The following is a 72,089-nucleotide window of genomic DNA, read 5'->3' as shown; positions in this document are numbered from 1 at the left end:
TCCTGCATGTGCCAAACATTATATAATAGTTAAGTTAAACTCTGATACTATTTACCACGAACTAAAATAATATCTACCTGATGTATGCCTACTTACGTTTTAAAACTTTTATAGGGCTTCCATCATATGATATCATAATTGCTTTTACTAAGTAATATAAGGACTTCGGTTCTAAGATTGCGTAGGAAGCCGCGGGTAACAGCTAGTGTTTAATATTTATTTAGAGGTTAATGTTCACATTGATGATGGTTTAATACCGAAACATATGTCTGGAAATAAAATAATTTAAAAAAGGGTTCTAGTTGATCATTTATTATACTAATTAAACGAATAATAAAAGTAGGTTTTGAAGAAGGAACATAATTGGATGCTTAACACTATCCTAATTAGTGGTAAGATTTCACCTTAGGAATAATTCACTTTTAGCTTGGTAACGTTAACTAATTGGCTAAACTATTCAATTACGTAGTTAAGACAAAACCATTGTTTTATTAATGATGTTTAATGAACACTTTCAAAGCCGCAATAGTTTTCTACTCGGCTATTTCCTAGAATGTTATTTTGAAACTTATCCAAAATAATTTTACTAATTAACTAACATATACTTAAAATTTATTGCAAGGTTGAAATTTCTTATATTAATTTAGTTATACTAAACATATATGTCTTTCATTATAGTAGGCAACCCTACACTAAGGTTACATCTTGATTAGAGATTTCCTTCACCTAGCCTACATTATATTTTGTATTATAGTGTCTCTGATGTCACCGACTTCACCTATTTATTTTGGGCCTCTTTAGAACATCAATGTAGATTCTAGGAGTCATATTGTAAATGCTGCACTAAGGGGATCTGGAGCTACATTCTACATTCACAAGAGCACATGTTTGCATAAATTATATTGTCTCAAAGGAAGCAGTCAAGCTCACTTAAGCTCATCAAACTAAAACAGCTGAGACGGACGGAGGACAAGGAGCAAGATCTGATTATAGTTTAAGTCGTTAATGTACTTTTAGTCCAGAGAACAATGACAAGGACACGGAAAGCTACTACTGTCTTGTAATATAAAAAATATATAAATTTGTTATATTTCTGTGGAATATAAATAAAGCTTTTAAATAATATAATTGTGGCTTTATTAAAGTAATACACCAAAATCAGCTTCCACATAATTGCTAAAAAAGAAACATAAACTAGTTTGCTTTTATTGACTAAGGAACGTAAAATAAAAAAAATATGTAAGAATTTGGGTCCTAAAACAATCTAGTTAGTAGTACGCCCAATCACGTGTCCTGTAACAGGGGTTTCCTAGGTGTTTATAGTCTAAATGGAAAATTTCAAGTAACACAACATTTTAATCGGTGAAATAATAAACATCTACTGGTGAAATAATCTTTTGATATATCTTTCCTAATAATATATTTAAATTTATGTTCATTAAATTAGGTTTAATATTAGCATTTATATATGAAAAATTCTGCCAAAATTTTGCATAATTGTACTAGAAATTCGAAGATAGCATAATGTAAAAATGTATAAAATAAAGGATTAAGGTTAAGACTTTCTGTTAATTTAAGCTTTAGTTTAATACCATTTTCCGTCATAGAGCGCGGACATTACAATAAATAACTGAGAACAAAGTTTGGAATATATTTTATTTTAGTTTAAACAATGAAAATATACACGTTTAATTAACGTTTAATGTTACAATGCATAGCAATGTTAACCAAATTTGTAAGTCTCGACATCTTGTAATACTCGTAGACACGTTTATCTCCTTTTAGTTGAGCTTTAAGTGAAGATAAAAGTAACTAAAAGGATTACTGAATTTCATTACGATATATAATGCAATCGGTTTTTAGTTTCAGTTAAATTTTTCAAAAATAAATGTTCAGAAACCAAATTGGTTAACTCATGAGTTACGGTCTTGAAATTTCCATGAGGAAATGTGCAATTTTATTTAAAATCCATCAAACTAATACGTGTCTGTACTATTTGTGTTATAAATATTGGCACTGCAGCTCGACCCCGTTTTGTTCGATTGACCCAACAAAGAACAACCTAGCCTCTTAATTGCAAAGTTTTCATATCTAGTTTTAAAATACCACGTATGAAATGCAGCCGATATATGTATGATACATTAATAGCTTACATATACACATTGCATTAAGTATATTTATATTCTACCTAATAGCTACTGGAAAATCGGACAGTGCTATTCTATAGTCTAAATATCTCTGTTGCTAAAGCAATTAAAAAGTTTTTCTTAAGTGTCTGTATTGCTGACTTGTTTTGTGTATATCTACACTGACGTAAAATCTGTGATAATATCAGATAGACATTACACTAAGCGGAAGGTTAAATATAAATAAATGTAATATTTACGTTAAACACATCTTTTCCAAAACGTAACTGTATTATGTTTAGAAATGCAAGGTGATGTTTGAGAGCTGGGCTTTAATATGGCATTTTGATCCAGTCCTAAATCCAGTTATCAATAGTAGACCAGTAGAATAAAATGATCATGTTATTTATTATTGTAACAGAAGAGGCACGGTAAATGTAACCTGTTGCGTAGCAAGAGCTGTTGGTGAATCATACGCAATTTAATACTAGATAATTAATTGTCATTACCTAGAGGAGGTACACGCTTGTAATTTCCATGAGGAAAATGAAGCCTATAATTCTGGGTGAAGTAGTCGATGTTTTTTAAATCAGTTACTATCGCTGAAGGCAAGCAAGTTAATTGTATACAGCATGTACATTATTTACAGTTTCACGACGTGTTTTGAATTATTTATATATAAAGGAATTATTGTTCTCAACTTGGCAGGTTTTTTTTGTGAAGACTTTCCTGAAAATCTATTGCAGTGTGTGATGGACTGCAGCTGATTTAGTTCCTGTGCTCTTTATTCTAGTACACAATGTATATATAGAAATTAATCTTATCAATTCTAAAATTTTTACATAGCACTAGTTGGTGATATATTGAATGTCTTAATTAATTATCAATATGATTTGTAATGATCTAGTATCTCAATTACGTATAATGAGAATATAATAAAGTTATAAAAATGAAGCGCTAGTAAATTAAAGTAAGTTTAGTTAGTGTTCAGGATACTTCGACGTGTCCGCGTTGCGGTGTGTTTGTAACTTTGTCACGAAGTTGTTTGTAACTTTGACGAGAGTGGTTTGAAAACACAATAGTTTATAACTATCTGGTGTGGTTAACAGGATACCGTTCGAGCGATGCAGGTTTATTGGTTAACGTGGCTTCAGTTAACAAAGTCATACGAGTGAGTTGCCTGATGTCCTAATAAATACGTTAACTTGCTATTACCTATTGTGAGATTGTTTTCAGTAGTCCGAAAAAGCACTATAAAAGCTTTTATTAATTGCAACACTGATGTATCCTCCGCCCTATTAAGGTTTACACATGACCAAAAAATATCAAACTAGGTTCTTTATAAGGGAACAAAACTTGTGGTGTTTTGTATATGTGAGAACTTTAGCCCCCTACTAGAAATGGGGGTTAGGTGTTAAAGGCATCTGAGAGCCATAAAGACATCGGATTTTTAATTCTATAAAAGAATGGCAATTTAAAAGTTGTGTATTTTTCTCAACCAAATACATAAAACCAGCATGCAAATTTGTTACTAAAAATACTAAAACAATATTAGTTCAAATAAGGTTAAGTTAAGGAATCAAATTTGACATGTTTATTAAGTTCATTTATATTTTCTTTACGTAAAATTACAAAAATATAGTTGTAATGTTTAGAGCTCATTTTGGTTTTTAAACACAATTTAGTCCTAGTGACCAAAAATAATAATACTTATCATGGACTTTCAGTACATGAGAAGTTCAGTCTCAAAAAATAGGGAGTTTAGGGGATTAATTTGAATGTTTAAATGTAAGCCTACATTGTATGACATAAAGGCATTTAAATTAAAAAGTTTTAGTAAAAGGTAAACTATACTATTAACCAGAGGCCTCTATCTAAATCCAATGCAAAATAGCTGGCTTTAATATTTGTTTGTGAGAAAGTTTTGAAATAAACTCTCTTATACCTGACCAAAAAAGGTAATAATTATTCACTTTGAAAAGTCTATGAATGATTTTGTCTTTTCCTTTTTTAAACTTTAAAACACAGCGTCGTAATGAATAAAACTCAATTAGTGTTTTAAAAAATATCTAAATACTAAAGTCGTTTTAATAGGTTTAAACTAACTAACTAAAATTAGCAAAACGGAACATATGCGTAAAGAATAATAGTACTTAGATAATGAGATGTCCAATGTTCTCTGGTATGTGGTTCCCTTTACCGTTTGGTATAAGTTAAATATTTTGTAAAAGCTTTAAGTCAATTACGTTATTTTCAAAAAGCTTATTTTAACCTCTCAATAATTTAAATTTATTGAATCAATAAAACTTTGTTTAATGTTAAATGCAATGCTCTGTTTTACAAAAATATACGTAATAATTAGACAACACTTGTCCAAACGCATAATAGAAAGTTATATTTACAAACTAATATTTTTTTTATCAAACGTTAGTTTTTATATGCAGAAATGTGTTGTTATATGAAGAATAAAAGTAAAAAAAAATTATTGATAAATGCGATAAAAAATTATTTCATTATTGGAATGGTTAGCACAAATTAATCATTGACTGTTAGTCCTGAAAGTTCCATTCTTCCAACATGATTTCTTGTAATATTGAGGAGAGAGAAAAAAATTTTAAGAACATTTAATTTTTTAAACATTTGATTAAAAAAAAAATTAAAATTAATACCTTATTCTAAAATTTTTCCTAGAGAATACCAAAAAAACCTAAAAAAACCCCGGAAGATTTAGTTTATGATCCCTTATCTAAAACATGTATATTTAAAGAATCGTTGAATCACAAATAACTCAGATTTTGATTTTACTGGTTTTAAATAGCCACCTAAGGGAAGAAGTAATTTTTAATTACAAGTTTATAATGTCTTTGTATGAATTCAGCTTAGAGATCTCAAAATTCCGATAGTTGTATTTGAAAGACACGTATGGAATAGTGAAAAATATTTTGTTGACCTTACAAACTTTAGTTTGTATTATCCGTATGAAATTTAAATGAATGGGAAATTTTTCGCTAAACAGGTAACTACAGGTAATGACGATACTTATAGTTATGAATATGTATTTATTAGTATTTTAAAATTTAACTTTCACTTATGCTAGAGTATGATTTTATAATCTTGATTAAGACAGCTCTTAAATAAACAGATAAATTATTTAAGATGCTCTGAAGGGATGAACACATTAAAGACTTATCAACTGTTTAATCGGATCATCCGTCTATGCTGTGCATGGCTGAGTTGCTTAAGACTCCCCTCCATCATTTATCGCTTAGCGTCCCTACTTTTTATGATTTAAAAGGAAACACGAATTCATCGTTATTGTAACATTTTAGTAACTCAAATTCTCTATCACTATACAATATGTTGAATTAGTGATTTTACTCATGTGTTTTTAACGAAGAAATTATGATATTGCAATATAGTTTTTATTAAATGTTACTATTTCTCTGATTATACCATTTTTATTCGTAGTGGATCATACGTAAAAAGCATTCAATTTCATAAAAGTAAAAATCTATAAATTCTAAAGGATTGTATAGTAACAGGTACTTCTATAATTAGTATTAAGACTCTCTATTTAGTACTTCCTCTTGTTATTGAAACTGTTTTTACAGCTTTAAACCACTAAATAATAACAAAAACGCCTGAAACAATGGGTGCTTTGTCATAAATGCTTTGTCACGGCTGCTCGTATTACACAAATGTGTGTATTTGTTAGCTCAGACGTAAGTCACATAGTAGCAGTAGTTCTTAAGGGAACGAAATAATACTATTTAAGGCAATTCAATGTTAGAAAACGCATTCCAGCCGAGCAGTACCTTTTTGTGGCGTACATATACAAAAATTATTTAATAAGGCGTTCTCTAATTAAATGAAAAAATGAGCTGTTTCAAGTTACCTACTTGCCATCTACTGTGTCACGTATTTCATTAATATTGATTGTTTAGTTTATATTCATTTCAACAACCAAAGCAGAAAAATGTTTATGTTTTATTACACAATATACCATTCGGATATATATATATATATATATATATATATATATATATATATATATATATATTTATTTATATATATATGTATATACAGGGTGATTCAAAACTAAACGGCAATCTCTCGGGAGCTTATTCTATAGCTAAAAACAAGTAAAAAAGTTCATATAACCATATGCCCGGAAACGCTTCGTTAGCGAGTTACGCCTAGCGAAAGATTTCGCCCGGATTTCAGAACCCTTGGTGAAGTCAGGCCGTATAAAAATGGTAAAGGTAGTTACAAAGATACAAATACGATTGTTTTTTATGTTTTTATATCTGAAAAATTTATTAAAATTAGTCCCAGAGCTGTAAATGCAATACTTTCAGAGATATCTTACGTAAAACACAAGAATTGGTGCAAAGAAATAACACATTTTTGTGTTTAACGTAAGATTACTTCCATAAATGTTAAATAAAGGTCATTTTTTTCTTAAACAGATTTGTAGAACATTTAATTCTGAAAAGATTCATGTGAATTACTTAGGAAAAACATTAATAATAGGTATTGAAATTTAGCTTTATTTAAAAATAAAACAGACGCACAAAAATGCATATTCTTATCTGCATAAAATATTAACTAATGTTTAGGTTGTGAGTAACAGCTGATCATTTATTCTAGACTGAACATTAACATAAAATGTATTTACCTTTATAAAACTGTAATAATTACCTATAATAGTTGCTCACAGTGTCCTCCGTTGTTAGCAATGCACGTTTTCGCACGACGAATCCACTCTTTTCTAGCGCGTTTCATAACGTTTGGAGCATTCTTGATAGTTTCTGCCGCCTCTGTAATGCGATTACGTAACTCCTCTATGGTGTTAATCCGTTTTGAATAAACAATTGACTTCATCCAACCCCATAAGAAAAAGTCTGCTGGCGTGAGGTCAGGAGAACGTGGTGGCTATTTTACTGGTCCATTTCGACCAATCCATTGTCTACCGTATGTATCATTTAAATAGTTTTTCACATCATTAGAAAAATGTGGAGGTGCTCCGTCGTGCATAAACCATGCATTTATTCTGTTTTGAACAGGAATATCTTCCAAGAGGGTAGGCAGGTTTGTTCTTAAAAAATTTAAGTACGCTACTCCATTAAGTCGATTAGGGAGGAAAAATGGACCAATCAAATTATCACCCAGAACACCAAGCCATACATTGACTGAAAATGTATGTTGAAAATGCCTCGTCGCAGTTTCATGTGGGTTGTCGTACGCCCAAGTATGAGTATTACGACAATTTACAATTCCATTTCTAGTAAAACAGGATTCATCAGTAACGAGAATACGCCGAAGAAAATACTGATGTCGTAAACAATTTCTTCTTAACCAGCGGCAGAACATCTTCCGTTTATTAAGATCTTGCGGTAATAAGTCTTGAAGACGTGTTATATGGAATGGGTACAACTGTGCTTCATGAAGTGTCCGCCATACGCTTGACTGGCAAATATTTAACTGACGTGATAATCGTCTGGTGCTTGTGGTTGGTGATAATTCTACAGCATTTATTATTGCTTGTTCATTATTATAGTTCCTTGCGCTACGTTGACGACCAGTATCTATTCGCTTCGGTTTAAAGCTACCAGTTTCTCTAAGTCGTCTCTCCACAGCTTCAAATGTTTTGCGATCAGGTGTTCTTCGATGTGGAAAAGTATCACGATATTCCTGAACTGCAGCTAAACCATTCTTGTTAACTTTGCCGTAAATCAGTATCATGTCCGTATACTCTTCAAACGAATACATACCATTTACATTATCTGCCATTATTTACTAAGATAATTACATACACTTTTATAAAAATATTTAATAAAATATTTTATACACTTGTATAAAATATTTCCAAATAATCACAGGATCTCACAAAATACAATCTTCACACGCCACAATAAAAAAACCTCCATAAAGGTTATTCAAATATTACTTCATGAACTTAATTGTTGATCAGCTGATATTGCCAACCTTTGCAAAGAAAATATGACGATAAAAAGTGTTGAATAAATGATCAGCTGTTACTCACAACCTAAACATTAGTTAATATTTTATGCATATGCATTTTTGTGCGTCTGTTTTATTTTTAAATAAAGCTAAATTTCAATACCTATTATTAATTTTTTTCCTAAGTAATTTAAATGAATCTTTTCAGAATTAAATGTTCTACAAATCTGTTTAAGAAAAAAATGACCTTTATTTAACATTTATGGAAGTAATCTTACGTTAAACACAAAAATGTGTTATTTCTTTGCACCAATTCTTGTGTTTTACGTAAGATATCTCTGAAAGTATGGTATTTACGGCTCTGGGACGAATTTTAATAAATTTGTCAGATATAAAAACATAAAAAACAATCGTATTTGTATCTTTGTAACTACCTTTACCATTTTTATACGGCCTGACTTCACCAAGGGTTCTGAAATCCGGGCGAAATCTTTCGCTAGGCGTAACTCGCTAACGAAACGTTTCCGGGCATATGGTTATATGAACTTTTTTACTTGTTTTTAGCTATAGAATAAGCTCCCGAGAGATTGCCGTTTAGTTTTGAATCACCCTGTATATAGGTATAAAAGAAAACATAACACGTTTCTTCTACTTTAAATGTTTAATATTTCGTTTCTTGTCAGTAACATTATCAAAGGAAGGAAACAATAAAATATTAACAAATATAAGAATGAAGGTTATAAAAACATTGGAAACAACAAAAACATATGGTATCAAAACAAGAAAATTAAAAAATTAAACATGTAACCTTTCCTAAACACAGAGATAGATAAAATGTTTGAATAATAAATTTAAATTAACTGTGACTCAAATTTAATCCAACTGGCGATTTTGATTGAAGAGCCGTTATGTTTGCTTGTTCATATCCTATTAGTAATAATGTTGTGTATTCTTTATTGTCATAATTTTGAAACTTCTTGATGGCAATTAGAGAGTAACAGTTCTCAAAGGTTTTATTGTGTTGGACAGCGTATGCAGATACGGGTCTAAGTAAATTTTGATGTGAAACATCGGCAGGATGATTGTTCATCCTCAGCCTAAGTCACGTAGATGAGTACGTTCATCCTCACAAAACTCTGATCCCTCTCAGAAATAATCAAACTTATTACTCTACAACAACAATTAATTGTAAACAGTTTTGGGTTTGTAAAGTTAAAATCAAAAAGCTCATCAGTGTATTTTTTACATTAACCTAAGTTGAAAACTCAAGCCATCTTTGAACAGCTGTAATTTTTGACTCGGTTATCCGTTTGAGGTCGGGTTTGCGGCTCTGTACTCTACTAATAAAAAGACCTTTTATTTGATATGCATATAAACCTATGCTTACATTTAAGATGTTCTTCTGACTCCTAAGGGGCCGCCCCCTGAGGAAGTAGCAGATCACTGAATATGTGATAAAATAGATTTTTATGTCCAGTAACTTTGTGTAAGGTTCTGTAGCTCTATTTGAAATATTTTGAAAAATATTTAACCGGTCCGGGACTTTTTGGACACGTAGTATATATATGTGTCCAAAAAGTCCCAAGCCGGTTAAATATTTTTCAAAATATTAAAAATAGAGCTAAAGAACCTTACACAAAGTTACTGGACATAAAAATATATTTTATCACATATTCAGTGAACCGCTACTGAAATATGTGTATATATATATATATATATATATATATATATACAGTATATAATTAAAAATACTATATACATCTTGCAAATTTCATTTATGACAGGATGTATTCTTGTTAACTAAGAAATTATAGATTAAAAACTTGAACACCTCTATTAAATGTAATCTGTTAATAAATTATTTATATTTAAGTAACTAACATAAATGTACTGGAAAAAACATGTGTAATATTCCCAGCAGTATCCATATCTCTAGAACGAATAAATATTTATAAATATTAAATTTATAATTAGATTTATTAATAAATATAAATGAAAGAATAAATTGCGGCATATTTCAGTGCAACAATTAAATTAAAATGTTCAACTCAACACTACATTGACTTTTAATAAAATTAATTATTCCATGTCGTTATGGCCGATACAGGATATTGACAAAAAATTAGAAAATAATCAAAATGAAGAATTTACTACTCAACACGATCATTTACGTCTTATATAAAATCATAAGTAATATGGCATGGTCATATGGGCATTTACAACTCACCCTGTGTGTTAACGGAACACAGTGACTGGTAGTCGCTGGTACTTAATAATCAGCACGTTTGTAACAATATTACACAAGGATAATATGTTTGTATACATTATCTTGTTACAAAGGAAGCAGCCAAGCTCACTTAAGATCATCAGACTAAAACAGCTGAGACGGACGGAGGACAAGGAGCAAGATCCGATTATAGTTTAAGCCGTTAATGTACTTAGTCCAGAGAACAACGACAAAGACGAACTACTTGTCTCCAAGTTTTTGAGAGGAAAATAAAAATATTTTATTATCTAAGAAGTAATGTAATAAGGTAATAAATCCACGTGCGTGATATAATACAGAATGACGTTTGGAAGCTTACCTCTACTTCTATTACAACATAACAGTCACGTTCATATATAAATATTTTTTGCGTATTAAAACATGACCACGTATCTCCCTTTAAATATAAGTACAATTTAAGAATACAAAAAAATATAATAATAAAGTCAATTTCAAATAAATGTATCATTACATTCGTTTATGAGTAGATAGCTTATTTTAGCCAATACATAATTTACCCATCATTTGAAGGCAAAATATGCTTTTCATTAACCATTCCAGTAACGGTACTTAATTGCTAAGAGTAAAACGATGTCATGAGAGAAATAAAACGTGTGACAAAGTTATGTAGTGGGTTTGCCTGAAGCTCTATTGAGTGTATAGTGTTAGCCAGGTTATTTAGATATAACTTTGTGTGAAACATGACAATACTACCAAAGATTTTGTAGTTTTGTTGCAAAATAGCTATAAATTATTGATTTTAAAAATTTACAGGGAACTGTCAAGTAAACTATATATTTAAGTAATTAATATTCGTTTCAAAACATCATTGAACTGTGGTTATTCACTGATATTCCAAAATTGGCATTCTGATGTCGCTCAGCATTTCTTTCTAGAAGTCACTAATTCTTACCGTAATATGCTTTGAGAAAAGCTTACAAGCAATAAATTGTTATTAAATGTTTGTAAATAAAAGTAATACAAAATTTGTACTATTCAATTTGCTAGAGATTACTAGATAACCTGCAACACGTGACTACTAGACATGTGCATTATTAAAAATTTATGATTTGAAAGATAAAATGATTTTTGATACATGTCATCGTTATATGTTGCACAGATTAAAAATAACATTTCGGTAACTAGAGCCATTTTTTCCTTTTGCTAACAAAACTAAAACAAAGAAGATGAAATGCTGAATGAGATAACAAAAATTCCTATCCACGTTTTATGTTAGGCCTATGACTCATTTTATTTCGAACTAGATGGTAAGATTTACTGACAATATTAATGAAAGGCGACGTGATGTCCTCTATAAACCAGATTTTGAAGTATATGGAAGAATTTGAGCAAACAGTTCTGGCTGCAGCTTAGTTCCAAAGATCTGCTGGAGATACGTCGATGACACTACCTCATTGAGACACTGAATTCGACAGTTTTTTGACATACATAATCTGCATTTCTCCCTCCGTTCTAACTATAGAGTTAGTAGTATAACATGAGCATATCAGATCAAAGCGAATTGAACAGTTAAAAGCGCAACGGGCAATATTTCAGCTGTGAAGTAGATTCTCGACACAAACACCGAGCACGTGCCCAGGACGTGGTGTGGCTGCGCGACACGACGAGTCAATTCTTGTTTTTATTCTCTGTGAACGTCCTTGCCACGGACCGCCGACCCACGCTCAGCTTTAGCATTGTAGATTAACTTTCTTAATCTTTTCGTGTACGTTTATGGAGTTTGATTAAAAATGTTCTTTGTATTTAATTAGTTTTGTTCCACGCAATTCCCAATGCGATGAGATTCTAAACTCCTTTGAGTTAAGTGATAATTACTGAGGAATATACCAATCTTCTTGTTCACTTGATATTTGAGTTAATTAAGCAGTGTTTTTGGGACCTCAAATAGGAGAGTGAAACTATATACTGTGGTTATACTATAAAATAACTCTAACTTCTCTCCTATATTTCATCATAAACGATCATATTGCCTTATCATTTCCAACAAAAATTTCATATAAAAATATGTAGACAAAATGTCTTGTTTGGCCGATAATCATGAAAATTAAACTATTTATACCGGCGTACAGGAAACTCGAAATACAATCGTTATAGAAATGAATAATGGGGCTAAAAGGAATTCTTACGTTGATTTTACATTTATGCCTCGATTAAGAATTTATATACATGTAGGGAGGTCTGGGGGCCTATTTTGGTCAAAACAAGTGTACCTATGGCCGTGGTAGTTTATTGCGGTCTAACGTATATCTTTTGTCATAATTGAATTTATTAAAAAGGCATACTTCAGTATAAAATCTAACTAACTTTGTTTTATAAGACCCGTAATCTGCAACAAAAGTTATATTACTAAATACTATGTCTTTGATATCAGTATTACACGAATGCAGCACACTCAATATTTGTTCAAATCTGCAGTTAAAAGTATATTTTTCTTATGACGTACTATTTGAGATAACTAGATAGCCCCTCTACGCAACATAAAATTATAAGTTGTATTAGTTAACTCTATGGTTTAATAATACCGTAATCTTAAAGATGTTTAGCATAGTAATTAAATTGATTAAACATATAAATGTGATGTGGCGTTACATACATAATTATCTGATGAGTAACTAAAGGGAAGTTTTCAAGACCAATATAGCAGAGTCCAGAGTGTTTTGTTCAATAAGAATAGGCTTATATTCTAACCAGGGACCCTCAAAATGTCTATCAAAAGTTTAAATACAATCGGTCCATCAGGTTTTTTGTGAATGGGAAACACACAAACGGACACCGTTATCTATTTACATAATATTATATATTTAATCACAAAAATAATACCTTCACCTGGGATATCTTACTTGGCGGGCGAATACGCTACCACTACACTTCACATCACTTACTTTTTACGATTCACTTCTTTTATACTGATATCATCGTTTTTGTCACATATAACGTTAAATAACCACAGTAGTATATGAAATGAAGACGAAATACCTATGAAAAGTCTTCTAAATTCATTAAACGTGCATGCAAGGCACTAGCGGAATCTAATTAATTGGAAAATAAATAATTTACAAGTAAGTTTTTAATTGTATTTATAACACTATAAAAAAGGTCTGAAGATGGATATACAGAGTGTTCAAAGAGTGTACGATATACTTCTGTAGGTGATGTTATTTATCATTTCCAACAAAAAATGTCATATAAAAATAGGTAGACAAATGCCTTGTTTAGCCGATGACGACGATTTTGTATTGTTTATTAAAAAACTATTATTAGCAAAACTAGGCTAATGAAAGGTTAAAATAAATAACAGGAAAATGAAACAAATATTCTGCTATTTTCTTTAATAGTAAAAGATGGTAAATGTTGAAAAGTTTGAAAGTCAAATAAAAAAGTAGGCTATAAAACATTTACGGAATATCAAATATTTGAACTATTTAATTACAAGTCAAACGGTACTTTTCATTTAAATCGGTTAACACAAAAGAGAAAACGACCATCATTTGTTTTATTCCTTGCTTGCAAGCGTATCCTTGAAAAGATCGTGCTCGCTTATGTAATGGTGGATTTTGTTAAAACAAGTACCGTTACAATTTTAATAAAATTATATATATATATATATATTATTAGATGGACCATTTAAACTTCTAAGACAAACCCTGAAAATCATTCAACAAATTGAACAAAACAAATACACAATTCAAATTTTGTATCTATAGTCTAATAAAAATATATTTTAAACACAGGAAGAACGTCATTGGGAAATTTTAAAAAAACATAACAGAGCACTTTAAATGTATTTACAAACGTATTGAAGAAAATCAGCTGATATGTTTACTTCTTAAATATTATTCCTAAGGGTTTTTTTAAAAATTTTTCTGCAATAAAAGTACTACTACGGAAGTTATATTTTACAAATTATATAAAAACAAAACAGTTAAAAAAGTTAATAAATTGTATATCTTAGATATTTTTTAAATCCCAACTTTTTCACTAATTTTCTATCACTGATATCCGTCTGATACTCGACACAGACAATCACTGTGAAAACTGACAAGCTAATGCCTTAAGTCGTAGTCAACTGCCTCCTTAGCTTAAATATTTTGCGTTTATGTACAATATACCAATTATTACTGATAAATTTTACTAACAGTATTTTTCTGCTTATAAAAGAAAAAAGAGGTACGGCTCCTCATACACCCAGGCCTAGTATGCCTAAATTTAAATTCGCCATTGTAAATGTAAATAATCCGAAACTTATGTGAAATCTGTAAGGGAGTGCTTACTTCTAATTTTATTTTGGACAATTCAAAATACTTAAGTACTCAGTAAATTATTTCAGAGCTGAAGTACTTAACTGTAAATGACAACAATAATATGCATAATTTTGTATTGAAAATTACTACTTATAAGTTCACGGACGTGGTAATACCTAATATTGACTAAAGAGTTAACATTACGGATTATTTGCAGGAGAAATTCCCTCTTCACCGAGACTTAAGCCGGTGGTCTGTTAAATCTATGCCTTGGAGTACCATTAAAAACAATTTTATTCAAATTGATACCCAACCATCTTTATCTAAAGAAAATATTGCACTAATGTGATAAATTTTGTGTAACTATTACAACGTTAGACATTATTTAAATGGTCAGTGTAAGTTCGGCCATCATGTACATAACGAAATTAGCCAAACCGCTAAAAATACAATATTTGTATGAAAAACTACAAAGTGATTAACATGTTCAATATTGATTAATCATTTAGGTGGTATAAAGAAAACACGATTTTAAGAATAGAAATTATTTAGCCACCACAAAAAACTACAATACCAAAAAACACATATACACGTATGACATGTTCGTTTATGAGCCATATATGTGTGTGTTGGGCATATGTATATGTGTATTGAACCAACGGAAATATTATTGATATTATGAATAGAATCTACACTACTATATATAAATTTAACAATTCTTTATTGAGTTGCGGAAATATTATTAATTTTTTTTTACCAATAATGAATAATAATAGATACTACTTTATATATAAATTTAAAAATTCTGTATTGAGTAGCGGAAATAGTATTGTTTTTTTTTTTACTAACTTATTTTATGGACGGACATTAAAAAACCTAAGCAAGGCACATTGCGGCATTGGAATTCACAAAGACATACTTTGCCGAAGATAATGAAAAACCAAGAAGAGGTGTTGAATTACCTGAAATGTCTAATGGACTGGATTTATTTAAATTTCGACATTCCGAACGTCGCCTACACGTTCTATTAGCGGGATAGTGGTATGACAAAGGACAAGTGATTACATTACAAACACGGTTAAATTAAGTTTAATATTGAAGGGACGAGCAGAGTCTCAGTGAAAGTGATACGTCCTTTTGCGAAGTGGAGAGAGAATAGTGTGAGAGGGTCTTTATGTTGGTTGGTTTGAAGGACGCAGTTCATTGAAATAGGAGAACCTTTAGTTAACGATCTGTTTGTGGCTTACCAACAACTGTTGTTACGTTTAAACACAAAGGCGTATATCATGATGTTTACAGAATACATTATTGATATCGTTTAGGTTTTCTCATATTAGTAAACGTTATTTCCATTCGACAGGTGTCATACCTCGTTACACGCCCCGCTTTAAACAATCATATCTTGTATGCACAACTCGTATTTTACCGATAAAACTACTGATACATGGACGTCTTTCCGTTAGTTAATGCTCTTAACATGTACTGACGTATTTACATGCAAATATTGTTTACGAATTAACAGTTATGTATGTTTCTTTAACATTGGAAATGTTTACTTTTCGTCCTTTACTACGACTAAACGCAACGCCAATAATAAAGCCACTGACTTATTCTTGTGCCTATAGGCCTATAACAAATTACAAAATAAAACTGTTTGATTCGAAAACACTGCAAGTATAAATAGTAAAGAAAATTTACGGATATTAGCAATTACTCAAGTTGGTCAAAGGTGACAGTCTACTGTCATGTACCCGCTACCAAAATGGTTATAATTCGTTTAAATATCGATAAATACCATACTGAAAATTGTTGCATACTGGGAGGGAGAGGATGAGGGTAACAAAGATGTTCCATTCCTACTTTCTCAATATACAGACCAGCATATGTGTTGCAAAATTTTGCTGAGGGGAAGTGTGATGATATTGTAAAAAATAGGGTTCCTGATTATAATAGAAGACTAATTTTCTGACTGTACTAATGTTAAATTTTCATTCTACCTTCTTGGTCATATTAGTTATTGTGATAGTAAAGCTCAGAACAGCAATGGACTACAGTCGAATCAACTAAAATGTTGTATTAGTGATGGGTCTTTTATTTGATAAAAGCCAAAACCCCATTTTGTCTAAGCATATTTAGGCCTATTATCACTGAAATTAGGTGATATTTATAGTACGTTGTTTTTTAATATCATTAAATATACCGAAATGTTAACTATACAGTAATTGTGTTATGCCAATATACGAGTAAACATCAACTCACTAACATGTTCTAATAGTAAAAGTGTACAAGTTAGAGTGTCCATATGTAAAAGGAAATAATATTGGTTGCTGAGAGCCATACTGTTATGTTACGTTTGTTTTGCCTGGAACATAACAGTATACAACAACATAACGTTGTGGAATATGTTCGCCGCTTTCAATCGTAAAGTTTTTATCCTTGATACGCATTTTATCTTCAGAAGATATTAATCTGTAAAAGCGAAAAGCTGTGTTAGTACCTATTTGCAAGGAAATAATGCTCTGCCTTTTAGAACAACGATATACTTGTGAATTTTAGGGAAATCTTCATACTTGTATATATCTAACACATATAGTTTTGTAACGTCAAGCATTAAGCTAAAAACCAAAAAAACTGTATTCCTTGTTTTAGATGTTACATATTATTTAATGTAAAGTATTTTATTTCCAGCTAATTCTAATTAACACTATTGCCAAATTTGAGCCGTAATAGTGCAGACCTTTTGAAGAGCTTAGTAACGAACCAAACGTGAATATATAAGCATGTTAGTAGCGACATTGTATGACAGGGATATTATGAATTTTATTCACCACCACACTATATACGTTATATGATTTACTTAAAAATGTTACAATATAATACCTGAAATTTTTTTTATTTCTGCTCCGTTTGGATTTAAATTTCAAGTTGACTATACTGTTATTTTAAATTATTCATGGAAATTATAACAAGTTTAATATTAAATGGTAGTTTATAAACTGAAAATATTTTAATATGTAAATAAACAAAAATATATTGTCTATGTTTAATCATTTAGCAGAGTCCTAATTAATGTAGGTATTTAAGGTCAAACCACAACAGTATAGGTAATGGTATTGCGCCTTATTACCGCTTACAGCATCACTGATGTGTTGTGCACAGCAATGCTACAATATGCAGGCACAGACGTAAATCCTGAAGTTGACGTCGTGTTATTCTCCGTAAAAAGTTAAGGGCTGCATCTTCATATAGTTTGCTGACATCCCCTAGGAATTTGCACATTTTTTTCAATTACGATGATTACATTTTTCTTTTACTTATTTATTCGAAAACATACCGAATTTTCTTTGGTAGCATTACACAACTTTAATCGTGAGTATTTAAATTTGATGATAATATTTTTGCCTATCGCATTAGTATATAGTCAGGTTTAGCAACCTCTAGTTACATAATTAAAACCAGAAGAACCAAAAACATACATTAAATAGCTCCACAGACAGAATAAAATTAAACTATACTTCCTATTTGGCATTCGAAAAGTTTTTGGTACAGCTACCCTTTATATATTGTTGGAACAGTAAATTCTTAAGGTTCAATAACAATTTTATGAAGTAAAAAACATAATACGTGTTACTATTTTATACTTTAAACATTGGTTTCAAAATTTATATTGATACAATACATTATGTCTTTTTCTCTTAGTACAAGAAGCTGAGAAGTCTTCTTGTAAGAAATTCAAATAAAACACAATTTTGCTTGATTCCAGAGTAACAGGATACTCAGGTTTGTAACGCGATCCAATGAAGAGTGACAGTGGGCTATGTCTTAGTATTTCAACTTTCAAAAAGGAATGCCATCTCTGTTCCAGCCTATCCAGTCAAAGAGAGCAGGGGATAACATTCGCTCAAATCCAGACCAACAATAGAATTTAACGACTAGGGGTTCCACGCACTCCACCAATCATTTTTCGCAGTAGACTACCAGCCCTAACAATCTACAATGCACGCAAATATATATATATATATATATATATATATATATATATATATATTAGCGGTTATGGTATTAGCCAATAGGGATTGCGGCGAGGCCCAAATACGAGTATTTTCAAAGCCACTCACAAACGATGACCTCAATTATACAAGTGCAGGTAGTGAGGGGCAGCTGTTTTCCACCCTGCTAGTCACCTTGTGGAATTCTTCAGTCAAATCCAGATGTTTGTTATTTGTAAATGTAATCTAAAGTAATTAGTTTATGTAGGCATTATATATCATAGTAATAAAATTATATCAGATTTAAGTACAGTAATACTATACAGAGTATTGTTAAATCATGTGGCCTATGCTTCTGTATAACCAGGAACGTAATAAGGCAAGTGCTAGGCGAGCCGTCTAGTATGCTGATATTGGCAAAGAGTATTGTTTAGTCCACTGCCCGATGCTTCCCTATAACCAGGAACGGAATACGGAAAGTGCTAGGCTAGGTGCCTACTACACTTATATTGGCACAGTGTATTGTTTAATTATGTGTTCGATTCTTATGTACTCGTATAAGCCAGGAAAACCGCATCACCTTGAATGTGGATGTTGGAAGTGCGGAGCTACTACCCTGTCCATAGACAGCAGTTTCTATTTGCTAGTGCTATAGTGATGGTGCGTTTTCTTGACATAAATATGAGCTGTCCAGATATGTGACACACCTGTTTTTGGTGGTATAAACAGGCTAGAAGTTACCTTCTAGTTAGTTACCTTCTTCTGGCCCTTATGTTGCTGAATAGTTCTTTAAATTTAACTTGTACAATTCTTTGGAGTATTCTTAAAACAGATTATCTATAATGGTTTAGAAATAAATAGGGAAATTTTATACTTTTGGGATAAAAAAATTTGTTGTACACAAATTATAATTGGGTATATTAAAGAAAACTCACATAAAAACCCGTTGTGTTGCGAATGTATACATTCCTAGCCAACTAACGTTTAATAAAAATGTATTTTATTTTCTAATAAGACTATAGATACTTAATGTTTCATTATTTGCCATTTTAAGCCTTTGCCAGTGATTCTACCTTTTCTATAATTCTTTGAGGCTACCTTTATTGTTAACGTTGTTCTCAACTCGTTAGTTGAGAACAAAGTTAACAATAAAGCTTCACCTCTGGCATGGGTCCTGTCAACCGCAACAGAAAGTTTGTTACTCCCGAGTTTTGGAGTCAAAGTTTTAAACAATATTGTGACAACGGACGTGTCGAATTGATCTGAAAACCAATAACTAACTTAAATACAAGTTATATTCTACAGTTGGGTGTAATATCGCAGTTAGTCTTAATAATAACAAAATGACATTATCAATAACAATGAAAAATTATTAGTCTCGATCTTCATCGTTTTATCGGTGTTTAATACTATTAAAATATTAAATAACTACTTGCATTGTAATAGATTGTTAAGGATATTTATGTTTAAGCTTTTGCTAACTTTTGAATATAATATTTTCATTGTTTCTCTATCAATTGATATAATCAGTTGTTTTAAAACGTTCTAGTAAAATTGGTATAATCAGTATATAAGATATTCCAAATCACTTCCAAAATGATCCTAAATTTATATCAAAAGTTTATCCTGGTTTGCACAAATTCAATAGTTAAAAAATTGGTTATGAAATTTTCACAAACTCGCCCTTAACTGAGAAATTATTGTCCAGGCCACCTATAAAAGTATTTAAGAGACCTAAAAATTTGAACAATATGCTTGTAAGGCCCAAAATTCATGTTGGAAAAAATTATGAAAATGTATCTTTTGGCTGTGAACCATGTAATAAACAACGTTGTGGTATTTGCAAAATTATGGATAAGACCGATCAATTCCAAAGTAGCGTCACTAAAAGAACTTATCCAATAGCTGGTAAATTGGACTGTACATCCAACAATTCAATTTACCAGCTAACCTGTAGGTTTTGTCCCAAGCACTACATTGGGCAAACCTCAAATTCTTTACGGGTAAGAATGACCGGTCACCGTTTTCCTATCAATCACAAAGACGACAAAAAACCAGTAGCCTTACACGCTATTCACCAAAACAAAAGCTTTGAGGATTGTTACAAACTCAAAGCTATAAGCAAAATTAATCCTTGTGAAAACAGCTCTCGAAATGATTTAAATTTAAGGAATAATGAATTGGCACACCAACTTATTATAAAATCAAAACAACCACATGGACTTAACATTCGAAAAATTATTGTTTTCTACATTGTGATATTAAAATTTACCTAAATTCAAAATTAGATAATATAATATTATTATTTGTATATTAACAACCAATTAAAACTTGTTTACATATCAAAATTGTATTTACATTTAGAATGTATATTATCAGGTGTTTCTTCTTTTGTTTGTATGTTTTAAAAGTGTACTTGAAAAAGTTGTTAGTTACAACGAAATATTGTACGAAAAAATTGTATGTCTATATTTCTTTTGAAACTGCTCCAAGAGACTATTTATATGTATATATATATATATATATATATATATATATATATATATATATATTAATATATATATATATATATATATATATAAATTACATACAAACATATATATATAATGTTACATAACATATTTTCAACAATAAGAATACATAGATAACCTCTAGGAAGTACATAAAACATCTTAATGATTTGTGATAAAATATAATGTCATTATATTGAAGAAAGACTCTAGAAGCTGATATAGCGTTTAATTACTACAGGATAATGTATACTTTAAAAAAATGTTAGAACACTCACTACGGTGAGCGTAAGTTGCCCTAAAATCGATACCTGACTTGTGTCGCAGTTAAGGTTTTAAGCAGCAGTTAAATTACGTAATTAATGTTTTATATATATATACATTAAGTGCTATGCATAAAATGATACTACAGGATATGAAATTTTAAAACAAGGCATTTTTAAGCTGAGTGAAAGAAAACCCTATCACCATGCGACTGGCAAAAATTATATTCTGACCTTATATATGTAAAATATATTATTCATTTATTTAGAGCCAATATTGAATATGTTTGGCTAAGCGTTAGCATAGCTTTCGCTTTAGCGTAGCTCAATTATATTCAGAGTAACTCTAGAATGACTAAGTCTATAGACAATAGACTATACGTAATTTACTTTATACCTACACAGCTTTATTTGATAATACTGTATGTACATATTTTCCTAATGGGCGGTTGCCGCTATATGTGCTAGACAAATATTTTTTTCTCCTTTAAATTTATAGAGGGAATGATAGAAAAGCCGTTGACTAGAAATTGTTTGAACTTAGCCGATGGTTTGGAGTATTGCTACTTTATTTCGTAAAATTTAATAGTAAATATATTTTAAAGAACTTCATATACGGCTGGGACTTGACATGAACGAGATAGAAGTAAAAGGATTATGCTCCTTCGCCCTACGTAAATTGTTGGTTAAACTGTATATTTGTTAATCCTGTTATGACATTTTTAATATTTTTTGTAAAAATAAAACTCCTAATTGAAGAAGAAATATATAAAAGAATGTCAATAAAACCCCCATTTTATTTAACAGTGTTCAACAAAACAACATGGAATGCGTTTTGCAGTGTGGTATCAATAAAAAGGAAAACAGCTTTCTCCAAACGCTTTGAATTTGTGTTTCAAACTTTCAAGCGTTTCGAAGCGACACAGATTTCTACACTGCATTAGCTCACTAAAACATTCTACAATGTGATTTTATTAACGCTGCTGCAATAAAAAACTCATGGGTGTTTTGTTTAAGTTTACTACATCTATATGAGTAGCTATATTCCATTTTAAATATTTCTCAAATTTGTGTTAAGCCACAGTAAAATTGTGTTAAATACGATTATATATATATATATATATATACAAAATTCAAAATTGATGGTATATTGAAAACGGCATACAATATTGTTTAGCTTCACCTGTAATAAGATTTTTATTTAGTAATTCACCTAGAGTAATTTTGAAAAACTATTAAACACGTAGTGAATATGAAAACTGGGTGTATATAACCATATAACTGCCGACAAATGTTGTAAACATTACAGTGAAAGAGACGTAGGCACTATATTTTAGAATAAAACAGGCCGGCGGCGTTATAGAGTAGATAGAATGGGACACAAGACACAAATACATAAATTTAAACTAAACAACTTCTTTATTTATTTTGTTTCAACTGTGTAGTAAAATTACTTTTTTCACTGTTTACTGCTTTATATATCAAAATATTCACACAATTCAAGATATTTTCTTAAGTATTTATGTTTTTAGTAATTTAAACTATATGACATGTAGATCCTCGTTATGTAATAATGACACACAGGGCAGAAAGAAAAAAGCTTTATAGTGTCTTTGGTCTATAGACCAAAACAGCATCATGAATACCAGTAAAATGGTAGTTAAGACATTAGTTAATTTATATATATATATGAAACATCAAAACATGTTAAAACTTGAACATACATACCACATCGATCTCTCATTGAGACATAAATTTAACCACTCATCCACATTTTTTCATCATCAAAATTTCCCACTTCGTCCCGAAATTCTTCTTATTGTGTTGTCTCCCATTCATACTCTAGAAACTCGTGTACATTATAACATGCATTTAACGCTAAACCACGTTTCACACTAAGAGCGTTGAGACTTTTCTTAATTCAGTAGGAAATCAGTTAGTAAATTAAACCTCTGCTTGTGAATTCAAACGTTCATAGACCTCCGTCCTGTGTCTCTCATTTCGGTAATTGTCTCTGCCTTTAGTCTTGAACGAATGAATGTCTCGTTCCGTAGTCAAGGCACATTTAGATATATAATACAACGTTGTTTCCAAAATATAGATGCTAGGCAGAGTGAACACAAAAATCTCTCTAATTGATAATATATTAAATAATAACAACTTCCTGCTATGTCTCTCGGCAGCCTATGATTTGGTAAAGAGGACATATATCTTTTTAAACCACACGACAAGATTCTTTTCCCTCTTTTATAAATGTTTTTACCTTTCATGTTGAGCGAACATATTATGAAGATTTAGCTGTGATGCAAGAGTGGTTGGACAGGATGTTTCCTAAGGGTTGAGACTTGCTCTTATTTATAGTCCCTATATTGTTGAAATTTCTATAAAGCTAAAAGGAATATTAGCTGTGCAGATGAATTACCTACGGCATCATGGCAATAAGGTAATGGGTACCTTCTTATTTGGTTTTAGTAGTGTTTTACACTACAAAATTAAACAAAACAACATCCTGTGGCGTTTCTCTCCCTGCCAAATCTCTCGGCTAGTTATTAAACACTCCTTTAACTATCAACAAGTCAGGTAACTCCTATTCAGTATTGTTAATATTTTCTCTTGGTGTTTTAGTGAGTGATTATCAAGACTTAACTCTCCACTTTCGTGTATTATAATGTGTGGGCAAAAGAATATTGCTTCAGAAAATTCGTCTTTCTCAACTTCTAATCCTGGTCTAAGCTTCTATTTCAAATTTCCATTTCCAGTATTGCGTCGTTCTAAAATTTTCGATGGTTAAACGAGCTTTCACAATAATTTTAAGTGTATTTTTTTAAATAGACCTATAAAGATTTCCAAAATATCATTCAGGTATACCTTTGCCAAACTGTGCAATGGCAACTTCGTCTTATTGTTTTCCAGTTATTTGGGCTGTAATCTAGTAGTAATAGCTGTAAATATGAAAAAAAAACCAAATAATTGTTTTACACCAAATTAATATGGCAATTTTGCTGAATACAAAATATTGGGTACTTTTTAAGATGGAAATGGTTTTTTACGATTTCCTGATTTTTTTTAGCGAAAAAATATAGATTAATCAATAACCGTTGTATTGGTTTTAAAGCTATTTTTCCTCTACATATATGGTTTGATTTTGTTGAAACTTAAAAAATGTGTACTATTTTAAATATACTTTAATTTTTCAATAAATGTCGGCCCATTTTTATAACAACTATTAATATATTTAATTTAGTAAATGGTTTAATTTAATAAATGCAAACATTTTATATACCCAAATATTGATATTTTTCACTACAGATTGTATTATTTTTGTCGAAAAAGGTAATCATTTTTCAATGGCCTCACGTAGTCATTTTCTGGAAATTTTCGATTCTGGTTCACAAAGCAATTAACGATCTAAATAAAAATCACAAAATAATATCTGTCATAATCTTCTCTCCAATAGAAAATTTTCTTGTTTGTTCTTTGAAAGCTGACGAAATTGATCAAAGTCCACTGTACATCGATCCGGCAGTTATGAAGGTGTACTTCGGCTAATATCTGAAACGTTTTTTACCGCTGGTCTATTCCTTTGTTTGAGTAATGAAATATGAGTATCTATTCCTTGACATAGTTTTCAATCAAGTATCGCGGCCTTTACAAATAATACAAGAATACTTCATCCATATTGTACGTGAATCTATAAAATGTAATAACAAATATCTAAATAATTTACTAAAGGAACTTACATTGAACGAAAAAATGGATACAATTATATATTTGGAAAATAAATTTATAATTCGTATTGCAAATATGTTGTTTTAAATAACAATTAAACGTTTTGAATTTCATACAAACATAAATTCAGTAAAATGCTGCTCAGAAGGTATTTTTAGCAACATTATTCTAATAAAACTTGACTACGATAAAGAGACTGCTTGTATAGTGCTCCGAAACAAACTGAGACCCATATAATAGAAGAGTAGGATCGTTCCAAATATTTTGCTTTAAGGACAATATTATATACCTGTAATCTAAATTTCACATTTAACAATGATTCTAGGATTTAAAATATATTCAACATTATAAAAAGTTTATATTTCAACACATTGTTTTTAAATATATAATACAATATACGATAAAAAAACGCTCATTACAACTTTTTAAATATTCAGGATTTTTTCTGCATTTTTTAATCGTCGATAACGTTTGTTATTAAACTTTTTGTACAAAAAGGAATTTTCCAACTAGAAATTCCAAAAAATTCCCCTCTTTAAAAACCAACCCTCTACAGCCACTAATGGATTTTTTTAGTCTGGAATATAAAAAAATAATTATTATTTATTTAAAAAACCTGCGCCATTATGTTAAGAATGTCTTTAAACAGGATTTTTTTAATTAGCTGTAACAATTGCACTATTTACAACAGCAGGTCATACCTACCAATCTGTCCCACTTCCAGTGCCATCCAGAGGCACTTGTAATGCAAGTGAACAAGATAATCACATGTTATAGATAATGAATAATGTGATGTGTAATAGATGTCTTCTATAAATAAGGCTCCCAAATTCTTATAAGGGAATATATTTTTATTTGTTACATTCCAAAACTTCCCATTTTAATGATTTTTCTCATACAGTAAATAGGGTTAAGTTCTTAAGCTATTTTTATATTACCTGTACAATTAAACTTAGTGACTTTTTCATTAATATTTGCTCATATTTATTTTCAGGGCAAACATTATATTCATAGCTTACTCAAACATTTACTTCACGCAGCAATAAGCACTCCCGAGGGGGAATAATTAATCACTTCCATTATGGACCAAGACGATGGAACCGTTGGAAGTTGAAACTAGGGCAAGCAGAAGATTAGTTCTCCAACTATGAAACGTCCAGTTTGACAATGGCTTGCATTATATTAAAATATCTTTAGATATATTGCCCTGAATGATTAATTTAATATAATAATTAAAGATTAATCTTATTTTTACTATATAAACATTTTAAGATTTGTATTATGATATATATTTTATGATTACAACTGTAGTATTTCACTTCAGTTTATTAATTATAATACATTAATATATCCCGCATTTTACCTAAACAATAAATTGCTATACAACCTAGTATTTATTCTTCGTATGAGCAGGACACCTCAATCCACTTACTTAAAAGCAGTGTGTTTCATAAACCACTATTAAACAAAACCTGTAAATAGAAGGATAGATATCTACTGAAATAGAAGAAGGTTCTCGGGGTTTAACAAGTCGTATGTACAGGAAAGTTGTATCTTCAAAATGTTCTCTAAATTGTACATGAAAATCCTAATTTATTAAATCTATATTTTTCAATCAAAACCATCAAATTAATTGATATTTAAGGTATGGAGTAGCACCATACAATAAATAAAGGCACCGTCGCCTTTTCTTCTAGAAGGACCGGGGAATTGGTACTCGTATTTATATATATTGACGTAATTGCTCTAAATTGTATTGCATCGTATTTTTTATTAAATATATCGATTATATAGTAAAAAGTTATACTATCCTTGACTCTAAATATTAGTATACTGAATAAGAATCTTTTTTATCCTTGAATCTATTTTAGCACGTACATTGATGAAACCTCTTGCTTGTCTTCATACAAATTCTTTTTAGAATAGATAAATATAAGAAATGATTTTACACCTTAAATTTCTTTATAATACAGTTTAATAGTAGATGTATTACAATCAACTTCATACTTCCTTGTAATATATTCATCATAAATACATCCTATATACAGTCCTGATAGAATATATATTTTATATATATATATATATATATATATATATATATATATATATATTCTATGTATATAGTACCTTTTGGTAAAATAGAGAATAGATGAAGAATACCTCAAATTTCGTAAAACATCGTGAGTTCTTTTTTTTGACTGATTAAATTAAAAGATTATTCTGCCACTAAAAATACCATCATAAGCTTTAATAAGTACGTGTGTCAAATCTCGTCGTTGCAGGACATCGGAGAATTGAAAAACTAAATATATAACTTATGGCGGTCCAATCCCCTTTAAACTCCTTTCGGAGTTTAATCTTTGTAAAATTTTGCTTTATATACTTGTGTCAAAATTTCATTAAATCTCTAAGAAATATGAAAATTGGAACAGAAAATATTTAGTTCTTGTCAGGGTTGCAATCCTTTTCAATCCCAATGGGCAGATGATGTGCATGATAAGTCCGTTATTTGTCTGTTATGTATTACGTTTTGAGCATTGACTGGATCATTGTGAGGCCATTCATCCTAACAACTCTGATCTGCCCAAAATTTTTAAATTGTCACAGATCTATGATCTCACACTCAATGTGAAAAATGGCATTGCCGTGCGTAATAATTTGTGCAGACCTCAGTACAAATGTTGTGTAGGTTACTCTCGGCGAACAGATCCTGTCAATGTCCAACAAAATAAAGGCACTTAAAGTCGTGTTGGACAGAAGTCTTACTTAGTCTGATTATGTTAGACTTGCGCAATTCAGGGGCTTTCATTTTCCATAAGTGAGGTTGGAAGTCGCAAGAAGGAGATTCTAGTACTTAGGTCCGAAAAAACGTTTTCCCCGGAAGTATGTTAAAATGCTCTTGTCCAAAGCTCATTTAAAAAGTGGAATAGGTGTTCATATAACATACCTAATAACTGAAACAATAAGATTAATATTTACTGTACATCAATGTTGAATTTGAAAATCATGCTTGTGGTACTGGGCTCTAATTGGGTAGAGGTGTTTTTGTACTCTATAGCAATGATACCTGTTATTCTTTTTTGTGGTTAGAAATTAGGTATTATGGTTGTGTTATGAGCAAGGGCGATCAAAAATTTATGGTGTAGCTATGAATATGCTGACAAATAAAGGCATTTTATAAATATTACTTACCGTTATATTTTATGCTTATTTAATAAGACTTACGTGTGCTTAATTTCAACTTCAGGGTTTTCCGTGGGTCGGACAATTGGTAATTAGTGGTGGCTTTACTTGTTTATATATATATATATATAATATTACTAAACATTATAAGATAATTTTAATAACCACCGCGTCGTTTCTTTAATTACTTTAATAAATAGAGCTGATTTGCTAATTCGCATAAATAAAATATGAGTATGGTATACACTAAAAAGTCTTAATCACCAATTATCTTGTCCATATAAATATTGCAGATAATCGTGATCCGAGGGTTTTTGCATACGCCCATCCCTAATACATTTTCTCAGTATTGCCTTGTGCCTCAAACACAAGGCCGTATGGTCCTCGCAGATATGTTTCTCGCCACAATATAAGTAATTTATCTTCCGCCAGTCTTGCCAAGAAGGATCTTCTCCGATTGGTCCAATGGTTTCGCCTTGCTGGAAATAGGATAAACTATTAATATATTATTTTAACCTTGGTTTTACGCGAGGTATATATGAAATATTAATATACAGTTATTTATTATGTAAATTTTGGTTAATGATTAGTTCTAAATTATCTGTTCTAAGCTGATTTTAATCCTATTTTATGCCATCATAAATTAAAAGATAACCATAATTGAAATATACGGCCTTTATTTTTACATAATTTTAAATACACCTAGGATTATTTTTAATTATAACAAAAATGTATTAAAAGTCTTGTCTATTTTCAAAATAAAACAATAGAACAACACGTTTCTAGGATGGAAGTTTGTATATTCTTAATTTTTCATAAAATTATATAAAGAGATGAAGAAAATGTAACATTCAGTGACAGATTTACTCATAAAAAGGCAAAATATCATTATGTACGTGAAGAACACCTCAATAATTGTTGTTTTGATCTTATAGTAACAAAAATATATTTCCGTATTCTAAGTAATAATTAAAATTCTACTAATACATCTGGAAATGTTGTAAATTTAGGGCCTTTAGCGGTAATATTTTACATGACGCTTTTTGTAGCAATGAATTTCTTGAAATATACGTAGAAATAGACTAACTGAATAGTTGAATCATAACATGGATGTTTAAATATACTACACTGCAGAGTATCTTCTGATGTTGGTTTGTTACCAAAGATACGTAGGCATCAGATAGACGATACTGCATTACACTGTTGATGTCATACGGAAATTTCATATCTGTTGGAACGCTTGTGAAACGCCGATTAGCGTGGGCGTCTTGTGCTCCTTGCTCTGAAACATATCACATTATTCGATTTATTTATTTTATGATCACGTGACGAATCACAAAATAATAACTTATTGGTTTATACGTGTTATGTTTGTTATAATATAATTTGTATATTTTAGAGTATATTAGAAAACGTATAAACCTATAAACGTGATATTTAGGAAATTTACACTACTAGACTTTCTTAATGCATTTAAAGTGTGTGTGAATAGATGCTTTTTAAATTTAAAACAATATACAGCATTTAGGGTAATGAATAATTGCTGAATAAATTTTAAATTAATGAATTCAAAACTAGCTGTTAGAGCCTGAAACTTTAGCCATTAGTTCGTAAATCAAAACAGTAGAATTGTTAAAGATAGTTTGTAAATACAGAAAGTTTGTAAACATTAAAGTTTTCGATTATTAAATGACAACTTTATTTTTACCCTTTTCAATGATTACTAAAAATAAAACAACATGATTTTAATGCTTTTAAATATGATGTGGATAATAAAAAAAATTAATAGCTGTCATTATAAATTATTTTTAAGAATTGTAACCTTTTTATAAAACATGTATACATTTAGGTCCATATACATAACTAAATTCGACTATAAAATATCTTTCCCTGTCTAGCTTAGGTTGTTGGAAGTCGAAGGTGTATACATGAATTAACTAGTGGGAGATTTTTTATAAGGCTGGAATATCACTACACTCTCTCGTACAACATCAAGTATGACTTCATGTAAGCCAAATAGTAGCAGTAACAAAATAACGTGTAGTTCCTAAAGGAAACTGCCTTGCGCCATATGTTGTTTAATATGTACAGATCTGATATTTGTTCACATGTGTACAGAACTTCATGATTCATAAAATGCAAATGACTGTCAGCTTCCATTGTAATATGATCCGGAACTCTTCAAGATGCCTCAATGTAAATCTTCAACGTTTATCCACCTCTCCAATGAATACGACCCTTAAGCTAAAAAATAGAGAAGGGGGCTCTGCTTCATGTGGGACTACAAAATATTCTGCAGAATCTCAGTGAGAGTTGGGTGAGGGTTTACTTGGAATTAAGTGCTTGTAGCTTATTCTTAAGTAATGCTTTAGGGGTCATGTTTCACGATGACCTCATATTTCTAGATCACGCAACTAGAGACATTCAGTGAGCTTCTGCAAGCTGAAAGTTCGGTATGGGTTTGGGAATATGCTACTAGATTCTACCATGTTACAGCAGGTACAGTCACCGGTTCTTACAGTGTTAAGGTCGAATTACACATAGCCTGGCGTGCTCCTGCTGTACTCATGCTATGTCCCTGACGTGTGATTTTGACAACGGTTGACCGGATGCTGCCGTGCCCTGCCGGGCAACAGTTTACTTGCCGATGCTTTCAAGGACTCAGTTGTTAAAATGGACATTTGAGAGGTGAACATTGTGATCGCAACCGCTGCTTACGTCAAGTGACGAAAACGAAAAAGTAAAAGTAAGTGAGAAATACGCATTGGATACACAAAGGTTGAAGGATGACCCGCTTTATTTTATGAGTTACTTTTGGATAGGATTTCACAAGTTCAAGTACTTGCTCGACCTACATCCAATCTAAAAATAAAATCACTAAATGGAGGAAGTCTCTTCCTAACGAAGAAAGACTTTCCTTGACCCATACCTAACTATGTCTTTGTTATTTTTACTAGGTACTTGACTGCAGGAGATCTTCAAATATATTTAAGCTTTAGGTACAGAATACCGCCATCAATTGTAAACAGCATAATACACTTGCAGACCTGTGTAAATTAATGGCTCCAGTTTTAATGGCGCTGTCTACAAATATTTATCGGTTGAAAAAGGTCTAGCACTTTGTTAACACGCGGCACTTCCTCAATTGCATCGGCGCATTAGATGGAAAACTAGTGACCACGAGTTCATCACTTTCCATCTTATCGATAATCAGCTGCCGCGGCGAGCGGATACCCAAAACACTCTTGGCTGGAATCTGGCTAAGCTGGACAGGTGAAAACTTGTCGAGCAGCTAGATCGTAGTATCGAGGCTGGTGTTCCGGGGTTTCCCGAGTCCACTGTAACAGCTGAGGTTGAAGCTTATATTGACTTTTCCATGAAACTGATAGAACACGCTTGCAATTCGTCAATGCCTCGGAAACGACCCTAACGGGGCCGTCGCCAAGCATTCTGGTGGACAGACGGAGTACTGTCACTAATGTGCAGACGTAGAGCGCAGCGAGCTCTAAACCGGCCTGAAACTATAATTAGGCTGCTAAGAAAGCTCCGAGTACAGCAATTCGTCTGAGCAAGGCGAGGGAGCCCTTGGGGAAGAGGATACAAACTTGTCAGAAAAAAGCTCGGAGGAATAGGGAACAGCACAGAAATACCTGCTGGAATGATTTCGGCGATCGTGGAAGCTCTCTTCCCAAGTCACCCTGTTAGGCGGGAGGAAAGAGTAGCGAGACCGGTTCCAGACGTTCCCATTTTTACGGAGCAGAAGCTTGTAGTGGCGGTGTCTACCATGCGCAACAAGAAGGCTCCAGGACCTGATGGCATTCCAGCTGAGGTTTTGAAGTTTGTGGCGGTGAGTTATCCGCTCTTGCTGCTGAATATGTTTAATACATCTTTGGTAGCGGGTGTGTTCCCGTCGCGCTGGAAGGCTACTAGTTTGGCGCTGATCAGCAAAGGGAAAAGGTGACCCGAACTCCCCGTCGGCATACAGGCCACTTTGCATGCTTGACACCGCGGGGAAGCTCTATGAAAGGTTGCTGAAACCGAGATTGCAGTCGTCCATCGAAGCCGCCGGAGATCTCTCTCCCCGGCAGCACGGCTTTCGAAAGCGACACTCAACTCTGAACGCCATTACAGAGGTGATCGGTGCCGTCCAGCAAGCCGAAACAGCTTGTCACCAGGCTCGGCCGATTGTGCTGTTGGTCACCTTTGACGTAAAGAACGCGTTTAACTCTGCTCGGTGAGTGGACATGCTAGAGGCGTTGCAGCGGGACTTCAGCGTGCCCGACTATTACCTGTTCGTTGTGCAGGACTACCTGAAGAACAGTCGACTGTTGTATGAAACCAAAGACGGAAGGAAAACAAAAGAGGTTACTGCCGGTGCGGCTCAAGGGTCTATTCTCGGCCCAGACCTAAGGAATGTTTCATACGATGGGTTGCTTCGCCTCGAGATGCCCCACGATGTCTTCCTCGTGGGTTATGCTGATGACGTAGCTGCAGTCATCACGGCGAGGACTCCGGACTTGGCACAGTTACGCTTTAATAAGGTAATGATTCGGGTCAATGCCTGGATGACGAGCCATGGACTTGAGCTGGCGGTCGCCAAGACCGAAATCGTTATGCTCACTCGACGGAGAATCCCCACTCTGATCTCTATCAATGTGGGGAGTGTCGAGGTTCGGACAAGGACTGCGGCAAAATACCTTGGTGTGTTACTCGACTGCCGTCTTCGGTATTGGGAGCGCATTCAGGCGGTGTGTGACAAAGCCTCTAGGGTGGTTATGTCTCTCGGCAGGCTGATGGCTAACGTAGGAAGCCCTAGGTCATGTACGAGACGACTCCTCATGTCTACTGTAAACTCAACCCTTCTGGATGGCGCAGAGTTTTTGGCGGGTGTCATGAGGATAAGGCGAAACAGTAAAAAGCTGTTATCGGTACAGAGAAGAGCGGAACTTAGGGTCGCCTGCGCATATCGTACCGTTTCCGGTTCGGCCGTGGCGGTCGTGGCTGGAATGATTCCTATTGATCTGCTGGCCATCGAGAGACAGACCGTCTTCCGGGACGCTGCCGAGCGGGGTAGAGAGGATGCCTTGGCTGCTGCCAGGGTGGAGACTCTGCAGGTTTGGCAGCGGAGGTGGACGGAAACATCGCTCGCCACCACAGTTGGCGATGTTTCGGCTGAGACTATTGTGGAGATGATGCTGCAGAGTGAGGACGCCTAGAATGCAGTCACCACTCATGTACATGCGATCCTTCATCAGAAGTGTGAAGACGGATGCCTGGCTGACCCCTAGCTTCCGAAACAAGTAGCTTTGTCCTGGTTGGGACATAAGACACACGGACCAGGCAAGATGTCATCCGAAAGGGGTCCAGCCTGGACCCTCCGTGGCCCATAGGGGGTTTAGTGGGTAGTCCGAAAGGGAGTCCCACACTCCGTGCGCAAATGCATTCCCCCTACGTTAAAACAAATAGATGGAAAACACGTGTTTATTCAAGCACGTAACAACAGCGGCATCCTTTTTTTTTTCAACTATAAAGGGGCCTTTTCTATGTTCCTGATGGCATTAGTTGATGCTAACTACCAATCAAAATGGTAAATGTCAGTGGTTGTGGACTGGTTAGTGACAAAGGCGTGTTTCGAAGGTCTAAAATGGGTGTTAAATTTGAAACAGAAGAGCTAGAAATTCCAGAGCCATGTCCTTTACAAGAACACAGCGAACCTATTTCTTTTGTTGAATCTCCAAAAACACTGAATTAAAACCAACTAGGAACAAGCTCTAGGGAGCAACGTTTGGTCCCTCCGGACGCTTCTGTGAGAACTGAAGATATCCAAATGGCCGCCAGGCTGTCGAAGCAACCTGGTGCCACCTGGTCGCGCAACAAGGCATCTTTATAACACGTAACCTTCCCCTGCCGTCCCTTTGCCGCCAACCGGTTAACTGCCACGGATCGCCGTCGCGAGCAGTCGGATGAAAGTGGAAGAGGAACGGAAAGGGTAAATCCTGGATCAGACGTCTTAAGTAAAGTAAATGGTAAATCCAAAATAGCTATTTCGACTAAGACTGTCATTAAAGGCTATGTGTAAATCTACCTCTATACTATTGCTATCCCGCTAATGGTAACACAATTTTGAGGGAGATCATCATTAAAATAAAAAATATGAACAGTAATCTCGTTATTTAAAACTTTATGAACATGTATCCTATCGGATACATGCTACTATGAGTGAAATAGAAACATTGTGCAGAGTATTTACCAACTGCATGATACATAGCATTGTAAAGTCTGGAGACCGTATTACTTGTTTAAGAGGCTGCTATTCCAGCATGAGGTCTCCCAGCGTAGCACCGTCATGATAAACGCACTTCCTATAATTCTAGCTGGAAGTTGAAAGAGAAGTTTCTCTTATTTCGGTCCCAGCATGTACGAGTATAATGCCCTTCCAAAGAGTTTAAGTGGTATATCTAGTTTAAAATTTAAGAGCCAGCTTAACGCACTGCACCTACCTAGATAATAAGGCATATATATTTACTCAGTTATAACACTTTTCATAATATTATGAGTTGTCCTAAAAACTAGAAATGTGTTTCGGGCAACTCGCATTTAAGAAATTGTTATGTAAAAAATATGTTATTATCTTACTTGTGAGAGCAATATAACAGTCCCTGTCTAGCCTGGATTGTTCATGGATGAAACCGAGGGCATGCATCAATTCGTGGGGGATGTTGTATAAGGCTGGGATATAACCAGGCATTAGTCCTAAACATCGGGTTGTCAAGTGGACGTACTGTACACCTCCCTTCATTCCGACTGAGGAGGAGTAACATCGGTCAACCAGCTCCCCTTGCTCGTCCAAGCTGGCCTTGATTACCAGGTAATCATCTTCATAAGTTCGCTTAATCCAGCGAATACACGAGTTTTTGTGGAACAGTTCCAAATAATATTCTAAGTGATGTCGCACCTCAGGTTCTGAAAACATATTGCTCTACGAGAATATTAATGTGTAATTTTTCTTACAAGGTCCTAAAAACTAATAAATACTTTGAAGATTCAGACTTACCAATTTCATGTATTTCATATGGTATATATACATATTTTTCTTCTTCAGGCATTTTCCATTGAAAATTATCGTTCAGTAAGTGGTGTTTTGATAATAATATCTCATTATACATATCTGAAATCCTTTGTTGAACGCTATTTGTTTCTGTAATAAAACGTGAATTTTAGTTTTTGTATCAATAATAAAATATTATTTAATTAGAATTTAGTCACAACATTTATTCAACTTGAACACATAGAAAATGAACAGTGCTTATTGATGGGACATAGATAAGCTTAAGCTATGCAATTGGTAACCTTAAAGTTAAATATATTTTATTAGGCACGGGATTCCTAAAGCATAACAAAATAAATCACAAGCATTGTCATTGTGAGGAAGTCACAGGCATTGAGACTGTGAGTTGTCTCAATCAGGAATGCTGACGTAATGTATACTAAGAATAGTGTTTTAAAGGAAAACCATATAAAAATTATATAAATGTATTTATGATTCAGTCATGTGGAATTGGATGAGGAAAATTTTTCTATAAATTGTAGTAGATCACGCAAGAGATGGATGGCATTGTTCTACTGAAATAAGTTGCTAAAATACATAGTATGTTATATCATTTTTAGAAAAAAATATTTTTTATATATTTAAATACACATTTCCAAATTTCTCTATCTTATGTTTAACCAAATAAAAGGTTTGCAACATAAAACTCAAATTCACAATAAATTTGTATAAAAAGAAAGGCTCAGTTTTATATTTCAAGAAGTAGGGCAATACATTCATTTTTTAAATTTGGTAATGGAGGAAGACATCAAATGTGAATGTAAAATTCGTAAAATGTCTACCAGTAAAAACGTATAAATATTAATTCGCCATATTGCAAAGGTCGGAGGTTCTCCAGTAGGGTTTATATCTGGCATACCTTCCGGTAGAACCTATTAATGGGCAAAATCCTTCATCATCGATTCTGACTGGAGGTGGCGCCTTCACCTTATCAATCTGTAGTATCCTGTTATCACGAAAGCTGTGGAAAGTTCTTTTTAGGACTAAGTGCAATTTGTCACCTCCTTGTCCTAAGAGAACAACAAAAAAGGCTTGGAGGCTTTAGACGCCTCACGTGACTCTGCTTGGTAGTAATACTCTCCACACAGACTTCACAGGGCTACCATGAGGATTCTAAAAAAAAAACCATGTAAAAATCAGTCGTTTTACGAGCCCAAACTTTTTAGAAGTCTTTGCTGGCAATCAATTATTTTGTTGACTTTAATTTTTACACTTACTTCGAAGCCATTGACAATGACAATTTGGTTTATTAATAGCGTATGTTTACTAACTTGTTTTCTTTATATACTGCAGTCTTTAGCACTATATAGCTTAGAATGAATAACAGTACTATTTGTTTACCAATAGGGGGATCGGAATTTGTATGAGGAAGGTGAGTCATATGAGAAACATAAATAGGCTGATTGTGTACATCGCTTTCCCCCAAATATTTTGATCTTATTCGATGACGGCCACCATCAGACAACCAAGGTCGTATCTTGTTAGCTCTTGGTCCTATCCAGTATTGTGGTGGTTGTGCCACGTTATAGCCAGGCCAATGGTATGCTGTGGCAGTTAAGAAGCTCCGTAGTGTTACATTATCTTTGTTTACACTGGAATTATTTTCACTATTGACTGTATCCCCTGTAACATAACATGGTATAATATTTAAATTTCAGATGTAAGTGGTGAGGACAAATATTTTGGGTGTAAAATAGAAAGGGAAATTAGAAAGTTAGTTTATAAATGAGTTAAATTTATATATAAACACATATTATAGAGCAATTGACGTCGTAAAAATATTGTACTATTGTTGTTATCCATCTAGAGAATAAGTAACTAAATTATTTTATGATTTTTTCAGTGAATAGTAATTTAAATAGGGTGTAAGATAGTTTTTTCTACGTACATTCACTCAATGAAAGTTTAAAATATATTAAATAAACATGAACACAATTTCTCTACTTTGAAAAGGATATGACGTAGTCTTGTTTAACAAATGTGCTAAACGGACATGTAAGGAAATATCTTGGTATACATATCTACATTTAAAAAGAGTTAGAGGCATTTGCAAGCAGTTCGATGGAAATAAAAAGAAAATAATTAAATATCAGTATAAAGAGATACATTTTTTAATCAAGCATAAAAAGGGAAATATAACATTTAGTTGTTGAGCAGAATAAATGTTAACGTCATATCGAGTTCTTGATTAACGTGAAATAGATCTCTTTAATAGCTAAGGTTTCTGTGATATCGATATGCTATGAAAAGAACTTAAAACCATCGTGTTACCGAGAATACGTGTGTAATGTCTGAAAAATGGGCAATATTAAATAGTATTGTCAAGTATACTGGTCTCGTCTTGCTAGATCCCGATATATTAGAGGTGGATTCTTGTTTTTAAAAGTCTAACTTGTGAGTGTCAGATTTCACAAGCTTAGTGCATGACTGGTGAAATACAGGTAAGCTTAAAATTATATATATATATATATATATATATATATATATATATATATATATATTATATAAGTAGATAGTAATATGGGGTTCCTGGCGCACTTTCGGAGCCGACCGAAAAGCAATGTAAAATACTGTTCAATGTACCATAAAGGAAGCTGAGAAATAACACAGCAAATCTCAATGAAAAATTAACCGAATCTACAGTCGTTCGTCTCCAAAAGCGATCGGTACATTACTCTGTGGAATGAAAAATTAACCGAATCTGAGCTTCTACTTTCTTAAGCTGTGCTTTGTAAAATGTTGTCAAATCTGCTACGAATAAAGGATTTATCTTAATAAAATTTAATCAATTTAAAACATTTTTACTAAAAACATACTGTACTTTAATAAAAAACTTTTCTACTAAATAAACAACATGAACTCACCAAGCTCTCTTCAGTTTCTAGCATTTCAAAAACTTACAAAGAAAGACAATTTTAACGAGTTCAACGAATTACCAAAACATTTTAAAGAACAGTTGATACTTTCCTTAAATGATACAGAATTCAAAGAACTTGTAAAGTCTTTTGCAGAAAAAACGTCTAATGGAGTGTTTTACTATCGGCAAAAAACTAAAAAAGTAAGGGATTACATATTTAATATAATTACGAAAGATATTGAAAAGAAAGTAAAAAATAAACAAACAGAGAGTTTTCATCGTTTTTTTATGACATTTTTCCCATATTATACGTTCTTTCAAGATAATCAAGACTTAATTGATGAATTTCTTAGGAATTTTTGTGAGTATCAAGATTTATCAACACAATTCATTAAAGAGCATTATAGAATTTTTCTTATAGAATATAGCCACATTTTGTGTGAAACAAAAGGTATTACTGTAGATAATATTCCATGTGATTCCTATGAAGAAAGACACCAACTATGGTTATCAAAACAGTACTATGACGTGGGGAGGGACTGCAAGTTTTAGAGTTAAGACTTTATTCTACAAAGTTAATTGTTATAATTTCTTTATCTTTAATAGTCTTCTTTCCAGTAACAATCAAGTGTAATTTTTCATTTTTGTTTAATTCTTTAATCTTTTTCTCATCCAAAACAGTCAAAAATCTGTTCGGCAAGTGTACTTTACAATCTTCCAACTCGGCAATTATTGTAAACCCGAATTTATCTTTCATTTTCTCCAAATTCATGATTTTGTACTTCTTTTTTTCTTCTAATTCATTCAACTTCTTATACTCTTTAAACTTGCATTCACCAATATCATTTAACTCTTTCAAGAACTCCATTTAAATAGAAAAAATTCAAAGTCAAAAAGTGCAAAACCATTTCTCGGTCGACCTTTTCTCCTCCCTCTGTCTCTTTCTCTCTCCCTCTCTTTTTATGCCTATGACACGATCACTTCTGCCGTTTATAGGCTAGGATCTATATTCAGGCTAGAGAGAGAGAGAAGAGCGAGATACGGATAGAGAAATGGTTCCGGAATACGATCTGAATACTTCTGAACTTGGTGTTTCTCCGCTATGGCCACTCGCATTGAAACAGTTCAGAAGTAAACTTCCTAACCGACCAAACCGAATTCGCGGACATATATACTCAGCAACACAATACAACAGCCCATCGAGAAGTAAAAATTTAAGAAATTAATTTAAAATATAATTTGAAAATTACAAGTAACAAAATGTACGCATATTTAAAATAGGTAAAATTATCTAACATTTTGAAAAAGAAAATGTTATAATAGTAAACGGGAACACAATTTTTATTCTTAAAAGCAAATCTGCATTACCGACATTTTAGTTCCGAAAGATTGCGCTGTGTGTATCAATGACAGTCGAGGTGTGCTACTACAGACCGACCATCACGATAATCGCTTCGCCTGCGTCATATCCGTAGTGATATCACGCCGTGAGAGGCGCAATCGTTGGTTTACAAGCACCATTTAGTTAAATAAATTTTTCTATCTAAATGGAGCGCGATAAAATATCATGTCCGTTCTGCAAAATAGAAATTTTAAGAAAAAACTATGATCGCCATTATAATTCTAAAAGTCACGAAAAAAACAAGCAAATTTACGATAATGAACTAAATTATTTAAGACAATGGGCTAGAGAAAATAAAATTGCCGATCACGAAAACATGTTTAATATTGAGAAATTACGTGAATTAAAGAGAAATTTCAAAGTTGAAAAGAAAAATCTCGACCTATTTAATGATGAAAAACTTCATTCAATAGCTGAAAAGTTGGCTATCGGTACTAACGATAAAACCAAGTCTGAAATGATCGAAGAAATTGATAAAACTCTTAAAGTAAAATCCGAAAATATCATTGATGTAGAAGTTTTATCCTCAATACACGGTCTTTTCAAGCAATACATTTTAACAAACTTGAACGACAATTCCATGTCAATTTACAAATATCTTTCAATTATGCGGTCAGAAATTAAAAGTTTAATCGAGAAATTTCAAGAAAATGTTAAAAATATGAAGGGCTATCTCTCTTTGGAATGTGAATACGAACGAACTTTAGTGAATGGTGAACCGCAAACATGTCTAATGTATTTTACTATCAAAGCAGACGAAATCTTTGACGTAAACGACTTTATTACTAAGCAATTTAATAAATTAACACATCGAGAACAAACGAATAATCCAAATAAAGGTTCCGGATGGACATTTAAAAGTTGTAAACAACTAGTTTTGAGCCTTAACAAACACGAAATGATGAATGCAGGATCATACATCGATTTACCAAAGAATATCAAAGATAAAAAAGCTTGTATAAATATAAAAAATAGAGATGATTTTTGCTTTATTTACTCAATAAGATGTGCTATTGAAAAACCAGAAAGAGACTGTGAACGTGTAAAGCAATACGAAAAATTTGTGAATGATGAAATATTTTCAGGTTTTGAGTATCCAATGTCTCTGAAAGATATACAAATATTTGAAAAACGAAGCTACAATTCCAAGTATAAGTATCCAACAATGTCTATCAATGTCTACAGTTTTGATGAAAATATTAACATTGTTCCGTTACAAATTTCTGAAAAATATGACGCTGAAACAAACATTGATTTATTGTATGTTAAACAAGATGATAAATCTCATTATGTTTTGATAACCGATTTAAATAAGCTTGTTTCTTCGCAGTTGTCTAAACATAAAGAAAGAAAATTTTTGTGTAGAAGATGTTTAAGCCATTTTTACAAATCTGGAGATTTAACAGATCACTTAGAAATTTGTAAAAATCATGAAGTTTGTAAGCCAATTATGCCATTTCCAGGTCAAACAACTAAATTTACTAATTATCAAAAGAAATTTAACCATCCGTACGTAATTTATATGGACTTTGAGAGCATATTAGAAAAAATTCCGACATGCAAGAACAATCCACAAAGATCGACTACAACCAAGATTCAGAGGCACATTCCTTATGGTTTTACTCTATATTTAGTTTCGAATGTGACCAATCGTATGTACAAGCCGATATGTTATCGAGCAAAAAATGAAGAAGATTTGAAAAACGTCCCGACAAAATTGTTTGAAGAACTCAATAAATTATCGAAATACATAGCGAAAAAATATAATTCTAAGAACATGAAACCTATGAAATTGACAGAAGAAGAAGAAATTTCGTATCAAAATTCAAACGTTTGTCATATCTGTGAATGGTCTGCTTATGATGTTGGGTCAATTCAGTATGGTTTTACTCCTGATAGTTGGAAAGATAAGAGTTATAATAAAGTGAGAGATCATTGTCATTTAACCGGCAAGTTTCGAGGCGCAGCTCATGCATGTTGCAATCTAAATTTGAAATTTCCTCAGAATATTCCCGTTTTCTGCCACAATATGTCAAATTACGATACTCATTTGTACATAAAAGAATTGGCTAAACAATATGGAAATGTTGATTTGATTGCAAACACCGATGAAAAATATATAAATTATTCTGTAAATTCTGGATATGGCTATGAATTCGAAGGTGATAAGCCAAGAAAATTCATCAAGTTTTCGTTTGTAGACACGTTCAGATTCATGGCCTCGTCTATAGAAAAGTTAGCTAAAAATCTAAAGAGAGAAGACTTCAAACATACAAATCATTTTATACAAGATGGACTGAATGAGATAATAGAAAGACAGCCAAATGACGACGACGAGATTTTTAAAATTCTATCTGGAAAAGGAATATTTCCCTATGAATTTATCGACAGTATTGAAAAACTTGATTACACAGAAGAATTGAGAATTCAAGATTTCTATTCACTTTTGACAGATGAGAGCATATCTGAGAAAGATTTTCAACACTACTTAAATGTTTGGAACAAATTAAAAGAGAAAAATCTTGGAAATTACTCTGATTTGTACAATATCCAAGATGTTTTATTGCTTGCTGATATATTCGAAAATTTCAGAAACATTTGCCTTAATTGTTATAAACTCGATCCGGCACACTATCTAACAGCTCCCAGTCTCGCATGGGACGCAATGTTAAAATTAACGAAAATTGAGCTTCAGCTAATTAACGATTATAATATGTATTTGATGATTGAAAAAGGTATTCGCGGAGGCATTTCTCAGTGTATTAAACGATATGTGAAAGCAAATAACAAATATTTAAAAGATTTTGATAAGACAAAGCCCGAAAACTATTTACTCTATCTCGATGCAAACAACCTTTATGGGTATGGTCTTATGCAAAAACTGCCGTTTAGTGATATCAAGTGGATGGATCCTAAAACGTATACAAAAGAAGAGTGGCAAGAAACAATTTTAGAACTCACTGGCGACGAAGATTATGGCTATATTCTCGAAGTCGATCTTGGATATCCAACAAATTTACACGAACATCACAAGGATTTACCTCTTGCTCCAGAACGTTTTAAAAACAAACTTTGCACAACTCTACTGGATAAAACTGAATACGTTGTTCATTCGAGAAATTTGAAGTTCTATTTGGAACAAGGTATGATTTTGAAACATGTGAATAGAGTTATTGCATTCGATCAGAAGCCTTTTATGAAAGAATACATTGATTTTAACACAAACATGAGGACCAAAGCTACAAGCGACTTTGAAAAGGACTTTTATAAGCTGATGAACAACTCAGTTTTTGGAAAATCTATGGAAAATGTGAGAAACAGATGTGATATTAAGCTTGGAAATGAAGAATTTTCAATGAAACAAGCTAAGAAAACAAATTTCAAATGCTTTAACATCTTTGACGACAACTGTATAGCGAGTCACATGTACAAACAAAAGGTTAAATTTAACAAACCGATTTACATAGGATTTTCAGTTCTCGACCTCTCAAAATTGCTAATGTACGAGTTTTATTACAACAAATTAAAGAAGTTTGATCCAGATTTGAATCTGTGTTACATGGATACAGACAGTTATTTCCTAGAATTGAAACGAGATCCTTTTAAAATTATTAAAGAAAATATAGATGACTTTGATACAAGTGATTATCCAAAAGATCATGAATGTTTCACTACTAAAAATAAGAAGGTAATAGGGAAATTCAAAGATGAGTTAAATAGCGAAGTTTTAGAAGAATTTTGTGGTTTAAGGTCTAAGATGTACTCGTACAAATATCTAGATAAAAACCCAGTTAGGTGTAAAGGAATTAAGAGAAGCGTTGTAAATAAAACAATAAATATCGAAAACTTGAAGAAATGTTTGTTCGAAGATAAAGAAGAATTTAGGGAGATGACAGTCATCAAAAGTTATAAACATGAGTTGTACACCGTCACTATAAACAAGTTAGCACTGAACGCTAAAGATGATAGGAGAATTGACCTAGAAAATAAGATCGATACAGTACCGTATGGCTATGAAGCAAAATCTGATATATTAGACGAATTAAATAAACTTGGAAACTTTGATATATAAATGGAAGATGATTTTATTCACTGTCACAAGTGTAAAAAGAAAACGAAAAATATAGATTCTAAAATTGTTCAAACTCAAAACGGATTGTATAGAATTGCAGCAAAATGTTCAAAATGTAAGACAAATAAGAGTAAATTTATAAAGAATCCTTATGAAAAACAAGTAAAGAAAGAATCTAAGAATAAGGAAGAAATCGAGATTGAAGCTAGAGAAATTCATGCACCGGTACGAAAGAAGTTTAAAAAGAGAAAAATTATAACATTAGGAATTGACGATTTATGGGCAGCAGATTTAGTTATAATGTCTAACTATTCGGATCAAAATGATGGATTCAAGTATATGTTAAATGTTATTGATACTTTCTCAAAATATGCTTGGTCAAGAGCTATCAAAAGAAAAAACGGTAAAGATGTTTCAAAAGCCTTCGAAGATATAGTAAAAGACGCGATAAAGATCAATCACAAACCTCCTAACCTACTTCATACAGATAAGGGTTTAGAGTTTAAAAATAAAGAATTTAACGATGTTTTGAGGAAATACAACATTAAGATTTATCATACTGAAAACGAAGAGAAATCAAGTATTGTAGAGAGATATAACAGAACTCAAAATGAGAGAATGAAAGTAATTTTTGAGATTAATAAAAACTTTAAATGGATCGATATTCTTCAAAAAATCGTAAACAATTATAACGATACAGTTCACAGCACAATCAAAATGAAACCGAAAGACGTAGATAAGGATGCAGAAAAGGAGTTATTAGAGACCGTTTTCAAGTATGTTCCACCTGAAATTCACACGAAAACTAAATTTAAAGTCAATGATCATGTAAGAATTGTTAGTAAAAAACAAACATTTTCGAACAAATATAAGAACAATTGGTCAAGAGAAATCTTTGTGATTTATCAAATTAATAACACAGATCCTGTAACTTATAGTATAAAAGATTTAAATAATGAAGAAATAACCGGAAAGTTTTATGAATATGAATTGAAGAAGTCAAAACTGTAATATAAATTTTCTATATATAAATGGCGCATCAAAAGAAATGTACAAAGTGCAAAGAATTTAAAGATTTAAATGAATTTTATAAAGATAAAAATAGGAAAGATGGAATGCATTATAATTGCAAAGATTGTGAAAGGGAATATCATAAAGAATTATATGATAAAATAGAAAAATTAACTTTGGAAGATAAAGAATGTCTTAAATGTAAAGAAACTAAAAAAATTTCAGAGTTTAATAGTGATCACTATAGTAGAGATAAGAAAGACTCATATTGTAAAGATTGTGTAAAGAAGAATCACCATAGATTATATTATGAAGATACTCAATGTGAATGTGGAAGAACTATAAAATGGTTAAATAATTATCAAAAACATTTACAAACAAAATATCATAATTCAAGAGTTTAACATTTTCATTGTGTAATAATTTTTTTCTATATAAATGGAGTCTCAAAAGAAATGTACAAAGTGTCAAGAAGAGAATAGAAAAGACTGTTATTGTAAGGAATTATACGTTAAAATGAACAAATTAACTTTAGAAGAGAAAAAGTGTTACTTTTGTAAAGAAATTAAAAATATTTCTGAATTTAATAACTGGCAGTATAGTAAAGATAGAAAAGATGCTTTTTGCAAAGATTGTGCTAAAAAAATTTTCAGCGAAAGTTATAAAAACGAAATGCCTTGTGAATATGAAAAAAAGATTTTACAATGGTTACCTAGTTATGCTAAACATTTACAAACAAAATATAATAAATCGAGAGTTTTTAGTAAAATTTAGAAACATTTTCATCGTGTAATTTAGATATTCTATAAATCAGTCGAGATTCTGCCATATTTGTAGTAAAATGATTTCCGTTGTATAAAATATTCAAAGATTCTTTCATTTGGTTGTAGAGATTTATACTATTTGGATCTCCTTGTCTTAATAAAATTTCCATTTCTGGGTAATCAATTTCAAGTTCTTTCAATCTTTTCGGTATTTCTCTCTTTTGAGCTCTGATAACGTAATAAGGATATTCCCACATGTGATTCTTCTTAATTAATACAAAAACATGGTGTTTTTTCTTAGCAAAATCTTTACAAACAAGGTCTGGTTTCATTAAGTCAATTTTTACACTTTGTTTTGCGATTATTTCCGTTTTTATTTCATCTTTAATTTGCAAGTGTTTAACTTCGTCCTCTAAATATTTAATCTTGTTTTCAAGTTTGTACTCACCAAATTTACGAATACTTGGTAAAACTTCTTTTGTAACCCACTTTTGAAAGGTTTTTGCTTCTAATTTATTAGATCTTAGTATTAAAGAATAAAATCCAGATTCATTAATGAAAATAGTGTCAGGATGAAGATTTTGAAAGGGTCTATGGCATAGACTCTTGTAATTTATATATTTAAAGGCTATTTTCTCGTCATTATCAATATTATTTATGATAGCTTGTCTAGTATTTTCATATTGTAAAATTTCTGCAACATCTTTAGCCTTAAACCAAATTTCATTATTTTCGTCAACAATCGTGCAAATGTCTTTATTATTGAATGTAAGTTGATTATTCAGTAGGTCTACAACTGACTCCATTTAGATAGAAAAGAAATTTAACTAGTAATTTTTATTTCAGTATAAAGTCCAGATTCATTGATAAAAACAGGGTCAGGATGAAGATTGTTAAGGGATCTATGGGATAGACTCCTGTAATTTATACATTCAAAAGTTGTTTTCTTGAAAATTTTAAGGTAAGAACGATTCGTTCCCCCCTTGATTCATCATTCTTTCGACAATCTTAAATATATTGTTGTTTTACTCTCATTATTTAATAAATTTCCCTCAGAGTCTTGAACAGTTAAGACGATTTTTTGAATTCTTTTCATATTTTTTCTAATTGGAATATAATCGATTTCATTCGGTTTTTCACTGATTTTTGATCCATAAGCAACATTTGGGAAAAATGTGTACAAAATTTCAGATTCTTTGTGTAAGTGTTCGGTATGATTTTCAAAACTAGGTTCAACGAGATTACAATGTACTTCAATTACATCAAACGGTCTAAATTTTGGCGTTTTATTTCCTAAATATACCTGATTTGGCTCAATAGTTTCTTGAACAAACCCTAATAAATCTACAATAATTGCTGAAAACATTATTCTTACTGGTGATTTTATTTGAATTTTATTAGAGAGATAATTTTTTTGCATTTCAAACTTGTTTTCGTCAAAGTTAAAAGATTTATCTGATTGTTTGAATGTTTTCAGATAATTTTTAAGGGAATTTTTTATTTGATCGAAAGTATAATATCCTTTGTTTAAACCATAGTATTTTGTTATGTTCTTCTCACTAAATCCTATGCAATAAGGAGAACTTTCACTAATATTTATTACAAAATTGTCAGAATAAAATCCGCTTAAACCGATAAAATAATTTGATTCTTCCTCTAAGTGTATAGGATGTTCCAAGTTTAAAACTAATTTAGAGCCTTCTGAAGTCAACTTGAACAGCTTCATTTTCGCAAGCGTTGCTTCAAGATGAAAATCTTCTATTTAAATGGAGAAATTTTTAAAGCAAAAAGATCAGATAAAACTTCAAACGTTTGAAGAAAATAAGAAAGATCAACCAATCAGATTGTTAATTGTTGGTTCAAGTGGATGTGGAAAAACAACTTTATTATTGAATTTTATCTACAATAGGTTGATTCCTTATTCCAATTTGTATGTTTTTAGTAAATCTTTAGAACAAGACGCCTATAAAAAATTACAAGAAAGATTTGAAAATATTGAGAAAAACTTAAGTAAGAAAATATCATATTTTTATAATGCTTCTGAGGACATAGTTCCGTTAAGCGAATGTAAACCGAATTCTTTAATCGTTTTCGATGACTGTATTTTAGAAAATCAAGACGTTATTAAGGAATATTTCGTAATGTCTCGTCACAAAAACATATCTTGTATCTATCTTTCTCAATGCTTTTCAAAGGTTGATAAACAAGTTATTAGAAATAATTTGAATATGTTGTGTGTTTTTAAGCAAGATGATCACTATTCGAGAAAGATTTATAACAATTATGTGGGATCTGATATGAGTTTTAACCACTTTAATGAATTGTGTGATAAAATTTGGAAAGAAGACTATGGATTTTTAACTATTAATCTAACTTTGAAGCCTAAAAATGGAAAATATTTGAATAAATTTTCTAACATAAATGCTGCTCAGTGGTCTCGATAAAATATTTGTTACAATTATTTTTATATTATCTTTAATTTTTATTTACATTATGAAAATAACAGAAAAACGGTAAATCTGTTCACGTTCCACGTTCACGTTCCACGTTCACGTTTTTACGTTTCACGTTCGTGTTTCACGTTCGTGTTTCACGTTCCACGTTCACGTTTTACGTTCCACGTTCACGTTTTTACGTTCCACGTTCACGTTTTACGTTCCACGTTCACGTTTTTACGTTCCACGTTCATGTTTCACGTTCATGTTTCACGTTCATGTTTCACGTTCGTGTTTCACGTTCCACGTTCACGTTTTACGTTCCGTGTTCACGTTTTACGTTCCACGTTCACGTTTTTACGTTCCACGTTTCAAAATTTTCCTAAATAAATGGCGAACGTAACTTCAGAAGAAGCAAAAAAACTTGATCAAATAGAAAAGAAATTAATCAAAGAATTTAAAGAACAGATTCGAATTGATGAAAAAGAACAAGAATTTATTCAAAAAATTAATCAACCTGTAACATCTGCAATAAAAAATGTTGAGGGCAAAATTGAAAATGTTTTAAGCGATAATCAAAATTTGATGAATTTGGTTCCAGTTGTACGACAATTTGCTGATATTTCGATACCAGAATCTGAGTTTGAATTGCCAAAATTACCATCTTCAACACCATTTAGACCTCGAATCATTGAAGACTCTACCATAGTTGAACCAATAAGTCCTGGAACAACGGATATAATAATTGGTGAAATTGGTAAAAAATTTCTTCCTAGAGCAAAGGATGATAAATTTGGTTTGTATTGGGACAGAAAAAAGAAAAGTTTTATGATTGGAAATTTGCCCGTGAATTTTGAGCATAATGATATCATTATTAATGAAAAAACATATGAAGGAACTCAAGGTTTATGGAGATTATTAACAGGCACTGATGTTGCAAAAGACGGTTTATATTCTGAAGAAGACTTGAAAAAGTATACTGAAATTTTATGGAAATCTGATTCAATTTACAAAAATAATGATCTATCAACTAAGAAACCAAAGTCAAGTAAAGGTAAAAAATATCTCAATTTGATTAAACCAATTTGGGAAAAAAGAATCGAAGGATCAGGTGTGAGAAAATACAGTGATAATAAGATTGAATACAGATATATCGACGATTTGACAAAACTCGATGGAATTATTAATTATATTTATGCTCAAGAAAAGGCTGGAAACAACAATTTTTTGAACGAAAAGAAAGCGATTAAAGATTTTATTTCGAACAAACTTGATGAAATGATTGAAAAACCTGATGGAATTAAATATTTAAAACGAGTTTTGCCGGCAATAAGTTCATCTATGATTGAGGGTAGTGGACTTTTGAATGATTTTATCAACAATTTACCTTTTGAATTACACGTACCAACTTATCAGTATCTGGGGCCTGGCACAAAACTCGAAAAAAGACTAAAAAGAGGAGATCCTGGTATAAATAAATTAGATCAAGCTGCTATGGAACACGATATTTTTTATGCAAAACATAGAGACACAAATTCCAGACATATCGCAGATAAAGTTTTGCAAGATAAGGCAATGGATAGATTTTTATCAAAAGATGCTAGTTTAGGTGAAAGATTTGTTGCGCTTCCAACAGCTGGACAATGTTTTTGAAGAGAAAACTAGGAATGGGAATCGAAGAGAACTTGAAATTTTAACTATATAAATGGAGGTGAACGTAAACTTCAGCAAAAATCAGAAAGAAAAAATAAAATCCGCTTTTAAGAAGAAAATACCCGTTAGTATTCAATTTAAAATAGATCAACTAAAAAATGGCGAAGATAAGATATTTTTAACAAATAGACAATACAATAAACTCGAAAAACATAAGAAAAACAATAAAGGAACCAGAATAGAATTTTCTTATAATCAGTTGAAAGAACTTAAAAATGGTGGACTTTTGAAAGATTTATTAGATTTTGGAGAAAATATTCCAGTTGTTAAAAATGTTGTTCCTTATGTTCGTAAAGCTGCTCCAATCGTTAAAATAGATGTGATTCCTATTGTTCGAAACATTTTAAATTGGTTAGATAAAGAGTTGGAAGATGTTACAGGATCTGGATTAGATGAAAAAACTTTGAATTACGTGAAATCAAACATTGAAAAAAAAAATTAAACCTTTAACATTCGGGGAATTGGAAGAAATCTGCAAAAATATTAAACATTTTAGAGGAATCTTCATGAGAGATACATTACCTGAAAAAGTTAAGAAATTTGAATGTGGAATTGTGAATTTAGACTCGATTATGGGAAGTGGAACGCATTGGATTTGTTATTATAAAAATGATAAGAATGCATGTTATTTTGATTCGTATGGAAGAATTGAGGACAAACCACCTATAGAATTGATCAAATATTTGAAAAAATCAAGCGTCTACTACAATGATTCTCAGATTCAAGACTATAAAGATCCCCCAATTTGTGGTCATTTATGTGTTTTTGTTTTGAATGAACTGAGTACTGGTAAAGATTTTAAAGAAGTTGTTAACAAATTATTACTTAATAAATATGGATTCACAAAATATTTTTGACGTATTTGGAACACAAATTATTCAAAATGTAGATAATAGTTTCAATTTTGATAGTTTGAGAAATGAGTTTGATAACAAGTTAGAAAATTTATTACAAAACCTTCCAGATTCAGATATGTTTGCTGTCGAGATTGAAGATTTTAAAGCAGAATATGATAACAAACTTGCAAATTTCATGAGTTCAAATGAAGTTGCTGATAAAATAAAAACATTGGAAAAAGAAGTTGATGATGGTGTAAAAAAATTATTTACCAATTTAATGTCTCACATCGAAAAAGCTGATGAAATTACTGAAGCAATCAAAGTTGAAAAGAATTATGTTAGTTTGGCTAATAAGAAAAGAATTGTCGGTGTTCGACCTGGTATTGACAAACATGATGTTGTTGTTAAAGAACAAATTTTAAAACCTCTAAAATTATCAGAAAACATCGATATTGTTGATTTACATGATCCGAATGTTAAAAATGCCTTAGATTTTAAAGGAAAAAGAATTAGCGGTGTTAGTAAAGGAATTAATCCATTTGATGTTGTTGTAATGATTCAATTAGAAGATCCTATTAAAATGTTTAATGAACTAAAACAAAATTATGAGAATCATAAACAGCATGTTAAAGATTTTACAACAGAAGTCTATGAAAAACTTGAAGCGAGAAGTAAAAGATCTATAGAAAATTGTGATGAAAAATTTACAAATTTTGAGGAAAATTTCAATCTATATTAAGGCGATCTTTATGGAAAAATAACAAACTTTTTGGAACATTTCGCTAAATTTCAAGAGGGTTTTAATGAAACCGATAGAAAAAATGGTGAAGTTTTTAAAAGAGTAGTTACTAATCAATCTTTACTTCATGATAAATTAATTAAACTAGAAGAAAACTTTGGCGAAATTAATGAAAAAGTTATAAAAAATAAGCAGTCTTTTGATAAGTTTAGTTTAGATGCCACAAAAACTTTTGAGAATATTGATCATAAACTCGTTGAATACAACGATTTATATCTCGATAAAGTAAATAAACTAGAAGAAAACTTTAATAAATTTAAAGAAGATGTTAATAAAACTTTTGAAAATATTGATAACAGATTTAATGGATTAGGCGGCTATGATGACTAATTTTCCTTATATAAATGGCGCTCATATATTGTGTGAGATGTAAAGAAAAAACTGCAACAAATGATATAAAATATTACGCAAATATCAATGGAGTTAAGAGAATTTCTGGAAAATGTGCTGAATGTAACGCAAAAAAGAGCCAATTTATAAAAACTTGATTTTGAAATTTTTTCTTAATAAATAGAGATGGCGGGACATTACAGTGCTTTCGATCTTTTTATCATGCAACACGAAAGAGATTTGAAAAAAGAACATTGGGATGACATTTCTCAAAAATATGAATTATCCGAAGATATGATGAGATTATACGTAAACAAATTGAATTGGTATAACATTGCTAAATATCAAACTTTATCATCAGAGTTCATTCAAGAAAATATACATTATCAATTAAAAGATCATATGTCTGTTCTTTGTCTCTATCAACACTTGAGTATAAAGTTTTTGGATGAAAATAAAGATACAGTTGATTGGAATAATATTATAGATAGCGGTTACTATCCTGTGCAGATTTTATTGAAATATGTGACCGAGATCGCAAAATTTAAGGAAGAGAATCCTGAATATGACGAAGTAGATCATTAAAAATGACTCTAATCTTTTTAATTATTTTACTAAAATTTATATCTTTTCTTATAAAAACGTACATTAGATCGATGAAAAAATGATACACGATGTTTAAAATTTCTAAATTTTCTCTTATTAAATGGCGGACTACAGAAAATATGCTAGTGATATTGAAAGGGCGGAGTTTAAAAATTTCTATCCAATTAGTAAACAACATTTGAATGAACCGAATAAAAGAACTGAGTTTAATATTGATTTTGGAGATAACTTTTGCTCGTCTAACTTCCAGTTTTATATTTCTGGAACTTTAACAAAACAAGATGGTCAAGCATATCTTGGAACTGATAATGTTAGATTAATCGATAATTTTATACCGTTTTTATTTTCTAAGATTGAAGTAAGAAAACACAATAAATTGATAGAAGAAGTCGAAAACTGTGGCCAATTAAGCACAATTAAAGGAACTATTTCGTATTCAAAAAGTGATGTTATTTCTCAAACTTCTAATGGCTTTGAATCAGATTTTAAATTTGGTGTTTTTGAAGCAGCTGGAAATTTATCTCATTTTGGATTAGGATTTTTTGAAAATGTTACTATTCCGATCTATAAAGGAGGATTTTATCTAAGTTTTATAAGAGCAGAAGACGATGATGTGATTCTGAAGACTGCAACTGGAAATGTTATGCCTGTTGATGGAAAAATAACAATTACAGATTTTTTTATTAGAGTTCCAATGATTGATTATAAAACCACGAGTAAAATTAGGTTGATTGATGAAATTACAAAAAGTCAAAACATTATGTTTAATTTTCTAGATTAGCAATGTATTGAACAAAAAGGTATTTCCGGAACAACTTATTCGTTCGATATCACAAATATTTATAGAAATATCTTCAATCCCAAGTTCGTTATCATAGGTTTTCAAACAGATAGACAGAATAATCAAGAAAAAAAATCCTTCAAAGTTTGATAGTTTGGATGTAAAAAATATCAGAGTAAAATTGAACGGTTCTTATTATCCAGATGAATTACAAAATTTAAACATTTCCGGAGGTCTTTTCAGAATCATGTATCAGATGTATCAAGATTTTAAGAAAGTTTACTGTAATAATAAGGAAATGTATTACAATCCTAAAGAATTTTTAGCGAATAGACCTATTTATGTCATTGATACAACAAAGAGTTTGACAAATATTTCTGGTTCAAAGAACGATATAATTATCAATATGGATTTTCAAAAAGCTGTTACAAACGCGATTTGTTATGTTGTTGTTGTCTCTGAGAAATTTTTAGCCTATGATGTGATTAAGAACGATATTAGAGAAATTCAGTAGTTAATGATGTTCATATTATTCTCTTTCATTCCTTCTAATATTTCAAAAATATACTCTTTCACCACTGAAAAATCCCGATTTCTCCCGTAATAATCTTTATAATCGTACACATAATATCCTAAATAGTTGTACAATAGAATGAAATTATTTCTATTTATCTCTGTTGTAGAAATGTAAACACAAACATTTGCGCTGAAAAATTTATATCTCGGCAGACTTAGTTCCATAATCTCCATTTATAAAAAAATCTTTTTGTTTAAATGGAAGAGTATAATGCCAACTGTTACAAGTGTTCTAATAGAGGAGAAATTATCGATAAAAGATATTTAGTTTGTAGAGGTTGTAATTTAGTTTTGTTAGAAAGACCTAAACGTAAGAAATTTTGAAATAAATTAACACATTTGAATAACCTGCTTACAAAATTGCAATATGGAGACAAGAAGCAAACAAAATTTGTTACAGAATTTAGAAAACAGAATAAAAATTTTTACTTATCTCTTGGAACCATTGACAAAATTATTTTCCTTTTCAAAGAATACATTAGGTTTGTAGGTATCGATACACACGTTTATTATGAAAAGATATTACCTGTATTTTTTCATTATCTGGATGTTGAATTTGTTTATGATTTTGAACCAGAAATCCTCGATGACTTTATAGTACATTTGGAGAAATTAAACGAAGAACCTCTTGAAAAGAATGCGGTTTTACTCACATTCTCCCCGACTTCTCGAGTGAAGGTTAGCGAATTTCATTTTTTCCGTCTTTGAATTTTTTCTATTTAAATGGAGTTCTTGAAGGAGTTAAATGATATTGGAGAATGTAAGTTTAAAGAGTATAAGAAGTTAAATGAATTGGAAGAAAATAAGAAATACAAAATTTTGAATTTGGAGAAAATGAAGGATAAATTCGGGTTTACAATAATTGCCGAGTTGGAAGATTATAAAGTACACTTACCGAACAGACTTTTGAATGTTTTGGATGAAAAAAAGATTAAAGAATTGAATAAACATGATAAATTACACTTGGTTGTTACTGGAAAGAAGACTATTAAAGATAAAGAAATTATAACAATTAACTTTGTAGAATAAAGTCTTAACTCTAAAACTTGCAGTCCCTCCCCACGTCATAGTACTGTTTTGATAACCATAGTTGGTGTCTTTCTTCATAGGAATCACATGGAATATTATCTACAGTAATACCTTTTGTTTCACACAAAATGTGGCTATATTCTATAAGAAAAATTCTATAATGCTCTTTAATGAATTGTGTTGATAAATCTTGATACTCACAAAAATTCCTAAGAAATTCATCAATTAAGTCTTGATTATCTTGAAAGAACGTATAATATGGGAAAAATGTCATAAAAAAACGATGAAAACTCTCTGTTTGTTTATTTTTTACTTTCTTTTCAATATCTTTCGTAATTATATTAAATATGTAATCCCTTACTTTTTTAGTTTTTTGCCGATAGTAAAACACTCCATTAGACGTTTTTTCTGCAAAAGACTTTACAAGTTCTTTGAATTCTGTATCATTTAAGGAAAGTATCAACTGTTCTTTAAAATGTTTTGGTAATTCGTTGAACTCGTTAAAATTGTCTTTCTTTGTAAGTTTTTGAAATGCTAGAAACTGAAGAGAGCTTGGTGAGTTCATGTTGTTTATTTAGTAGAAAAGTTTTTTATTAAAGTACAGTATGTTTTTAGTAAAAATGTTTTAAATTGATTAAATTTTATTAAGATAAATCCTTTATTCGTAGCAGATTTGACAACATTTTACAAAGCACAGCTTAAGAAAGTAGAAGCTCAGATTCGGTTAATTTTTCATTCCACAGAGTAATGTACCGATCGCTTTTGGAGACGAACGACTTTAGATTCGGTTAATTTTTCATTGAGATTTGCTGTGTTATTTCTCAGCTTCCTTTATGGTACATTGAACAGTATTTTACATTGCTTTTCGGTCGGCTCCGAAAGTGCGCCAGGAACCCCATATTACTATCTACTTATATATATATATATATATATATATATATATATATATATATATATATAGATTATATATATAAGTGATTATAAATATAATATTATACTTATAACCTTATAAACAAAAAAAAATATTATAATAATTTTAATAGTTAATTAATATAATTTTTCAAGCTAAGCTATGGCAATTGGATTACTTTCCACGATGAACCTCTACTCATAGCTTTTACAAAATATAACTACAATTACATTTATGTTACTAGTGATGCCTACAATTACATGATGTAAATATACAGTACTAAAATACACTTAGTCTATCGGTGATGCTTGGATCCAGTGAGGATAAGAAAATTAGAATGTTATGAACGTAAAAAGATCTTTACGTACAAAATGTTACTAATTTTAGGATGTAAATTTGTAATTCATTTAAATTAATGCAACCTTACCAGTTAATTAAAATTATATGTTTTATATTGAGGCTAATTAGGCATTACCTGCAAGTAAAATTCCTATAACGCTCTGTTTAGAACTTAGAGGTATTTGAGTGCTTTCACTTCCATTTGCAGCGTTTTTAACAGCATGTGTCTTATCTGCTGGAAAATACGAAAGTAGTATAAACATTCCTTATAGTGAATCTGTACTATATAATGTTTGAAACTATTATAGATACATAGCACACCTTGGAAGTAGTACAATTAATTAACCACAATTAAAATACTGTACCATTGTGCAGAACCTTTCAGTGTGCTTCTGTCAGTGGGGTGTGTATAATTAGAGGTTTTCACATATATCTTAAAGTCATTTCTCAGTATTTAACTCTCACATTTAAAAGCTTTTATTTCATAATATTCTTCTTGTATATTATGTAATTATTTAAAACAATTTTGGAACATTCTAAGTACTTTTTCCCGTATAAAAAAAACTATATATTAAGTAGGCCTTTAAAATATATATAATGTAAAAGCACATCAATCACAGTGTACTACACATAAACAACATACAGAAGATGCAACTACCAATAACTTAAAGTGGTAAACGTATTTCATATAAATATAATTTTATAATTTGTTCGTAATATAATATTACGTAGCGTAGTACAGATAAGAATATTTTAACTGGCGGACACCCATCATTAGATCTCATGACAGCGCATTGTTTTATTTATGAGTTAAAATTTTTCACTAACAAATCAAACATATTGTTTTTATGTTGGATACTATAATATGGCTGCACTTGTTAACATAAAATATTTAAATTGGCATTACTTTCAGCCAAAATCATTAAAAATAATACCCAATTTATATTACGGATTCATTTCCAAAGAAAATTTATATAATATAGGATCAGAAAAAATATTTACTATAGTCATATATTGTACAATACCTGTAACTAAAATATCTCTGAGTTTCATTGTAGATATTGGGTGTTTTCCTGTATCATTGTTTTGCACCGTAATATTTTGAATAATAGCCGTACCACCTGATGAATAAAACACACATTTTTAAATTTACAATTAATAAAATATTTATTGATAAGTATATAATTGTATCTTTGTATACTTTAACCTATTTTACCTGTACATATCAGATTATTGTAAACTATTTACTAAGCTTTAACTATATTAACAAGTCTTGCCATTTGTATTCTGTAGTAGATAATCAGCAACGTCAAATCGCCTCCTTTCTTGAATAGATTTTTAGTTTTGAGTTTTATATGTACTGGAGCTATTTTAATACTAGTCTTGTCTATTATATCAATACTAGCAGTTATCAGCGGCTTCAATGCAATTTCGCAGATTTTACACCTTACATAATACACGTCTTGATTCGAGTGAATTATATGTCTGACGTTTTGTTGCGTTTGGAAATTTATGTTCAGTGTAATAAAAAAATAAACTACCTAATTGCAGTAGCTACCATCCAAATCATTTAAAACATTCTATTTTTAAATTTATTTCATTAAACCCAAATCCTTATGTATAAAACTTTAGATTTCAAAATGTAATAAGCAGACTTACCAACGCTCTTACTATCAAAAGCTACCCTAAAATATTTTAGAACCGGCGGCTCAGAAAACCTAAAAAGGTTTCAAATACAGCAAACCATTTCTAATTTATCTTTAATTTACAATAAACATTATATCCTGGTTCGAACGAATTCAATCGAGTTAAGCAAGTTGTCTATGAAATTTAAATAAACTCACCCTTAACCTTATAACAGTGTTTAAGAGGCCTAAAAATGATAAAAATATATATTTGTTAGGCATAACATCCATGTTGAAAAAAACATTTTATATTATTTTGAGGCTGTAAATGACGTAATAAACTACATAGTGGTATTTTTATGTTTTCTCCCAAGGACTAGATTAGGAAAATCTCAAATTCTCTGCGGGTGAGAATGACTTGTTACAATTTTTCAATAAATAACAAAGACGGAAAAATCAGTAGCCTTACACGCTAATCACTATAAAAACCCCTTGAGGTTTGCTATGAACTCAAAGCTATAAGCAAAATGAAACACTGTGGAAACCGCTATCGAAATGAATGGAATTTAATGAATTATAAAGTGGCTCAGCAACCCAATAATAAGTAAACAACCATTATGGTTTTAACATTCCATAAATTATTGTTTTGTATTTGAATACTTAGATTCGTGTCTATTAAATTTACCAAACCTCAAAACTGCATTATATTACTATCATTATCATTTCAAAATTAACAACATATCCAAATTGGTTTGAATGTCTAATTTCTTATTTGCATTTTATAAGGTTTGTGATGAGGTGTTTCTCCATTCGATTATATATTTTCCCTATAGTGTACTTTGAAAATGTACTATAAAACAAACAACTCTTAACAAAATAAAATATGATCAAACCTTTTTATATGAAATCTGATATGATGAAATCATTTTAAATTGTCCATTTATTATGCAATGCCTGTTACCTACAATACCTCTCTTTCTATTTATAGGTGTAAATATATCGCGGGATAATAGTTGAATATCTAAGACATACTGGTTTTTAAATTAGAAGTCATTTATATCAGTGATGATAACATGTACATAAGACAAATATTATACTAAAATAAGAACATAAATAAGCTCATGTCTACAAAACATTATTTCTAATTTTTAAAGAAAAGTAGAATATCAAGTATGTAGGTATTTGGAAATATGACCAGAACCTGACATAATAATAGCAATCCTCTTTTGGAGTCTAAATACAAAAACATTCGCTTAATGGTCCCCAGAATACAATATCATATTTTAATCTGCTGTACCAATAAGCACAGTAAATGTAAAGGATAGTTTTTACACCACTTGCAGGCAGAGGAAAAAGTATTTGATGACAGCTTTGTGCATAGGTTATTAGTATGTTAGGAACGATTGAGTTTATCACTAAAAATAAAATTAATCTGCAAATCTTAATGCATTGCATTAAACTGCTTATTTTTATACTACAATAAGTTTAAATATGACGATTTTCCTCAATATTGTTGGATATACTATTTTTGCGAGTGGGAAGCTATTCACTAAAAAAGTTTAGCCATCATGTCTGTGAAGTAATGTTTGAGTAAAAGTCTTGCAATCTCACTATGTAAGTATCTCTCAAATGGTTGAGCAGAAGAGTTTTCGAATATCTTCGTTAAATTAGAGATCAGAGCGTAAGTGAATTAAGTTGTAAATTACATATTGCAAAATATCTATGTGTAATGTTAGTATCAAAAATTGATCACTAATTATGAATATTGAATTCAGATAATTTTGAATTGGTAAAGTAAAATGCCATCCAAACTTCAAAATTTATAGCGATTCTTGATCAATGATTCTTCTGGGAATGATCTGCCCAACTTCCTATTGATAGTAAAATATCCATCTCTAAACTTGGTTGTGAAGCTAGATTACAACCTATTTTTAAGTTTCTCTACTCTTTAAATCCAACTAGAATTCCATCTAACCAACTTCAGTTTAATGAAAGTCATTGTTTCGATAGTTCTGCTTCGTCTGATAGTCCAAAAATATGAATTGCCACGCAACTACAAATTGAGGCTTTACAGATGAAAATATTGAATCAAACATCTTTACGGGCTATTGTACGGGAAAAAGTCCTTATAACATAGGCCCCCTTGATTTCATCGTACTACCAGTGTCGGTTTAAAAGGCTGCAGTTTCCTATTAAAATTTGTTTGCCATACCAACTAGAAAAACCAAGATAAGCATTTGAAAGATGCAATAGTGTGTTTAAGAGTAGACGGATTCTCCGATGGCTCAGCTTTACGTTTAGCTTTCCCAAAAGTCTGGAAAAATTGCATTATCAAAGGCAAAATAAACACTATTTATATCCAAATGTTTTGGAAAGAGAGTGGTTTAAAGTCTAACTGTTCACTATTGGATGCTGTCTGTTACAACAATGAAATTATTCTTTAATCTCTCTAGAACTGAAAATATCGGATCACAATTAAATTTGGGTTAAATGTATTACCTATGTTTTCAAATATTTATTTTCACATTAACTATAGCCCTAATTGGTAGTAGTAAACAACCTTTAAACATAATAATATGTATAACCTTATAAACACAGGCTACTATTTAAATTTATATATTGCAATTGAAAATAAAACAATAAATTTTCCCTTCCAAAGTATTAATTTTATTAATTACTGTGTTGTTACAGACATAGCTGTATTGCAAATATGTATTTTAAAATGTATTAGGCAGAGGTAATTATATTCGGATACTAGTGTTATAATTATTTACAAGCTTCTTACTACTAATTTGAAAAGAGGAGTTTAATGCATTGTTAAACAAACTTACCGGTGAAGCTTTGATTTTGAGTGCATTCTACAAATATACATCGCACAAAAATAGCGTTGAGTATAATAGCTAAGAAGTCTACTAACATAGTGGGGATATTTGTACAAGGCGGTTTTTACACACAAGCAACCATTGTTGGGTTTTTATTGAGGTACTAAATCTGCATCATTAATGTCTAAGTGCACTGTCACTTAATTCCTGAGTACAATTTTATTCGTTGGGAGTTAATCACGAAACTTATATGAACTCCGTAACACTCACTGTTACTTTGTACCATTACTTCTCTATGACATAAATAGTACATACGCCTCAGAGGTGTATGTACTTTAATCCATAACGTACGTTTCCATATATACGTTTCAATCCATAATTATAATTATATATAACTATAAGATTTCAAAATTTGATATTTCACCTTATTTGATCAGAGCGAGTGGCTTATCAATATATAATCTCTTTAGTATTGTATATAATATGTGAGTTAATGTCAGAATCCAAAACAGATTTTAATATCTTAGATATCTTATTTGTAATAGTTATAAGCTATACCAAAGAACAATATGAATTACATGTTTAATATGTAATATAGGGAATGTGAATTATATAAACGATTATTTTAATAAACGGATTATTATTTTTTGGATTTGTACTTGAAAGATATAATCGTCCAATATTTATTACAGGTTCATAATTAGTCAGATACTAACTAATATAAGGTAAAATTTAGTACATGTAAATATAAATTTATTTATTATTGATATTCTTTCTAAAATATAATGGCTATAAAGTGGTTTTGATCAGTTAAATTATTTCAAACGATGCAATATTCCACATTTTATACGATAAAGTAAACACATTTCGTACTACTTAAGTCGTATAAAATAAAGAATTTTAAATCGGCTAGTGATTAGTATTTGAGGGGAAAATTCTACGACAATGTTCTCAAACATTTTACTCATTGAAATCCAAGATTTTAGCAATACAAATATTTTAATGTAGAAAAACTAAATCTTTTAAAATATTTAATCTAATATTTAATGTCTCACAAAAGTCTTTAATACATTAAAACAGTTTTAACTATTAAAACAGCACACAGCATTTCATTGTACGTTTAAAAAATGTCAGAATTTTGGGTCAGCGTCTGAGTTTTCATATATAGACTCAGAAAGTGACTCACTATAGATCGACATTTACAAATTTAAATTTTAATATAGGGGTAGGAGAATTGAGTATCACAAAAACTGAAATCCCTCTAAGTAATCTCGTTCAGTTATGGTAAATAGAGCAAAATGTACCAAAAGATAGAAATTTTATTTTGTCATCAACTGGTGAGACGAAGAATACAATCTACTAAAACTTGCGGACAAGGCTTGCGAGCTTGGAGGCGGATTAATGTATATAAAACTTCAAGAGGTAAAAAAAATACTACACATACAAATTAGGTTAATCCTCAGCCATAAATTTAGTTCCAAGAGTATCGGAAAAATGAATTTAATATGCATTTATGAGTAACAGGTTTTGATAATAGATATAAATGCACTGTGAGAATCTCGATCTCGCACCGTATTTATTTATTTAATTGCTTCAAAGTCATTAATAACACCAATGCGAATAGTGTGTTAAGCTCCATATCACCTTCCAAATAGAACAAACTGTAAAATTGAATACTATTACAATTTGACTCCTAAAATCAGGAGTTTACGTCTGCCAGAAAAGGCCCTTAAAAGGTGGGTGACAAGAACGTTCCAAACAAAGTCCTTGCATCGTTTCGACATCAGGGACACCTAGAATAAAAAGTAGTTCAGTGTCCATTACCCATCAGCTATCCTGTGTATTCTAGAAGTAGAGTTATTCTTATTGTCTCACCAATTGCACAATTGAGTGCATTACAATGTTTTATACACAAATCCCAAGCAGAACAGAGCAACCGAGTTGTCTACACGTAATTTAGTTAAGGGTGAAGGGGTCGGTTTGATGAAAATATTGAGGTGAGTTCTATTTCACCTTTCGCTAAGTGTAGAGGCTAAACAAGATATTCTAGCAGATCGGCTTGTGAAATTTGGAGTTTTTGATTTGACACTGTACTAAGCGAAGGTGCAAAGGAGATTAACTCAATATTTGCAATGAAAAAATAATCGCACGGTCTACTACAATATATCTACAGTCACTCTACACAATATTAGGATAAAAATGACAGAGTAATTTCCTCTATCAAATAAATAAAAGAATAAATTAGCTGAAGAAAGTTAGCAGTGGTTATGGTATTTAGTCGTTAATATAGTTGTAAATAAGTATTTTTATCTTTCATACGCCTATACAGTATGGTTTAGGGTCACAGTAAAAAAATAATAGGAAAAGAATTAAAATGTTTTTTTTAAATGTTGGCAGCGCCAGACATCCTAGTGAACTGTTTTATGGGGATACTTATCTAACACTCAGTACAGACAAGCAGTATTTTAAGCTGATGTACTTAATGGATTATATAATACATCTCTTATTACTAAATATTTAGATGACTCTGTATTACAATATATAATTTAGGAAAGAGTAAAAAAACTAGTTCTTTTTTTAAAAAGAAATAAACAAACTATAAGTGCAAACTCTTCTACAGCCATAATTGTACAAGTTCACACCAAAAATAAAATAAATATAAATATTTGACTACGTTCCTTTATACTATGTTAAATAGTATGTATTTTGGACAATCTAATGTTTCTACCATCATCAAAGCGTAATCTGATAAATGCAAAATATTGTTATACTCTCCACTACACTTCTATTTTATTCAAATAAATAAAACGTCCAAATAGCCAACAGTAACTCAAGATCAAAAGGAGAGTAGCGCTAATATTCAATCGAGATATGATTAAATTAATAAATGCGATCTCTTTGAAAGATTCAAATGTAAAGTCAAAAAGTGTTCATATGTATCTGTAAGAAATGTTCAAATCTCTATTTAATTATCAAGTATAGTTACTAAATACATTTGCGTGTCCTGTAAGCTTTCAAGAACTAAATCACCTGACTTTTAAATATCACAAAAATTTCCACTTAAGGGAATTTAAATTAAACAAGGTACACCACACCTTGTGTCACGTAATAGGATTCAGTGAATTGCCATTCAAAACAATTTAAAATCTACAACACCCATTCACTTCTGCACACTTCTCTATCTCGTTTATTAAAGGGTTTTTAAAAACAGGGGTCATACAAGTTCCAATATAAATTATAAATTTATACTAATATTTCCTACTCAATGGATTGGAATATTCCAATTTGGTTACAGCTAAAGTATTGTTAATTTATTCAGATGGTATCTCCATGTGGCAAATATTTAGTGAATTATCATTAACTATTTCATGATAATTTTTTGAGTTTGAATGGCTGCCATATTGAAACGAAATTGGATACCGAAAATAAACTTGAACGAGATATTTATAAACTAAAAATTTCGTACCAAGTTTCAATTTCTATGAACTTTTTGTGGACCGGTATCGTTTTGCAAGCTAAATACATGATTACAAAATCAGCCTAAGAATATCAATCAAAACCTTTAATAGGCTATTCATCGTGATGTTGATTGCTACGAAACGCGTTACACCCACATTAAACGGCGTTATTCGTTTACCAACTTTATGTACCTTGTGTTACGAAACATTTTACAGGCGCATTACTTTGTGTATGTATATGTTCCCCGCCTTGAATCGTAACTTTTTTATCTTTATTACGGATGTGTTCATAAAATATGTTTTTATTTTAACAAATAACTCCTGCTGTATATTTTGTGCATAATAATTAAAAAAATGTCTAAAAATATAGTTTTTTACTTTTCACGAGCAGCAAATTTCTAACATAAATTCTTATTTTAAATAAAATTTTAGTAGCGTGAATTACAGAGCATAACAAAATATTCTAGTTTTAGTGGAGAAACAACTAGAAACAGCTTAATAGCACCCATATATAACCTTCAAAGAATGACGAGTAAATTAAACGAGAAAAAGTAGTTTATTTACCAAATTCTGAATAAATACTATTTAAAAACTAAAATACATTTGAATACTAGTATGGATCTAATATTTTATTATTATTGGATTGGTAATTCTGTATTGAAAATACAAATATGGCCTGCACTTTTTACCCACCGTTGTATGCACTTTGTTCATCGTGATTGGTATCAAATTAAATTATGGAATTCATCATAGGCTGTCCGATTTGATACGGTGCGCAACATTTTCTTTTAGTGTTCTAATTCAGGATCGGAAAGGAACTATCAAATGATTTCATAAGTTAATAGGTTTGATTAAATAGTTATATATTATTATATACTGACCAGAAAAAAACCCAAAAGTTACTTTTAAATTACCAAAAATGCTCAAAATTATTTTGGTCTTCGATAAGGAAAACTCGTCCAAAAATATTGGCCTCCGTATATAATATTAAAATACCCATTTTAATGTATCCTTGTCTGTACATAAACCAGTCAACCACAAATGGGGTCAGATATTTAATTGATTCAAATTAATATGTATGATCCTTAACGCGCTAATCCAAGAATAAGATTAAAAAAATTGCATGTAATTGTTTAAGTTTCATTTATTAATTACGAAAATTGAAATTATAAGTACGAGATATATGCTTACTTCGGTCTGAAAACTAAAATAGGGCCCCGTAACATTAATTCTTTAAAATGCTTTCACTAAGAAGGCTACGGTCTTCGTTTTTGATTACTGCGTAAAAAGCTTCCAGTAACTTCTAGTTTTGCAACAAATTACTAAACATATTGAGAATTATTAAAATAATGTTACTATTCACAAAGTATTCGAATTATAAACATTTATTTTATTACTCGGCTCGATAACGTCAAAACCGATAATGTTGAATAACACAATATGACTCTTGATCTAATAATAAAAGTGTGTCATGAAAAATACTCGGGACTAAGGTCATGTCATTGAAATTAAATGAACCTTTATTTTATTCTTAGGCTCTCGGACTGCCTTGTAAACCACTCATGTCTAAAATAAATTTAGGTTTTCTTAAATTTAGAATTTGCTGACATGAGCGGATCCTAACGAGGGAGTAAATGAACTGTATTTTTAATTATGTAAATTTTTATTTTATTATTAGGCTCTGCAAATGCTGCAAAAATCAATCCTGTCTAAAATAAATTTCGGTTTTGCTGAATTTCCAATCTGCTGATACAAGCGAGCAACTGCGAGTAAATGAAATAATATTAAAATAGAATAACCTTTCTTTTATTATGAGGTTTTAAACCGATGTGAAAATCGGACCTGCCTATTATAATTTGGAAAATTTACAATCTGCTATTATAACAAGTAGGTCATAACCAGTAATCGAGAGTAATTTTAAATAATGTTTGATTACTTAAACCTTTTTATTACTAAGCACCCGAACTTAATAAACAATTGTCTTTTTACTTTCGACTCTAAAGCATATATTAGGTTTTGATATTAGTACATAAAGAGGTTCAGTGAATTTTATTACATATTAGAAATGTTAAACTTTTTTAAATAATGAGAACTATAATTATCACTTATATAAATACATTCTCAGTTTATTTAAAGTAATAATATAATTGCGGATTGAATAGTACATTATCCTATTCTGCAACTTAGGTACAACAAAATATATGGCCATACATCGTCGATATAAAGTGCACACACTCCGCTGTGACGTGCGAGTAAATTTGCTCTGTCATTGACAAAGTCTGGAGATCTTGGGAAGCCTTGTGGGAAATACAAGGGCTGACACTGTTTGTTCCCCACTTTATGTATGTGGACATAACACATTTTCTCAGCGTAAGCAATTTTTTACAAAAACAACATATATATTGTTGTTCTTGAATGGAACGTATAAAAGTACATGAGATAAATCTCTTGCATATGAATCTATTTAAGTATATCCTTTATTTATCAGTTGGACGGAGAAGATTTTGTTTAGAGTCATACATGTAACTTTCAATTTTAATTATTTCAATCTGTAGTGCACTATGATGCACATATGAAGGGAGTAAACAGAGCAGACCAGCTGATATCGTACTACCCCATAGAAAGGAAAACCATCAGGTGGTACACAATTATATTTGTACACTCCATTCAAATGTGTATGGCGAATTGTATATTCGTTTTTGAACATGAATTCAAATATAAAAAATTACATTCTTGGATTTTAGAGACAAATTGATAGATGCTCTTTTAGTCCCAAAGCTAGTACAGCCTACCCAAACTCCTAGGAATCCTCTTCACCGCCGTGTCCAAAATGAAGAACGAGACCAGAAGAACGACCGGAAAAGGAAAAGATGTAGAGTTTGTGCAAAAAGTGGACTAAAAAAGCGCACATCCTATCTATGCAGTGGTTGTCCAGTTCGAACAACCTGCATTTAATTCGTTGTTTTGACGAATTCCACAATAACTAGAAAAATTATTTTTGCTATTGTAGAGAACTGTAAATATTTTAAATAAATAAATATCTCTGTAATGCCATTATAAATAGTATTTACAGGTTATAAACTGTAACCTAATAGTGGAAAAAGTGAGGGAGTAGGCACTGTAACAGTGCTGTGCACTAGAGTGCCGTGCAGTGTGTGTGCGGCACAGAAGCAAGCCACAAACGGTGACGTCAACCTAAAACACGATTTTTTGGCCGGAAACCACTTTTGATTTCATTAGTCATATAAGAAAGTCATTTAGATAAAGTATCACCCATATTCATTTTTAGCCATTTTTGTTGTCAATTTCGATTTTTACAGCAGTGAGTTAATGTTGGTTTAATGACACTCATGATATTATTCCCTGCACCACTAGGTAGTTGAAGAGTTAAAATTTGTACTAAAGCAAGAGTTGTCTTAGCATTTAAAATTTTATGCTATATAGAGTGAGCTCAAAGCTTAAAGTTTAAAAAATAATTCGTGGAATATATTTAATATATTTTACATTGTCTTGTGCATTAATCAGCCGTTAAAAATGTTTACAGACGTGGAGTTATTTTGGGTTTTTGTGCAGCACTTGATAATAAAATCAAGATTTCTCCTTATTTATAACAATAAATTCTGTTTTAGAGTTATACTAATATATAATATTTTATAGTCTACCGCAGCTACAGTTTTGTTGATTTATAACATTATACACTGTAGCTATAACTGTACTTTTATTCTATAGAGCAATATTATAAGAGGTGTATTTAAAACAATTTTAATCATTCTTCACTAAAATTTTATAATTTTAGTACATTTTTCATGATAATAAAGAATTTTTGTTATTTAAAATAATTTTTACTAATGATTCTTTTTACTAATATTTAATTCTTTGTCCTAATGTTTAATGTTTTTGTAATTAATTCAGGAACAAATCACAAACGCTGTATATTATACAAATATTCCGCAAATTCAGAATAAATCTGGTAATTTTATTTGGATTTATTTCGTAGTATGTATGTGATACATTATATGTGTAGTCATGATACACAACACTTCCAGTATCAATTCCTGTAAGACTCAAAGAGATTTTACCATTCATGAGCTTTGCAATGTACAAAGAAGGGTGAAAACTTAAAAAAACAGTGGCAGTTAATGGTGGTCCTGATGACTAAGGGCCATACTCCAAAATTTAGATTATCCCCAAAGACCGGTAACTTCCAGTACTAAGGAGTTCATTGAGGATGAGAGCTCTCGGAGTCTGGGAGTTCATAGTAGCCGGAAACCTAATGTATTTCAGAGTTATTTTAACATAAATTCTTGTAATTAAAATGAGCAGCTTGAACAGTGACTTAAAACTCAATGTACCAAGTTTACAAAACGCAATAGAAACGTACTTGATCTTGTGCCTAGTAAGCTAAAACGTGTTTTTGCAACAATTGTAATTTACAAATGTGACATCGCTGTGCTTGTGAGAGTGGTGTGCGTGTGTGTAAGTTGACTACCATAGTTGTATTCCCTATTTGCTAATACTAAATTCAAGAATGAGTTCGATGATGATGCATGTCTATCCTCTGACTTTAATTTATCACCACTGAAGGGTAGTAAAGTGTTTCTTCTTTTGCTCTGGGGCCTTTAATTATATTTATATACGATTGCTTATCTATCTTCCTGTCCTCTTGACATCCCGGGAAAGAAAGTTGCTTTGAAGTATTACCTCTTACTTAAGCGAAACCTTTGCCGCCGCATGTGGTTTAGCGTATTCATACTTTGTTTCAACATCTGCAGATAGACCGAATAAGCGAGATTCCTGCCTTTAAGGAAGAATGAGTGGTTAAATAATCGATTTATCATTATGAGTATTGTCTACCATAATATTACTTGTAGCTATTTCAATAACATTGTATCTAAATATGAGGAATGCATTTTATTTGTAAGCTTCTAGCTTTTCCTTGGTTAACTGCTTGAATACTAATTGAACTGATAATGATAGCAGAGTTGTCATCGTCTCTCATTGTGTATTGAAAGCATACACTGGCACTGATAAGAAACGAGTGATGTCACAAGCATCTAAATATGGTGAAATTACGTTGATAACATTTATTGGAGTATAGGCAGTGGTGTCGTGCAGCAAGAACGCGTGGCAACGGCGTCCCCACAATGATTTTGGTCTTTTGGGTCAGATAAAGAAATATGCAGTGTTTTGCTGAATACTAATTTGGCATAAAATGATTTATGTCAAAGATAAAACGATAATTTTCAAATACTTGTAAACTATAACTGGATTGACGTTGATAAATCTTTCTTGCTCAATAATAATACGAATTACTGGCTGATTCCACAGATAACCTCTACTTTACTGTAGAAGGTGCGTAGAATATTGAAGACCGTGTGTAATACGTACATGAACGTAAGAAAATCGCCATCCAGATCGATACTTACCATCATTAGTCATGTATCAGCGCTGATTTTCATCCAGGTGAATGGACAAAACATCCGAATGTGAGGACTATGTGAGGATAACACCGTTCATCCTGTGACATGAACTCGACGAGTTCAAGATGACAGAAAGAAGTGGAAAAGGGCGTATTTGCTGACTATTTATATACAGTTAATTATATTTTTATAAAATACTTTTGGAACTTTTGGAATTTTTGAAAATATCTTGATTAAAGAGAAAGAGGTTATGGTAAGAAAGTTATTTGAAACTCCATAGCAGTTCTAAATGACTTTTGATAACGCATGTAAAATAAATAGTTAAATTCCATAAAAATAAGATTTATGTTATTATTTATATAATTTGAAATATAGTTTAATGTAAAATTCCTGAAAGGTTAGCGTTATTACATGAGCTCAGATACATTCAATTGTATGCTCGTAGCAATTTTAGGCATTCTAGAAAATCATATATATATATATAAACAATGAAATTAGCATTATTCATATTTTAGTTTGTAGACCCATTTCATTAACTGAAAAACGATGAAAACAAATAAATAAACAAAATATAATAATTACACACACACACACACACACAAATTTAACGAAGTTACATATATCTAACACTGTGTTGTTAGTAAATAGTACGATTTTTTGCATACTTAATTTTGCTATGATTCCCGGTTAATAATATACATATATATATATATATATATATATATATATATATATATATATATATATATATATATATATATATCAAATCAAAGAAGACAGCTTTTGTCAAAAATAAACTGTCATTAATTGTATATCAATCATTAAATTCATAGTACATTTTAGATAAAAATATTTGTCTTTTAAAACTAATAATTAGTATTTAACCATTTGAGTGCCAGGGATCTCGCTTTGAGACGATTTTAAAAACACGCTTGAGAGTCTTCTCAGAGACGACACGTTCCTACGCGAAAATGCCAATAAATTAACTGAACTAACCTTTTCAACTATTATTTCGAATTTTCAACACTGTTATGTGACGTAAACAACTAACTAAAATACAACACTTTCTCAGTTGGACCGCGATCCCGATCGCGGTGTCGAGACGAATAGCGGAGCATTTTTGAGGTTATATAATTGTGCGTTTTATTAATTTAAAATGTTTCAAAGCTATATTAGGTTTTAAAATTCATAAAAAAAGTGTTGACAGTCACTTCTGAGTGTCCATGAAGACAGTGTTGTGGAGTTTGTTGAAAATTGCCTGATTACGGTTATGTTTATGTTTTGAGTTTCGTTTGAGTAATTATATTACACATGATTGTGCATGGTTTTAAATAAATTTTATCACTAAAGTATTAAAGTTTTGAAAAGAATTAAAACAAGCGTTTTATAGAGAAAAATAAACTTTAACTGAATATTTTCTAAAACTCCACGTCTTTTAGCAAAACAAACGCTTGAATAATTTGTATAATTGTGTTTATTGTACAATATTAGGCTATAACACATGATTTTAAGGTGCTTTTTAATGCTCTTTATTATAAAAATATTAAGATTTTAAAATAAATTTTTCTTATATTAGTCATTTTACTTAAACTAGATTTTTATTTTGTTTCCGTTGAAAATCTACTGTTTAAAATGTTTTTGTATTTATTTAAATTATATAAACATCTTATTGTTACATATTTTCTGATGAAAAATTTATTCACCTTTAAAAAGAATTCAAAAGAAACTTTTAATTGTCAAAAAATAAATTTTAAGTGAATTTTTTAATGAAAACTTGTATGTTAGTAAAATTAATCTGGAGCAATTACTATTTATAAGAATTTTGTTAACGGTACAATATTAAGTTATTACACATGATTTTGGGCTGTTTTTAATTCATATTAATCATGAACGTAATGAAATTTCAAAATAACATTTTTTTATAATAATTATTTCACCCCTAACTTGATTTATATTTTTTTCCGTCGAAATGTTAATGTTTAAAGTGATTTTTTTATTTTAAGATTAAATAACAATTGTTATGTTTAATAGTGTATGGTACATAGTACATTTATGTTTAAAAAAATAAACAGTAGCTTTTTGTGATAAAAAAATTATACACATTTTCTTCTAAAACCTTGCATTTTTTTCCAAAATCCTCTGGCACTCTTTCGCATAGTCACACAAAAAATAAGTCGGGACTTTTCAACATGGATTTGATTTTATCTCTGGCACTAAATGGGTTAATATAAAATTACAATTAAAACTACATTAACAATGATACCATGCGTTTTTTTCCTTTATAAACTCAAAGATTGTTAATATTTTAGTACATTTCGATTTAGAATTGGTACATCATTTCAAAGGTACATCCCAGCGAACCTTCATCTAGAATTGTTCTTGCCAGTTGATTCAAATGGAGTCTTTGGAGTCAAATGTTGACTATCTTGTGTTTTAGGGCCTTTTAAAAGGTAGCTGAGTATCTACCTTATTGATAAAATGGATATTCTTAAAAATAATGGATTTTCTTCTAAATTTTACTCATATTACAATGTACTCACTAAAAAAGAAAATAAATTTAAAATAATAAACAATATTACTTAACAGTTGATTACATTGGACGTGTTTTTTAATAAATTCATAAATTTAGAGTACAAGATTGGATGTTTCACCACTTTAAAAACCAGTGGTGCGTATCCCAGATGGACCCAAATATTTGTGGTATCTATATTAAAGTACTCAATGATGCATTTCAGACGCTGTACTTTCAGCGGAAGGTAAAATGGAGATGAACTTAATATACGCATTAAATGAACCCTTTCCACTTTATCTACGTTTTGTAAGCATACAAAAACTCAAATAACTTATATTTTTGATGATAGTTTTATTGTTATTTAATGATTACAAATAAGCAGGAGTTAC

General features: G+C 30.9%; 1 protein-coding gene across 2 annotated transcripts; it reads right to left on the bottom strand.

Annotated features, from left to right (window-relative positions):
- Positions 1 to 28,534: 28,534 nt before the first annotated feature.
- Positions 28,535 to 60,445, bottom strand: LOC124366554. Of its 2 annotated transcripts, none has more exons than XM_046823147.1 (8): positions 60,320 to 60,445; positions 56,889 to 56,984; positions 56,000 to 56,098; positions 36,742 to 37,023; positions 35,347 to 35,490; positions 34,929 to 35,255; positions 29,453 to 29,574; positions 28,535 to 28,771 (listed from the first exon to the last, which is right to left on the bottom strand). In XM_046823147.1, exons 1-8 carry the CDS (start codon positions 60,405 to 60,407, stop codon positions 28,553 to 28,555), a joined length of 1,377 nt encoding a protein of 458 aa, XP_046679103.1. In that variant the 5' UTR covers positions 60,408 to 60,445; the 3' UTR covers positions 28,535 to 28,552. The 2 variants fall into 2 exon arrangements, with proteins under 2 accessions (XP_046679103.1, XP_046679104.1); XM_046823148.1 differs by having other exon boundaries at positions 56,000 to 56,095.
- Between the last annotated feature and the right edge of the window lie 11,644 nt (positions 60,446 to 72,089).

This window comes from Homalodisca vitripennis, chromosome 7 (assembly GCF_021130785.1).
Source record: "Homalodisca vitripennis isolate AUS2020 chromosome 7, UT_GWSS_2.1, whole genome shotgun sequence".
NCBI classification, from domain to species: Eukaryota; Metazoa; Arthropoda; class Insecta; order Hemiptera; family Cicadellidae; genus Homalodisca; species Homalodisca vitripennis.
Note: the sequence above shows the minus strand (reverse complement) of the source record. Positions and strands in the feature narration are given on the sequence as shown.

What these genes read in the sequence shown, in the direction of transcription:
- LOC124366554 (XM_046823147.1), bottom strand. Translation starts at nt 60,407, where the DNA reads ATGTTAGTAGACTTCTTAGCTATTATACTCAACGCTATTTTTGTGCGA. An exon ending in CAGAGATATTTTAGTTACAG is followed by an intron (nt 56,099 to 56,888) that starts GTATTGTACAAT and finishes CGTATTTTCCAG; the next exon opens with CAGATAAGACACATGCTGTT. An exon ending in AAATTCCGATCCCCCTATTG is followed by an intron (nt 35,491 to 36,741) that starts GTAAACAAATAG and finishes GTTTTATTACAG; the next exon opens with AAACAAATAGCGTTCAACAA.